Genomic DNA, 72089 nt, shown 5'->3' on the forward strand with positions numbered 1-72089 from the left:
GTCAATTAACGGCTCCTAGGAAAAATTGCATCACTGGTGACACATCAGCAAAGATACGCTAGCACTACCATAATTCGCTGCATCAACAAATAGATCACAAAGCATACAAGTGATACATAGTCCAGGCAAGTTCTGTAAGCAGTTCAAAGCAGAGGAATCTATCAATATGTCCATATCCTCCCAAAATAAAGCATACAAGTGATACATAGTCCAGGCAAGTTCTGTAAGCAGTTCAAAGCAGAGGAATCTATCAATATGTCCATATCCTTCCAAAATAAATCAACTCATTGATTGAGCATTACTTGTTGAGTTATAAATCATTGATGTATCAGTTTACACGGTTTGTTGTGATAACTCTCGAAGAAGTTGTAGTTTGGTTTTATCTTTGTCTTCACCGGCACTGGGATGAAAATAGGAATTTTGACAATGATGCTAAAAAAATATGTAACATTTCAACAGGTACTAAGAAAACAATATTTAGAACAATTTACATTATCCTGAACAGAATTATTAAATATAATGAAAAGGAAAGGTGAAAGTAAACAAACAGATCTGTTAACCTTCTATTTGTTCATATATTAAAACAATCCTCAACAGCTGTTTACCCAAATTAAATTAAACTATTAAAATCAGGTGAATAATAAAAAAATTTTTTTTGGATCCATGTGCATGAGCGCTCCTCATATATGATATATGGACATACGCACATACAGACATACAACACAAAACAGAAGTGTGCACACATAACATATAACACATAAGACAATAGTAAAGGCCTTGTAGCTTTACCTAGGTGAAATCTTCATTGCAATGTTCAAAAACTCCACAGTCAAAAAATAAAACTGATCAGAAAAAACATTAACCTAGGTCTGTATGAGCTCAAAAATAAAATAGAACTTTATGATGTGGGAAAAAGCAATAATAAAATAGATATTGAAAAAAGCATCCTGGTTAATCACTGTCGCAGATGTAACAATAGCCAAGCTGGAGATCTGGATATCAGCTGTTATGGATTTGAGTCGAATCATCTTCCTTTTGGTCTGTAGAAATTGTTTTAGTTAGTCTCTCTGGAATCCAAATCGGCTGCTGTTCTTCCTGTGGAAAAACACAAACAGAGCCCCGACTCCAGATTATCACTGGGTCAGGACCTTTCCATTGTCCTGTTAGAATATCTTTCCAAAGTACCTTAGGCTTATGTACATTTTTTGGATATAAATGTCTTTCCGCAGCACTAAGCCCTGATGAATCCAAATTTAAAAAGTTTAGAGTAAAAAGGGTTATTTTAAGTTTATCTTTGGGGGATATATACCCCTTTCCAATTCCATCCTTTTGTTTTAATAAGTACATTTTAATAGTTTGATGAGCTCTTTCAACTACGCCTTGTCCTTGTGGATTGTATGGAATTCCTGTTATGTGAGTAATGCCAAATGATGAGCAAAATTGTTTTAAAGAGGTGGACACATAACCAGGACCATTATAGGTTATTAACTGTTTTGGAACTCCCACAGTGGCAAAATTTTGTAAGCAATGAGCTATAACATCTTTAGTTTTTTCTCCGGCATGAAGGGAGCCCATCAGAAATCCGTAAGAAGTATCAACAGTAACATGTAAATATTTTAATTTTCCAAATTTTGGCAAGTGTGTGACGTCCATCTGCCAAATATGGTTAGGCATCAATCCTCTAGGATTGACTCCAAGATTAACTTGTGGTAAAAATTTCACACAATTTTGACATTGTTTTATTATATGTCGGGCTTGTTCTTCAGTTATTTTAAAACACTTTTGTAAAGTATTAGCATTGACATGGAACCTTTTATGAAAATTTATAGCTTCTTCTATTGTGGAGAAAATATGTATGTCATGTGTAGATTTATCTGCTAACTCATTGCCCAAACTAAGGGCTCCAGGCAATCCTGTATGTGCCCTGATATGTCCTATAAAGAATGGATCTTTTCTGTCCCAGATTAGACTTCGTATAGTGGAAAACAAAGAGAAAACAGTAGAAGAAGGGGAAATCCTACCAGCATCTTCAAGGGATACTATAGCATTAACTACATACTGACTATCAGAAAATAAATTAAATACAGAATCTTTAAACATCATAAAAGCTTGTAATACTGCATTAAGCTCTACGTTTTGAGCTGATTGTTTGGGTACTAAAAATGTAAAAGTTTGATCAGGGGTAACTACTGCTGCTGTACCATTATTTGACCCATCAGTGAATATATTTGGAGCATTCATGATAGGGTTTTTTTTTTTTGTCATCTTTGGAAAAACTACAGGATGTTTAGACCAAAAAGACAAAAAAGGATTAGATGGTAAGTGATTATCAAATGAAACATTGGATTTACACATGATTATTGCCCAAGTATTTAACTCATTAGCTAACTCATCAATTTGATCCATAGTATATGGAGTAATAATTTTATTGGGAGAAATCCCAAACACTCCCTTGGCTGCTTTTATTCCTTTGAGTATTAATTGTCCTACAGCCTCAGGATATCTAGTAAGAATAGTGTTAGGAGAATAAGATAAATGTATCCACAATAATGGACCTTCTTGCCAGAATACTCCTGTAGGAATATTTTTTTGTTGGCAGTACAATAAATAATAAAGGCAAACTTATATCAATTCTATCCAAATGCATATTTTCCATATATGTTTCAATGATTTTTAATGCCTTTCTTGCTTCAGGCGTCAACATGCGGGGTGAATTTGGATCTGATGGACCTTTTAGAATATCAAATAAAGGTCCCAACTCTCCTGTTGGTATGCCTAGATAAGGCCTTATCCAATTTATGTCTCCTAATAACTTTTGAAAGTCGTTAAGTGATTTGAGTTGATCTACTCGTATTTGAATTTTGGGTGGACGGACCACGGTTGAGGATAATAAAACCCCTAAATAATTAATTGGAAGATTTAATTGTAGTTTATCTATTGCTATCTCTAGATTATAATTTTTAATAAATTTGTAAGTGTGGCATAACATTCTAGCAATGTGTTTTTATCTTTATGTGCCAATAACACATCATCCATATAGTGAAATATTTGTAGTTCAGGATTTTGATTTCTAAGTGGCTGGATTGCTTTGTTAACATAAATTTGACACATAGTTGGACTATTAGCCATCCCTTGAGGGAGTACTTTCCATTCATATCTCTGATCAGGACCTTCATGATTTAATGCAGGGATAGTAAATGCAAAATGTGGACTATCCTCGGGATGAATTGGAATTGAAAAAAAACAATCTTTAATATATATAGCTAAAACATATCAGGTCTTTGGTAAATCAGACAATTGGGGAATCCCTGATTGAGCAGGTCCCATAATAACCATCTCATTATTAATGGCTCTTAAATCTTGCAATAATCTCCATTTACCAGATTTCTTTTTAATGACAAAAATGGGAGTATTATGGGGAGATACGGAAGGTTGTATATGTCCCTCCGCTAATTGTTGTTTGACCAGGTCATGGGCTATTTGTATCTTTTCTTTAGTCAGGGGCCACTGAGGAACCCACACTGGTCTTTCTGATTTCCAAGTAATTTTGATTGTCCCAATGGCCCTTTCTGAAAACCCAATCCATGTCTATTTGTTTCTTGATCTATTTGAGTTGGTGCTGTCATACCTTGTTCTTGTTTTCTTAATCTTTCTTCTTTCCTAAAGCCTTGTCTAGCCCTAGGAGTGGGCACATTAGGATTGATGTTATTTGTTAATGTCAAACCTAATTGATCTAGGACATCTCGTCCCCATAAATTTATAGGAAGATGATCCAATACATAGGGCTGTATAGTTCCTTCACATCCTTCAGGATCCTTCCAATCTAATACCATTGCACTTCTATGGGGATTAGTTGCCACTCCTAGGCCTCAAAGCGTTTGAGTGGCTTGTTGTAATGGCCAATGTTTCGGCCATTCTTGATGAGATATGATGCTAAGGTCTGCACCTGTATCAAGTAGCCCATTAAAGTCATGTCCTTGAATATTTAGTTTTAGCATGGGGCGAGAATCTAGATTTAAAGACAGCATAGCCCAATCTACACCTGTGGAGCCTAATCCCTTGGAACCTCTTTCTACAGTACGACTGGAAAATTTATCATGTAGGCTAGGTATTATTAATAACTGTGCTATTCTATCTCCTGGTGAAATTACTGATATACCTCTTGGAGAACTAGCTATAATTTTTATTTCACCCTCATAATCGGGATCAATTACCCCAGGACTTATCATAAGTCCTTTTAGTGTTGAAGAACTGCATCCAAATAATAAGCCTACTGTTCCTTGGGGAAGAGGTCCTTTTACTCCTGTGGGAATGATTTGAACTCCCATCTCTGGAGTTAGTACTGCTCTGGCAGAGGCGCAGATGTCCAACCCTGTGCTCCCTCTAGTTTGTCTGATGAGGGATTTAATGGATAATGCGTCCTGGGCACTACCTTGATGGTGCTGCTGGGTTCCTCCATTTCCCGTATATTTATGGTTTTGGGCCCCAGAGCATTGGGCCCTCCAGTCCGTTTTTTGGCAATGGAGCCTGATGTCTTTCTCCATGATATCGTGGGTAAACACTTGGCCCTTGTCTGTTTTTTGATAATGGAATACCCTCTATGGTGGTTTGAGAACGGCATTCATTAGCCCAATGTTTCCCTCTACGGCATCGTGGGCAAATACCCGGTATTCTATTCCTTTGATACCTAGCCTTGTTAAACCCTCCTCCTATGGGGCAACTCCTTTTAAAATGTCCTGTTTGATCACAATTATAGCATGTTTTTGGCCTGGCATCTAAAGCCTGTTGTACTGCTGCTAAGACTTGCCCTTGTTCATTAATGTCTCTACATAATTTAATATATGTGTTTAAACTTCATGTTTCCATGGTCTGATGAACTCTCTGCAGCAACGATTTGCTTGGTCATAAGCCAGTTGTTTTATAAATGGCATTGCCTGTTCTGTATCTCCAAATACTCTAGAAGCTGTCTGAATAAGCCTATCTACAAATTCAGCGTAAGGTTCATTAGCTCCTTGTATTACCTTAGATAATTGTCCTTGTAAATCTCCATGCCCCTGTAAAGTTTTCCATGCCCTAACTGCGTCTGCAGCAATTTGTGCGTATACACCAGGATCATATTCAATTTGTTGCCGTTGACCCTCATAAGGTCCTTTTCCTAATAACATCTCTAGATTTCTTTGAGGGTAACTGGATGCTGCATTTTGCCTAGCTGTCTCCATGCAAAATTCCTCATTGGCAACCTTCCATAACAAATATTGTCCTCCATTTAGCACAGATCGACACATGTTAGCCCAATCTGCTGGCGTCATGTCTAAGTTGGTAATGGATTCGACCATGCTCACAGTGAAGGGTGCTTGTGGCCCGTAGGTTGTTACAGCCTCCTTTAATTGCTTCACTGTTTTGAAATCTAAAGCATGGTGAATTTGTTGCCCTCCTGCCTGCTCAAGTACAGGACATGCTAATCTTTGGGGTCCTGCCTCAGGATTCCGTCCATCAACTACGGGAGTTGAGGGCCGCTCAGCTGTAGATGGAGCTGTTCATTGAATTACGCCCTCTGGTGATAGAACAGGGTTAGTAGCAGCCTCCTGTTGTAATTCCCTGCCTGATGGTTGTTTTTCCTCTAAGCTTTCTTTCTTCAAATCTTCCTCTGTCTGACTAGCTTGAGAGACCTTCTCTTTCGCTTGACCAAACATGTTTTCTACCATAGTCTGGACCTCTAACAATTTACTTAACCGTCTTTCGGTTTGTTTTTTACTAGTTCCTAATCTACTATAAAGGTAACACAACCCAATAAGATAGCATAAAACAAAACCGAAACAGAATGAAACAAAAACCGAACAAAGAATAGTTGTATCAATTTTCTTTTTCTCAGGGCCGAACAACTTAAAACCTTGAGCTAACCATTTTTCCCAGTTTGCCTGAGAAAATTCTAGGGATAGGCACCTTGAAACAAAAACAAGATAAATCAAAACGAGAACACATTGTTTTTTGAAATGGTCACCCATTTTGTTGCCTTCCCTCAGGGGCGAGCAATTTTACTCACCTCCAATCTTCAGGTGTTCCCTGTACGGGCCGCCAGTTGCCGCAGTCTGGCTGGGCACAAAATCACAAGCCACTCAAGCAGGAACAAACTTTATTTTTTGAAACTGCTGCCAATGTCCGGTACGCGCCCAGGAAGATTTTTCGATCCACCCACGCGGCCTCCTCTCGGAACCGCAGCGAGCGCTCCTCCCCCAGAACTCCCTCCTACTGTACTTCAAAACCAATGGGAACTCTCCAGGAGTCCCGTAGCCGGCCTAGGTGAACAGCAGGAATCCAATATCCATATGAATGCAAATTTTAACATAATCATATCATCTCAATGGCTAGCTGGCATCACCTTTCCACCAAAAATGCCATGCATCATATACTTGGCTCTTAGCAGAAAGAAAGGACCACAAGCAATGCAGGTCAACTCAATGTTAGAAGAGGTAATATCTGCAGCAGATGGAATGTCAGTAAAGTGCCGCAGTCTGGCTGGGCACAAATCACGAGCCACTGAAGCAGGAACAAACTTTATTTTTAAACTGCAGGAAAACACTTCACACAGCTCCCGGGGAATCCTCCCGAATGCCACGAGGCTTGTCCAGGAACCCCCAGCCGGAAACATCTCTCCCGGAAATCCCTCCTCCTGCACTTCCCCAACCAATGGGAACTCTCGGGGAATCCCCGGAAATCCCCACGAGAACTCCAAAATAGTGCAAGAACTCAAAAGTTGAAGCAGAGGCGGATAGTAATGCCTCGCCTGTCAATCAATACTGTTGGCAAAATGCCAGGGGCCATACAGACTCGGCCGTGGCTCTCAGCAGTAAAGAATTCAGGATATACATGCTTCAGATGATCTGGAGTCTCAAGGAAGACATTAGACAGCAAAATCAGACAATGAAAGATCACTTCAACAATGAATTAAATAAACAAATGCAAGAAGCAAAAGATCAACTATACAGGGAGATAGAGGTTATAAAAACAAACAAACAGAAATCCTAGAAATGCAGGAAGCAATAAACCAACTTAAAAACTCAATTGAGAATATTACCAGCAGAGTAGAACACTTAGAACATAGAACATCAGACAATGAAGACAAAGTATTTCAACTTGAAAAGAACATAGACAGCTCAGCAAGACTGTTAAGAAACCATGAGCAGAACATCCAAGAAATATGGGATAACATAAAGAGACCAAACTTAAGAGTCATTGGGATACAGGAAGGTATAGAGGTCCAAACCAAAGGAATGAGCAATCTGTTCAATGAAATAATATGAGAAAACTTCCCAGACTTGAAGAATGAGACAGAATCCCAAATCCTAGAAGCCTACAGGACACTGAATGAGCAAAATCATAAGAGATCCACACCTAGACACATTATAATGAAGATGCCCAACCTACAGAATAAGGACAGAATTTTAAAAGCTACAAGAGAAAGGAAGAAGATTACATTTAGGGGTAAACCAATCAGGATAACAGCTTATCTTTCAACACAGACTCTGAAAGCTAGAAGATCCGGGAATAACATATTTCAAACACTGAAAGAAAATGGGTTCCAACCAAGAATTGTGTATCCAGTGAAATTAAGCTTCAGGATGGAAGATGAAATTAAAACCTTCCACTATAAACAAAAGTTAAAAGAATTTGCAGCTAGAAAACCATCTCTTCAAAACATCCTCAGCAAAACACTACAGGAAGAGGAAATGGAAAATAACAATGAAAACCAACAGTGGGAGGTAGTACAGTAAAGGGGGAAAAATAATCAAAGAGGAAAAACAAACCATGTTAAGTAACACAAATAAACAAATATGGCTGGAAGAACAATCCATATCTCAATGATAACCCTAAATGTTAAAGGCTTAAACTCACCAATTAAGAGACACAGGCTAGTAGAATGGATCACAAAAAAAGACCCAACAATATGCTGCCTACAGGAGACACATTTGATAGGAAAAGACATACATAGGCTGAAGGTCAAAGGTTGGGAAAAATCATATCACTCATATTAACTTCGGAAACAAGCAGGAGTGTCCATACTCATATCAAATAAAATAGATTTCAAGCCAAAGTTAATCAAAAGGGATAAAGAGGGAACATACTGCTCAAGGGAACCATACACCAACAAGACATAACAATCATAAATATATATGCCCCAAACAATGCTGCAGCTATGTTCAGCAAACAAACTCTTCTCAACTTCAAGAGTCTAATAGACCACCATACAATAATCATGGGAGACTTCAACACACCTCTCTCACCACTGGACAGATCTTCCAAACAAAAGTTGAATAAAGAAACTATAGAACTCAATAACACAATTAATAACCTAGACTTAACTGACATATATAGAATATGCCACCCAACATCAAGCAGTTACACATTTTTCTCAGCAGCACATGGATCCTTCTCAAAAAAAGATCATATATTATGTCACAGGGCAACTCTTAGACAGTATAAATGAGTAGAGATAATACCATGCATCTTATCTGATCATAATGGAATGAAACTGAAAATCAACAATATAAGAAGGAAGGAAAAATCATACATCACTTGGAGAATGAACAATAGGTTACTGAATGATCAATGGGTTATAGAAGACATCAAGGAGGAAATTAAAAAATTCTTAGAGATAAATGAAAACACAGATACAACATATCGGAATCTATGGGACACATTGAAAGCAGTTCTAAGAGGAAAATTCATTGCTTGGAGTTCATTCTTTAAAAAAAGAAAAAACCAACAAATAAATGACCTCATACTTCATCTCAAAATCCTAGAAAAAGAATAGCAAAACAACAGCAAAAGAAGTAGAAGGCATGAAATAATTAAAATCAGAGCTGAAATTAATGAAATCGAAACAAAAAAAACAATTGAAAAAATTGACAAAACTAAAAGCTGGTTCTTTGAAAAAATAAATAAGATCGACAGACCCTTAGCCATGCTAATGAAGAGAAGAAGAGAGAGAACTCAAATTACTAGCATATGGGATGAAAAAGGCAATATCACAACAGACACTTCAGAAATACAGAAGATAATCAGAAATTATTTTGAATCCTCATACTCCTATAAAATAGAAGATAGTGAAGACATCAATAAATTTCTTAAGTCATATGATGTGCCCAGATTGAGTCAGGAGGATATAGACAACCTAAACAGACCAATATCAATTGAGGAAATAGAAGAAACCATCAAAAGACTACCAACTAAGAAAAGCCCAGGACCGGATGGGTATACAGCAGAGTTTTACAAAACCTTTAAAGGGGAACTAATACCAATACTTTTCAAGCTATTTCAGGAAATAGAAAAAGAGGGAGAACTTCCAAATTCATTCTATGAGGCCAACATCACCCTGATTCCTAAACCAGACAAAGACACTTCAAAGAAAGAAAACTACAGACCAATATCTCTAATGAACCTAGATGCAAAAATCTTCAATAAAATTCTGGTGAATCAGATACAAAAACATATCAAAAAAATTGTGCACCATGATCAAGTAGGATTCATCCCTGGGATGCAAGGCTGGTTCAGTATACGGAAATCAATAAATGTTATTCACCACATCAATAGACTTAAAGATAAGAACCATATGATCATCTGGATAGATGCAGAAAAAGCATTTGACAAAGTACAGCATCCCTTTATGTTCAAAACTCTAGAAAAACTAGGGATAACAGGAACATACCTCAATATTGTAAAAGCAATCTATGCTAAGCCTCAGGCTAGCATCATTCTGATGGCAAAAAATTGAAGGAATTCCCTCTAAAATCTGGAACAAAACAGGGATGCCCTCTCTCACCACTTCTGTTCAACATAGTTCTCAAAACAGTGGCCAGAGCAATTAGACAGACAAAAGAAATTAAAGGCATTAAAATAGGAAAAGAAGAACTTAAATTATCACTATTTGCAGATAACATGATTATATACCTAGCAGACCCAAAAGGGTCTACAAAGAAACTATTAAAGCTACTAAATGAATTCAGCAAAGTAGCAGGATATAAAATCAACATGCATAAATCAAAGTCATTCCTGTATATCAGCGACAAATCCTCTGAAATGGAAATGAGGACAACCACTCCATTCACAATATCCTCAAAGAAAATAAAATACTTGGGAATCAACCTAACAAAAGAGGTGAAAGACTTATACAATGAAAACTACAGAACCCTAAAGAGAGAAATAGAACAAGATCTTAGAAGATGGAAAAATATACCCTGTTCATGGATAGGCAGAACTAACATCATCAAAATGGTGATATTACCAAAAGTTCTCTATAGGGTCAATGCAATGCCAATCAAAATCCCAACGGCATTTCTTGTAGAAATAGAGAAAGCAATCATGAAATTCATATGGAAAAATAAAAGACCCAGAATAGCAAAAACAACTCTAAGCAGGAAATGTGAATCAGGCGGTATAGCGATACCAGACATCAAACTATACTACAGAGCAATAGTAACAAAAACAGCATGGTACTGGTACCAAAACAGGTGGGTGGACCAATGGTACAGAATAGAGGACACAGAAACCAATCCACAAAACTACAACTATCTTATATTTGATAAAGAGGCTAAAAGCATGAAATGGAGGAAGGATAGCATCTTCAACAAATGGGGCTGGGAAAACTGGAAATCCAGATGCAAAAAATGAAACTGAATCCCTTTCCCTCGCCATGCACAAAAGTTAACTCAAAATGGATCAAGGAGCTTGATATCAAATCAGAGACACGGCGTCTGATACAAGAAAAAGTTGGCTACGATCTACATATTGTGGGGTCGGGCTCCAAATTCCTCTATAGGACACCCATAGCACAAGAGTTAATAACTAGAATCAACAAATGGGACTTACTCAAACTAAAAAGGTTTTTTTTCAGCAGAAGAAACAATAAGAGAGGTAAATAGGGAGCCTATATCCTGGCAACAAATCTTCACTCCTCACACTTCAGATAGAGCCCTAATATCCAGAGTATACAAAGAACTCAAAAAATTAAACAATAAGAAAACAAATAACCCAGTCAACAAATGGGCCAAGGACCTGAACAGACATTTCTCAGAGGAGGACATACAATCAATCAATAAGTACATGAAAAAATGCTCACCATCTCTAGCAGTCAGAGAAATGCAAATCAAAACCACCCTAAGATACCATCTCACTCCAGTAAGATTGGCAGCCATTATGAAGTCAAACAACAAGTGCTGGCAAGGGTGTGGGGAAAAGTGTACACTTGTACATTGCTGGTGGGACTGCAAATTGGTGCAGCTAATTTGGAAAGCAGTATGGAGATTTCTTGGAAAGCTGGGAATGGAACCACCATTTGACCCAGCTATTCCCCTTCTTGGTCTATTCCCTAAAGACCTAAAAAAAGCATGCTACAGGGACACTGCTACATCAATGTTCATAGCAGCACAATTCACAATAGCAAGACTGTAGAACCAACCTAGATGCCCTTCAATACACGAATGGATAAAAAAAAAATGTGGCATTTATACACAATGGAGTATTACTCTGCATTAAAAAATGACAAAATCATAGAATTTGCAGGTAAATGGATGGCATTAGAGCAGATTATGCTAAGTGAAGCTAGCCAATCCCTAAAAAAACAAATGACAAATGTTTTCTTTGGTATAAGGAGAGTAACTAAGAACAGAGTTGGGAGGAAGAGCATTAGAAGAAGATTAACATTAAACAGGGATGACAGGTGGGAGGGAAAAGGAGAGAGAAGGGAAATTGCATGGAAATGGAAGGAGACCCTCATGGTTATACAAAATTACATACAAGAGGAAGTGAGGGAAAAGGGGAAAAAATACAAGGGGTAGAAATGAATTGTAGTAGATGGCGTAGAAAGAGAAGATGGGAGGGGAGGGGAGGGGATGGGGGATAGTAGAGGATAGGAAAGGCAGCAGAACACAACAGACACTAGTATGGCAATATGTAAATCAATAGATGTGTAACCGATGTGATGCTGCAATCTGTATACGGGGTAAAAATGGGAGTTCATAACCCACTTGAATCAAAGTGTGAAATATGATATATCAAGAACTATGTAATGTTTTGAACAACCAACAATAAAAATTAAAGGAAAAAAAAGAATGTTCCATTATATGGATAGACCGCATTTATGTATCCATTCATAGGTTGATGGACATTCAAGTTGTTGCCACATTTTTGCTACTATGGATAATGCTCCTGTGAAAGTTGGTGCAACAGTTTTAATTTAGTGGGCTTTCCTTTCTCTGGGATAAATCCCTATGGTATCTATTTTAACTCTATTTTTAATCCTTTGAGGAATTGCCAAACTCTTTTCCAAAGAGGTTGCAACATTGTACAATCCCATCTGCAGTGCATGGGGTCAACTTTCTTTACATCCTCACTTGTACTTATTATCTGGTTTTGGTGACAGCCACCTTAATAGATGTGAAGTAGTATCTCATTGCAGCTTTGATTTGCAATTCCCAGATGACTCAGAATCATTTCATACATGGCATCCTCTTAGTGTAATGTAATAATGTCATAAATCAATAGTAATATAGATTGTCAAATGATTTTGTCTATCTAAAAAAACCATTCCAAGTAACCCATAGGTTAAGGTGAAATCATGAGGAAGATTATGAGATATTTAGAGATGGACAGCAGAGGAGGCACCACAGGGCAGTAGTCATGCCACAGCTTTGTATACATATTATAAAAGAGGACATGAGTTTTAACTTGATATTTTATAAAACTTTATTTTATTTTATTTTATTTTCATGTGATGCTGAGGATCAAACCCAGGACCTCACACATGCTAGGCAAGTGCTCCACCACTGAGTCATATCCCCATCTATAATTTAGAATTTTTTTATTTATAAACTTGCTTCGGTAATATTAATAAATAAAATAGAACTACTATTGATGTGAATTCTATACTTTGAGTAATTATAAGTTTTTAAACTTTTAGAAGGAAATGAGATTCCATGTTCAAAACTTCATTTCATAGAGGGCCATATCACAATGCCATAAACGACTTATATATCTCATAAAGTCTTTGGATCCAATTTAACTCAAAAAAATTAAAAATTTATGGACCCTGGACTCTCAGTTAGGAGATGACAAATAAGAGGATCATGATAAAAGGGTTTGGAAGCACACTGAATATTTTTGAAACTCAAATGAACATGCTAGTAATTTCCCATTCCTGGATTAAAAATACACAGGAATATAATTTAAAAGTTTAGAGGAGGAATATTTGTGTTCATTAGTTCTTTATGTATTAGTGTCACGTGTGTACATATATACATATATGCCCTTTCCAATTTGTGTCACAATGGAAATGTCAGAATCTAATTTTTCTTAAAGGAACATTTATGTCAGTGGAATGTCATCCTACCCTGATCACTGTACTTAAATTTCTGATGTTTTCACAAACTCAGTTGATTTTTAGTTTTTTTTTTTCTTTTGCTTGTTTGTTTTTTGTCTTTAGCATGAACAAATAATTTTAAACCTATCTCCGTCTCTGGTCACAGAAACACAAAGAACAAGATGACACAGGAAAGCCAAAGTTGTGGGGAAGGGAAGCAGGACTTTGATTTTAAATAACTACATCCATCAGAGGGACAGACTGCCCTGTAGGACTCCTTGGGTTTCCCAGTAATGATAGCTTGGCATGTGTGAAGAAGCACCTCTCTGGTTTCCTATTTCTTTACTGTAAGATTCAACAGATTTTAACTTTATGAACCATATAAATTTACTGACCATCAACTATTTGAAAACTCTAAGGCTAGATTCTGGGATGAGGAGTTCTGTAAGTCACTGTGCATTTTCTAACTTTCATGGTAATTGCACTGTAATTTAGAAACTGTGTGATTACCAAGAATTTCTAAAAAAAAAAATATTCTGTATTAGAAAGAGGCATATAATTGCAAATTACTCATATAAGCATATATTACATTAATACATCTGAATAAATGAAGCAAGTGAGATCAGAAAACAAAAACATGGACCTACAACTCATCACACAGCTATGAAAAGTGCTGTAATTACAAAGCAAAATACTTGTCTTTTAGGTCCAAAGCATGTGTTTTCAAAGTCCTCTAGCTAATAAATATCTATATTTTCTTTATTCCAAATTTATTGCTGTGCTTTCATTATTATAATGTGTTTGAAGGATCATGTGTTGATCTAGTGTATGATTTCAAACAATTCCCTTAAAAGTACTAAAAATTTTCTCTTAACACCCATCACTAATTTTATTAGTACCATAGTTATATGTGAACTTTGAGCCTACAGGAGAAGTTTACTTAAAATTCAAAAATTTTCTGTCACTGAAAAGGTAGAAGATATATTATATTAAAGATGACTTTATTGTCTGGGAAATAGAAATATGCCAAAGGAATTATTTCCAGGAATTTGGTCATTTTGGGGGTACTGATCTGTGTATAATAAGTGAAATTTAATTATATTTGAAGATTTATGGAAATATGCTTCAAAATAAATGTGCCTTGAGAGAGAATATTAGTATACTTAGCTTCTACAACTATTTCCAGAAAATTTACATAATATAAAAATTACATGAATTATGTAGAAATGCTATTCACTGTATCTTTATAGTATTTTGAGGAGATTCATTGATTTGGTATTTTTGCCTCAAATATATTTTTTCAAAAATAAACAGAACTTGGTCATTAAGCTTTTTGTTTTATATGATATCATCAATTTATGATGAAATTATTATTCTCTTTTAAGCCCAACTATATATAAAAAATAGTGATTCTTTTTCTTGGTGCCATGTTACCTTCCAAAATTCTTAGTTTTTGTGAAAAACAATGATAATTTTGAAGTGCAGAGTTATATCCATATAAAGCATATTTTCTTTTCTCCAATTTTGATTATTCATCTAATTTATATTAAAATGTATTGAACATATTTGATTGTGTATTATAAGCCCATAAACTAAGCTAACTATTTTACTTAGAGATCTGGATCTTCAAATATACACATCTATTTTACCCACAATGTATTAAAGTAACAAAGAGAAGCATAAAATGAGATAATCATCCATAATGAAAAGAGGAGGTAATCTCCAGTGAGAAAAGACTTCAAAGAATTTCTGGAAAACAGAAAGTCTGGAAGCAGATGAAGGATGCATTTGAGTTCTAATTAGGGCTTACCAGGGGGTAGATTAAGACCATGACTAGGCATATTGGAAATCTATAAATTAGCGTGGTTCAGATCAGCACATTTGAAATAGAGAAGAAAGCAGGTTTGGGCACACACAATATGGGGTTGCAGTCTACTCTCAGAGGAGGCTTCTGCTTACTCCAAGTGAAATTGTGGAGCTATCTTGCACTCTCATAGTTGTTTCTACTTGAGACATGGAGTGTGATTTACATGAGGCTCAAACAGTCTTGAGTGTAGGAAGACTGAATGGTCATATCAAAAAAAAAATCTTTTCTACTGATGAAAATATTTTGAAAAGACCACTTTCAGCAATTGTCTGGGAAATGAATCCTTCAGTCCTAATGGTGCAATAAAGCACAGTTCCCTATAGTGACACCACAAAAATTTACTTTGCAGTCTAAGTTCTATACTTAGTTTATGGTACTGGTGAGACTCTATTCCTGAAGAAAACTTATAAAAAGGGAAAACATTGCAATTAATTACTGTTTTGACAACTGTGTAGACTGAATGTCAAATTAATGTTCATCTTCTGCTGTTGATTTTAGATGTCCTAAATGGACTTCTTTTGGTCTCTATAAATTAACAGATGGAGTGAAACTCATACTCATCCCCAAATCATTTGAGCCTCCTCACCATACATTTCTCAAGACACAACTACTGCATTGGTCCTTTTACAATTCCTGTAGGGCAAGTGAGTACTAAAAAGTAGAGAATTGCATAATCTGTTTTCAAATTGAATCATCTGATTTTTATCTCTATTGCAACATGGAATCAATGTCCTTCTGGTAACGAGAGTGAATTGACCTAGCTAGGATTGTAATTTTTCCTCTTGCTTTCTGTTTATTTATTACATAAAATTTAGAATCCTCAGGTGCAGTTTAAATTTTAGTTGGAATCTTGTTAGACATTCTGATGGAAAAGTGTCATCTTAAATAATTAGGATTTATAAAACTGGAGGATGCAGAGGCATGGTGTAAGAAAATATAATTGCCAAGTTGGTTAATGGGAGTGATGGTGAGGGAATACTCTTCAACTTTGACACTCTAGCTCCTGGATCTATGTAGTCTATCTCTTGATAGCACAACCTGATATAATGATGTGAAATTTAAGAAGTGTAAGCAACACCATCACCTGTTCCATAATTCTACTAGGCGAGTAGCTTTTTCTTTTTATTTTGTAGTTGAAAATACAGTGAATACCATGGTCATATAATATCTTTATTTTTGTTAACTGTGGTCTGATTCAATTTTAGGCATGATCTATTGACACTTTGTTAGTGGTGCTTGCTTAGGATTTATTGTCTGTAAAAGCAAAATGTAAAAAAAAATGCTTGAGTTTTTCTTGTTATAATTATTTCTGGGTTAAAAGAGATCCACTTGTTAATTTATTATGAGAGAATGATGAAAAGAATGATGCTGTCACAAGAACCTAGAGACAGACCTCTCCTCCTAGCTGGCAGGATATTTGGAAGAAGCATTTGATAGACAAAATTGCAGTGACTGGAAACCACTATGTTACTCAGTCCTCAATCATCCTGTGCATCATCAGAGGCTGGATAAAACAACTAGCCAAGTCAAGTTGTCAACTTGGTTGTCTTGTACAATGCCCATGATGTATGTGCTTTGGTATTTGATAGCATGAAATCCCATGATATTTACACTGCATTGTCTCTCTCAGAGATCCATCCTGATTACTGTACCCCCCAAATTTTATCATCTTACAAAGTTCCTTATAGACAAGTCTTGATTTCTTCCTATTAGTTATGTACCTTCTTACCTGAGGTAACTTCTTTTTCCACGTGTAATTAAGGATGAAGTGTGCTGCCAAGTATTCTGATCTTTGGAAAGAGATTTTTTTATTTTTTATTTTTCAAGGATAACCCTGAAAGATACTGTACAATGGTGTTATTTTATTTCAGCTTACTTCTAAATGAAGCTAACTCACATTTATTTCTAGTAACATTTTGATAAAGGTTGGCCAATTTCCCTTCTATCTGATTCACAAAGGGACCTTTTCCTAAGGAGGAAATGAATAGGTGTTGTATTACTTCTTTGCTTTAAAATTGATTGGGGTTTTCTGAGAAAGAGAGTAACTTCATGACTATCTTCTTGATTAGTTATTTGCTTAGTTATTGGTCACACTCTACAAGTGTGACATCAGGTGAAATGTAAAGGAAGATAGAGAGTAAAATAAGTAGAAGATATCAATTGATTATACTTTTGTACTGAAGTAAGGTTTTTCAAGTACTATATGACTTGCATATCTCTCTGCCTTCCATTTAAAATAGAAATATAAAATTCATCTTTAATTTTATGTATCACAAATAAACTTCTAAAAATAAAATTTACACCTATTTTTTTCCTAATTCTGTTCATGATTTCTCTATTCTCTTGATTATATGAATTTTTTATAACTGATACTAACTTGATAATCTGTGTCATTTCCTGGTTTACAAACACTTATTGATTTTTGTCTCTTTTTACTTATAGTGGGCCTCCAGTGACTAAGGGAAAGACCTCTTCCTGTCTGCTTCTCCCAACCCTGCTCCAGCCTCTCAGCTTCCCAGACCCTCATGCAGTTGGTTGTAAATTCTTGCTGAAGCTCCTTTACTGTCAACTTTTCAGGACTAAAAAAATGAAAAATTAAAAAAAAAACACTTTAAAAAGCAAAATGTGGAGGATGAAAGCAGCACATATTTTTTTTTGTAATTAGACTTTTTAAAATTTTTTTAACATTTGTCTCTTTTTAATGTGGGTCAGCCACTGATACTTGATCAAAATAACCATTTCTTTGTTGAGTTCTCCTGACCAAGGAATAGCCACACCCTCAGAACAAAACAAAACACACACATACAGGAAAAAAAAAAAAAACAAAAACACAGAATCATCTTTAACCTAATATTTTATATGTTTCAGATCCTCATAACTTTGCTCACAAGGTTCTGTGTTCAGTTGAATTGTAACTGCTTTTTGTATTTGGAGAGAGTGTGACTATTGAACTTGAAACTTTTTATTCTGGGCATCTTGGTGGATTCTGGTTAGATAAAGTGGGTGAGAGGGTGAAGGGAAAGTGGGGAGTTCTTCTCTATTATAACATGAAGTTTCCCCACAGTCTGCTCTCAGCTGCCAAACCTCAAGTTTTTTTTACACTGGTGTACTTTGATTATTCTTACTTCCCCTTTATCCATAATTTTTACAGAAGCTTATCAAATTACACTATTAAGAACAATTTTAAAAATAAAGTTATAGTTCACCTCACCATTCTGCACTTGTTATTTATGGTTTCACTCACCTGCTTGCCTGTTTCTGATGTCTGAAAAACAGACATATTATTTTCCACATTTTATCCAGTTTCCTACATGTATATACTGGAAAGAAAGAAAATAAGGTCTGGAAATATTCTATTTTTTTGAATGATATAATCAAGAAAATAAAATTTAAACATGCTAAATATATCTACAGAATTTCTCAAGTAGCTATGCTTAAAACAAAGAGAATATCCTGTAAAGAAAATCTATAGTCAGTTTCAATAAAGCAAGAATAGAACCCAAGTATTTATCATTAATGATGGGCTATAGATGATACATACAGAATAACCTCAAGATTTAAAGGAAAAATTGTATTCAACCTGGTATTCTAAACTGAAGCAGACTGTCCATCAATGATAAATAAAAATAGATCTTCATAAATGATAAAATTCTAAAAAGCAATTTTCTGTGCCTCATTACAAAGAGGGTTACTAAATATAGAAGAAAAATAAAACAAAGGGAGCAGAGTTTGTGGACAGAAATAGTGGCTCTAACTACAGAGCTCAAGAAAGTTATGCTGATTCTGCAGTAGACCTTGAAAATAGTTTTTTTTAGCATACCTCAGTCCTACCTTTAAAATGATGCTTAAGCTAGTAAGTAATCAATTGATGGAATGTAGCAAAAGTTAGAAGATTCTAGTGACCTATTTTTTTTTTCACCACACACAAAAAAATGAAAATTAGAAAATACTGGAAAAACAAAGTGATGAAAAAGAAAGTAAAAACCCACTAAACACAAAAAATGGAAAGTCAAGTTCTGCATATGAAAAACAGTAAAATGTGCACTTTTTGTAACATTTAATGGGATAGAAGAAAGTAGTATTGATTGTTCTTGATGGTAAGGACATCCCTCCATTAGCAGCATTCATGTCCTGATACCAGATGTCAGAAACGCTAATAAATTAGAGAAAGAAATCATTCTTACTTCTGGTGTGTGTTTTGTGATGAAAACTATTTTAAAGTCAAATTTGTGAAAATGCTTACTGGTTTTTAACCTTCATAAATTTTCTGTAGACAAAGAATGCAACACATAATTATTTTTAAAAGAGAATAACTAACTGATGAAGCATGAACATAGGGACTCGTAACTATTAAAAAATAGAGTGAGGTGTGGTGGTCTGTACAGATGCTGATACTCAGAAATAATAAAGTGTCCAATGTAGATTAAGCAAGAAATCACAGAACATATATCATTATGATTATGTAAATAATAATCAATAAACACTAAAGCCTTTTAATAGTTGACTCATTAGGCCTGAAGAGAAAGAAGTGGGCCCATGAGCTAAATTGCTTTTCCTCCCTCTCTCATTGCAATTGGAAAAATAATGGGAACCCTAAAACATTGTGAAGGGTCTTCTATGTATATATTTCAAAATTATGGTCAATATCATACAACTAGTAGTAGATATGGCTAAATTTAGTTTCCTTTTAGAACTTTACATAGTTGCAGAGGCTGCTGATTTGGGTGTAAATTTTGGAAACTACTGTTTTATACAGTCCAGGTGATTGAACCCAGGGGTGAATTTTCATTCATATATATTCACAGTTCTTCGATATTTTGCTTTGATACCTGGTCTCAGTTTCCAAGGCTGGCCTTGAAGTTGTGATTATTCTCCCTCAGACTCTATGATTTTTGAGAATACAGGTATGTACCACCACATCAGGCCTGGACACTCCCTTTTAATTTTTACACGCATCTAATAATCAAAAGGTTTTTTAAATATTACTGCCTTTCCTTTTATATAAAATATTCAATACTAACTTTCCAAATTGGTCTTCACCCTCACATTGTTTTTTTCAAAAGACCAATCTTCATGTTGAGTAGTTATACTTTCTTTTTTAACCATAACATGATATGCTCATTAAGTTCTATTCTGAGTTAGCAAGTCAATTTTATATATGTTTTAGAAAAACAAATTGCCATAAATTGTTCTGGTCATGCTCTTAATAGAAGTACCTTTTAGTCATCATCAAAAGAAAGATAGAAGGAAATTTGTTAAAGTCAAAAGCTAAGATCCAACAGTGGGCCAGTTCTTGTTTCAACCAGATGTTTATGATTTGATTGCTTTTTAAAAAAACATCATTCTTTGGATTGCTCTGATGGCCTTTCCTATGATATTTAATAGTCAGCTCCATTTAAAAGCAATAGTTTAGGTGAAAAGTGGATAATAAGGTAAATAAATATTTGGAAGAAATTAATAGTACTCAATATTTCTCATGACTATATACAGCTTCCTCCCACCATTCTGAGATTGCAAATCATAGAGCTTTCAATGACTTCCATTCCTCACTACCTTTCACTACTCAGCTAATGCAGAATTAATTTCTCAACAAATTTGCATTAAATAAGTAGCAATTTAGAGAAAACCAGATATAATTTACACCACTGAAATTAAAACAATATATGTGGCAATTTGCCAAATACTTGGCATATTCAAAGAATAAAATGAAGAAATTTAACAGAATTGTGGCTTTCCTTTATGTGATAGGGGAAAGTTTATTGTCATGTTGTTTCAAAAAGACATTGACCACTTCCTTATTAAAAAAAAAAAAAAATAGTTGTTATTCTTTAACATGGATTTTCTTGATTTTTTAAAGTTTTTCCCATTTTTCTTGCACACTGAGAAGGTATTTGCTGGGGTCAAACACAGTGTGATAATGATCAATCAATTGAATTTTCAACTAATATTATAAAATGCATCTCTGACACATTTGCAATTGTTTTCATGTTATATAGTAGCCTCATGCACATTCAGCATGAGAAGAGGTTGTTCATTAATTTTGGTATCAATACTGGGTTAGGTACATTGAAAAGATGTTGAGAAAATTACATCTATAATAATGGAATCTCCCAATTCACTTTCTGGTTAAATCTCCCTGTCCTCACTCAGGACAGTTTCTATGTAGTTTTTTTTTTTTTATGTCTCAGGAGAAATATTGGTAAAAAATGTATCTTTCACCTGTAGCATAAAAATAAGTGGTCATGTCCTTCATCTTCCTGAACTGAGGACAAGCATAACTCTGAAATATGGTACTGTGAACAGAGATTTTCTGGAGTCAGTCTTGACATAGTTTTGAGGGTGCTGTTTCAAAAATTTCAAAATTTCTCTTACACCATCGGTATTGGATTACTAGGGATCTTACTACATATTCAGAACAGTACATAAGTGAACAAATTTTTTGTTAAGCAAAAATGCCCTGTGCAGCCAGGGATGGCTGAAATACTGATTATACTGAGACTCTGGAAATCTCAGTTATTTTTTTTTACCTCTAACTACTAAATTTTTCTAGCTCAGTAAATCTCTCTCTATTCTTTTTCTTGCTTTTAAAACCAGAGGAGCAATATTTGTCTTTTTTAAATTTCTGTATTGTTTCCCAATTTGACTGAAATAAAACATGTAGAAGTCTTTTGGAATATATTACAAAGCATACAAATGAAAGTCAATAATCATTGTTAATTTTGTAGGGACTCTTTTTCTTTCAAATGCTGTCCTAGCTCAAAGTTAGTAACATATCTTTCTTCAATTACCTCTGATTATATATCCATTCCCCCCCTAGCATTTGGAAGCCACACTTAATCCACTATTGGTCTTTTGCTTATGTCTTTACAAGATTTTATTTGTATGCTATTGTGTCTTGAACCCATTGATTTTTCTTTCATTTAGTGTAGTTTCATGTATAATTAAATTGTTATAAATGTCTATATTAGAGAGTGTAAAATGTCCCCAGACCTTATTCTTAACCATATGTTGTTGTAAACTCAGTTCTTCATGAATTATATGTAATATCAATAAATTTTTGAATGATATTCAATATGATTTTTTATGGATTCCATGAATAAGAAGACTTTATCCTATTGTAACTGGTAAGACAACATTTTATGATAAGAAACTTAATCTTTACATACAACCTTCTCAGTTTACCTTACTAACTGGTCCATAGAAAATAAGACTATGAAACATAGCTCATTGATTATTCCTGCCTTGATACAATACTACCCATAGAATAGCAGTGATGTCAGAATTTACTAAAGTACATGAAAACACTGATCATAGAAAACAAAACATTCATTCACAGAAAAATGAAATGGCCCCAATGAGGCTGAAGTCTAGAAGGCCATTATGCACACACAAGAAAGATAAAGCTCTTCTCTCCACAAGAGCTATCTTTACATTTGTGGAAATTCAGTCTCTTCAAATCAATAGGAATTGTTAAAATGTTAAAATTTGTAATTCAAGATATGAAAATCTGGGGCTTTTTTTATATCTATGTCCTTCATAGAACACTTAATTTCACTGTAAATACAAACAGAGAAAATTATAATGATCTGACTTATGCAATTATATTCCATATTAAGTTTTATTAAAATGTGTAAAAGTATTGAGAGATGCTAGAGTATTATTTATTCAACAGTATGTTTTACTGTTGCATAAATAATTTAGTCAAGTGGAACACTTTGACATGATGCAATACATGAGTGTTAACATATAAACAAATATTCAGTTATAAAGACATATTGCATACATAAGGTAAATATAGGTAAAAAAAATGCACTGTAAAGTGAGCATGATGGTCCTTGCTTGTAATCCAAGCAAATTGGGAAGCTGAGTATTTTCAGAAGTTTAAACTCAGCCTCAGAAACTTAGTGTGATTTCAAGCAACTTGGCAAGACCAGTCCCAGAATTTGAAATAGTGGGGAGAGGGCTTAGGAATGTGGCTCAGTGTTTAAAAATCCTTAAATTTAAACTGCAATACAAAAAAAAAAAAAAAAATAAAGTGTAAAGTATTACAATTCAGTGTTAAACATCAAAAGATAGATCTCTTATAACTGTTTTCTCTAATATTTAAAAGTGAAAATAGTAATACTTTATTTAGAAGAAAATTATATGCTTTCAAAGATAAGGTTTCTGCACCATGCATGTATGATATTTATGACTGATATTACTACCAAATAACTTGATAATGCTTAATAAATTTAAACAAAAGTTAAACACAACTACTTATATTCTATATTTAAATGAGTTGTGTCTTTTACTGATAATCATATATATCAAGGTTTAATGTATATATAATGATTTTACTCTCATATTTGTCAGGGTGTTTACTATAAATGTTTAGTTGTTGTATAAGGCATATATTTTGTACAAAATATTTTCAATGTTCACTACTGGTATGAGTTTTCAGATGTTCAATGAATTTAAAATTTGATTAAGTTTTGGAAATATTATTTAACATTTTAGAGTTTCTGGGGACAGTGAATTCTACACCAATCAGTAGTGTTTAAGAAACATGTGGCAATGAAATGTTTTATCCCCCATTTGTTTTCTCTCTTACCAGTATGTATCCACAGGTGCTGAGTATTGGTGAATACATTTTGGAGGCATTGTCACATTGTCAATTTTCACATTTCAAAACTTTCTCTCTGCTAAGATTATTGTGGTGGCGATTAAATTTTTACCCTTTCTTAGAGGAATGGTTCAATGGTCTCATTTATAAAGCTTCACTCCAGCATATTTTATCTGATTTCTAGTAATGTACAACATATAATTTAAAATATTTCTACATTCTCTATATTTATATGTCTTCTTTTCAGAATAAATAGCCTAGTGGTGAAAAAGAAATGATTTCTTATTAAAAGCTTTGATACATTGTTTTCATTCATAGGGGTTCTTTCCTGTATAAATTCTGTTGTTAATGAGGTTTAGTTTTTCTTTAAAAGTATTATCACTTTATTTACTTTTCATATTCACCATTGTGTCTTCTGCTGTGGTGAATAAAGTTTTATTTTTTATTAAAAGTTTTGCCACTTTATTCACATTTTTAGGACTATTCTCCAGAGTGAGTTCTTCTATGGTGAATAATGCCTGTTTTATTCTAAAAGCTTTGCCACATTCCTTACATTTGTAGGGCTTCTCTCGAGTGTGAATTCTCTGTGGCAAATAAGGTGTGATTTTCGACTGAAAGCTTTGCCACATTCTTTGCATTGGTACGGCTTCTCTCCAGTGTGAATTCTTCTGTGGCGAATAAGGTTTGATTTTTGACTGAAAGCTTTGCCACATTCTTTACATTTGTAGGGTTTCTCTCCAGTGTGAGTTCTACTGTGGCAAATAAGGTGTGATTTTCGACTGAAAGCTTTGCCACATTCTTTACATTTGTAGGGCTTCTCTCCAGTGTGAGTTCTACTGTGGCAAATAAGGTGTGATTTTTGACTGAAAGCTTTGCCACATTCTTTACATTTGTAGGGCTTCTCTCCAGTGTGAGTTCTGCTGTGGTGAATAAGGTCTATTTTGTGACTGAAAGCTTTGCCACATTCTTTACATTTGTAGGGCTTCTCTTCAGTGTGAGTTCTGCTGTGGCGAATAAGTTGTAATTTTTGAGTGAAAGCTTTGCCACATTCTTTACATTTGTAGGGCTTCTCTCCAGTGTGAGTTCTGCTGTGGCAAATAAGGTCTGATTTTTTACTGAAAGCTTTGCCACATTCTTTACATTTGTAGGGCTTCTCTCCAGTGTGAGTTCTGCTGTGGCAAATAAGGTCTGATTTTTTACTGAAAGCTTTGCCACATTCTTTACATTTGTACGGCTTCTCTCCAGTGTGAGTTCTCCTGTGGTAAGTAAGTCCTTCTTTTCTACTGAAAGCTTTGCCACAATCTTTACATTTGTAGGGCTTCTCTCCAGTGTGAGTTCTGCTGTGGTAAGTAAGTCCTACTTTTCTACTGAAAGCTTTGCCACATTCTTTACATTTGTAGGGCTTCTCTCCAGTGTGAGTTCTGCTGTGTCGAATAAGGAGTGATATATGACTAAAATCTTTGCCACATTCTTTACATTTGTAGGGCTTCTCTCCAGTGTGAGTTCTGCTGTGGTGAATAAGGTCTGTTTTTTGACTAAAAGCTTTGCCACATTCTTTACATTTGTAGGGTTTCTCTCCAGTGTGAGTTCTACTGTGGCAAATAAGGTGTGATTTTCGACTGAAAGCTTTGCCACATTCTTTACATTTGTAGGGCTTCTCTTCAGTGTGAGTTCTGCTGTGGCGAATAAGTTGTAATTTTCGAGTGAAAGCTTTGCCACATTCTTTACATTTGTAGGGCTTCTCTCCAGTGTGAGTTCTGCTGTGGCAAATAAGGTCTGATTTTTTACTGAAAGCTTTGCCACATTCTTTACATATGTAGGGCTTCTCTCCAGTGTGAGTTCTCCTGTGGTAAGTAAGTCCTTCTTTTCTACTGAAAGCTTTGCCACAATCTTTACATTTGTAGGGCTTCTCTCCAGTGTGAGTTCTCCTGTGGTAAGTAAGTCCTACTTTTCTACTGAAAGCTTTGCCACATTCTTTACATTTGTAGGGCTTCTCTCCAGTGTGAGTTCTGCTGTGGTGAACAAGGTCTGATTTTTGACTAAAAGCATTGCTACATTCTTTACATTTGTAGGGCTTCTCTCCACTGTGAGTTCTGCTGTGGCGAATAAGGAGTGATATATGACTGAAATCTTTGCCACATTCTTTACATTTGTAGGGCTTCTCTCCAGTGTGAGTTCTGCTGTGGTGAATAAGGTCTGTTTTTTGACTAAAAGCTTTGCCACATTCTCTACATTTGTAGAGCTTTTCTCCAGTGTGAATTCTTCTTTGGTAAATAATGTTTAATTTTTGACTAAAAACTTTACCATATTCTTCACATTTGTAGGGCTTCTCTTCAGTGAGAATTCTGCTTTGCTTAACAAAGATTGATTTTCCTTTATAAACTTTATCACATTCTGCCCATTGGTAGGGCATCTGTCCAGTGTGGGTTACTCTGTGGTTAATAAGATCATTTATTTTACTAAAAGCTTTGCCACATTTTTTATATTTGTAGGGCTTCTCTCCAGTATAAATTCTCTGGTGGTGAACAAGGCCTGATTTTTTATATGATTTCTGGTGTTCACTCTCACTTGTGGTTTTCCATATTTTCTTTTGTTGTAAATAGTCAAGATCACAACTTCTATATTTCCCATTTATCAATTTGTGAAATATATGTTTTATGCCCTTCTCTGGTGAATATTCTTGGGTATCATGTGGAGTCATGGCTGAAATAAACAAAAATTTAAAAAAATAAACAATAACTACTAGACAGGGATAAATATATTTTGCATACATAACATGAAATTAAGGTAGAATAAATACATAAGGAGTGTAGCAGATTAGTAAGTCCAAGTCATCATAAATCAAAATATATATCAGTTCAATAAAAATGCACAAACAAAAATACCTTGAGAATATTACTCAAATTTTTGTAGAGACCACAGCATCCAAGAGGAATACATTATTAAGAAGAGTTATATAATAAAGAGAAGGTAAGTATGTTACTTTTATCATCCACAGCCATTTGTTCTCTATAAGATAGCATTGTGTATTTAGGAAATATCTATCAGCTACCTTCACTCTCAGTAGAACAAGAGAAATGTAAAACATACAAACATTTGTGGCTTTTTCAAAGAGTGTCTAAAAACTGGCTTTGGTCTACCATGACATACAGACATGAAAATAACTATTATATTTTGAGTGATAATACCACAAATATTCAACAAGATTAAAGAGGCTATGGACTATTAAAAAGAAAAATGAACAAAAAATTACTAAGAAATATACACATAGATGTGTAAAAAATTTTCCATTAAAACATTTTAAATGACTATAAAAACCTTGGATAGTCTATGGCCATAATACTTGGATGAAGACAATGCATAACAATCAAGTATAATAAATTGATTTTTATATTTTTAAATTTGTGAGATATGATGATTTCTTTCATTGACAAATACACCTTTGTTTATTTCCTAAATATATCATGGTATTTTATACTATATATACAAGGTAAAATGACTAAATAGAATGAATTAACACAAAAAAAGAATGAATTAACACAATTATTATTTTAGATAATTATCAGTTTTGTTCTTACAAGGTATTGTATTTCTTCTATTAGTATTTATGAAGAATATAATACACTCACCATGTGGTAAAACAAAACTCTTGACCCTTTTATGCTCAATAAAATAAAAATATGTGACTTTGAGTATAATATCAACCCTACACAAAACACAGTACCTGGTGAGCAAGATTTTACCCACTAAATTTCTGATTCCACATATGAATCAAATGTTCCTGAAATTAATCTCTGCATGCCACATTTCTCTTAATGCAAAGTACTGCATACTGAGAACAATGTGTGCACTAAATACAAAAGCAGAGGTATCTCTTCAGTTTTCTGATTTAATTATTCATGGATACATATTTAGCACTGGCATTTCTGGAACTTTAGGTCATCCAACTTTTAATTTTTCATGTGTGGTGCTTGAGATTAACCCCCCCCCCCCAAATGTTATATCACTGAACTACAAAACAAGTCTTTTTAAAATTTTTTGACTCATGCTGTTTCTAAATTTCTATGACTTCCCTCAATCTTGAAGTACTTTTTCATGGCCTCCCAATTAGCAAATATTACAAGGATGCAGCACTGTTCTTGCCTATTTTTATTTATTTAAGAGTTTTTTTTTTTATACTTTTTTTCCAAAAATGAACTATATAATCTACTGTTGGCTCCTTTAATAAAAAAAAAAGTAATACAGCAAATATAAACAAAGAGAAGCATGGCTTAATCCAAGAGACAAGAAAAAAAAAAAAACCACTAAAAACTGAAATTTAGGATACTGGCAATTATGAATTACTCAAAGAACACTAAATAACGATTTAAAGAAAGTTTAGAGAGTGAAATTGAGACAAAAATATAAATATAAATAAGCACAAATTGTGTATGTGAATAATTCTTTAAGGAAAAAAATGAGAGGGGCATTCCTAAGTGTGCAAATCTGAAATTCTACCAATATGGGAGAGGCTTATCATGCAGGACCAAGTTTAAGACTAGTCTAAGCAACTTGTAAAATACTGTAAAAATTAAAAACCTATAGGATATATAAAAATAAGTGGGATACACACACACACACACACACATTACACTTGAGGGGATATAATATATATATATATATATATATATATATATATATATATATATATATATATATATATATATATATATTTGTAAAAAATCCAATCATGCCACAATGAAAAGCAATGATCTAGAAATTAAATCATTAATCACAATAGAAAAAATAAGAAATATAGAAAAAAAGCTTACAAAGCAGAAGTATAATGAGTTATTCACTTCAAAATATTTATGATTATTAATGCATTATTACAAAACCCAATAAAAATTTACTAACAGAATTAAATCTAAACAAAGAAACTTCTAAGTCAGTACCAGCAGAGAGCATTAAAAGAAACCAAGCATGATCTGCTCCTAGAGGGCCTATTTGTTTAAAGATGGATAATGCCTCTGCCTTTATATCTCATCCTTTTGCACAATTTTTAATGAATGAGATATAGTTTTAAATTATGAAGTTTCTCATAATCGTTTTGGACAAGCTTTTGTTGAATGAATAAATTATATCCCGATCCTTGCCTTTTCAAACAGAAACAAACAAAAGATCTAGCCTCTCTCATATTAAAATATACATTAAATAATGTTTTATTTACACTTAATGTGCTCAATATACAACATAAAATTAATACTCAAAATTGGTCATCTGCATTGAATAGGCATTTTATTTTCAAACATCCATTATCTATCTATCTATCTATCTATCTGTATATATAAGATTCCAGCTTATCAGCATGGCAAGGTACTATGCCTTTGATCATGTGGGGAAAAGCATAGACTGTTAAAATTATGCAAACATATTCTTTTTGATGCATGAAATATAGCAATTATAAATGTACATCAGGTACTTGACAAGCTGATTAGTAAGATTCATTTAACCCTGGAAGAGAAGAGTCCCTCCAAACAAGAGAATAATCATTCTCCTCAAAAGAGGAGAAACATTAAAAGAGGAAGCCAAGATACTATAATTCCAAATACTTGGGGGAATATAAAACCATTAACAACCTCAGCTCCAAAGGAGTTGGCTCAAATATGGTAGAATGTACTATGGATAACTTAGTTACTTCTTTGGTTGCTAAACTCACACAAAACTGTTAATGCTTTGCTCTGTTTTTGTACACCACTTGTGGGAAATTCAGTACTGTCAGATCCTGGACTTCTACAACCCATTACAATATCTTGACTCACTTGGATGAAATTGTTATATACCTGAAAAAATATCTCATGGTATTCATTGTTGTGTTAGCAGAATAACTGTGTCCTTACCATCCACATAGTATTTAATAGGTCACAATCCTGCACAATTATTCATAAAAGGTCTATTCCTCTTGATAAAAACTGTGATAATTCAGTGAACCTTCTTTCTAAGGCAGAATTTGATGCTCTGACATTTTCCTTAGTGGGTTTCCCTGACTAGCTCTATGGGCTTACAAAACTACTATGAAACTCACCTATGCTATCATAAAAAGTATTAGTCATGCCTCCATGGCTGTTAATATGCTTAATGAAGAACAAAAACAACATTGTGAAGCCATACTTAAAATTCATGATTGCAATTGATTATCTGGTATTGTTATATCATAATGGATATCATAAGTTTAATTACATGTGTTCCTTCAATTTAAGTGATAATAGTAATTTGATTTCAAAAGAGTTAGATTACCTTAAAGATATGATTAAAAAGGTACAACAAGATGATTGATGATTGACTTGTTGGATTGGCTAACGTCATGTTTACTCAATTTCATCTGCATCAAAAAATATTCATAGGTGGATGTTTACTGATGTTGGTACTTGCTGTTGTCTATGGCTGTCCTATTTTTTGCCCCCACCAGCATTAATGAGATAAGTAATATTATTTTTTCAAAAGGCCTTAAAAAAGAGTGGGGGGGGGGGCTTTAGGTATTCTGACCTTGGAAATAGAAAGTGTGGGGGTGATGGAAACTGGCACCCTGAGTCCCACAATTGAAATTCCCAGCAGTTTCTCTCTGAAGCTATTAAGACAACTCTACAGGTGCACTATCTAGTTTCTGTGGTAATGTCCTTTGGGAGAAAAGACTCTATGTTTGTATTAACTGTACGTTATCTTGGTTAGCTAACACTTGGTGTTAAAATAATACTAGGTTAGAATGTAGTCATTGCAACAGAAGCTATGTAATTTTGGGGTATACTATGTACAGCCATGAAGAGGAGTGGTCAGTTTTTTTAACTTTTCACTGAGATTGAGTCTCTCTCTTCTCTTTGCTTCTTTACAGGTTTCCTCACAAGAAGATTTGTAACACATCATGCTGGCCCTAACAATAAAACGTAAGTTTTGATAGTTAATCTGAATAAACTGGGATATCACTAAAGAAGAAAATGGAGGATCACAAAGAATTTGAAAATGTGATAAATGTAGGGCAGTATGTGTTCAATGATTAAAATCAAAAGAAATAAACCTAAGCTTCTGAAATGTTTTTTTCTGCTAAATAACTACTCTACCAACATTTTTTATATTGGTTTTCTCCATTTGAACATCTCGCTGTGTCCCCTGCTCTGTGTAGGCTACAAGAGTTTACATCATTAAAGTATGCTAGGAACTACTTATCTAAAGTGGAGAATGTATAACATACCAAGAAAGAGAGAGATTAAAGAGTAACATAATATATATTAAAGAGTAAATTATCTGTATTAAAAATGCCCTTTTTCTTTGAAACACAAATCTGAAACTCATTCTTACAGAGAAGTTCCCAGAAGATACAACAGAAGTACATCAAATAATAACTATTAATTAAAAATTTTAAAGGGAAATTAAACTTACCAAGGAAGGCAAAGTTTCTATAGTTCTCTAACATCACATCTTTATATAAGTTTTTCTGAGCAGGTTGAAGGCATTCCCATTCCTCTTCAGTAAAATCAATGGCTATATCCCTGAATGATAACAGTAACTGTAAAAAGAATAGATAAGTAAATAACACATTGACAACATGAACATTTGTACAGTCTTTAAGGTAATTGAAGTTAAAATGAGAATTAGTAGACTATCATGTAGGTGGTGTTTTGGAACAAAATGATACTATTATCTACTTCTGCAGAAAAAGTGATTTAAGTTTATATATATATATATATTTTCCACATTTGTTAAACACAATATAAATCTCAGGCATTACCACAAAAATATACATTTTTTGATTTTTTATATCATGATCTAAATTATGTATATTGTTCAGATGAAAAAATTATTGTAATTAAAAAAGGGAATCCTCAAATTTTAATTGTACAATCACTAATCAGAAATTTACTAAAGTGTAGAATCTTATTTGTTATTTCTCTGATAGAGCTGGATTTTCTGAATATGTAGTGAGATCTCTAGTAATCCCAATACCAATGGTATAAGAAAAATTTTGAAATGTAACAAAGTAGACAGACCACTTAATGGAAATATTTAATAGTGAATTTAAGTTCAAACATTTTATGGTATTTATGTATGTTATTAATATAAAAAATAACAAAAACAATCCTGTTTGCATTTTCCGTTTTATAATTTTAACATACAAAATAATATATGCATAATTAGATTGATGCATATATTGTAAGATGTTTATAATAGAATATAGATATATCTTTTCAAAAAATATATATTTTTTTTGATTCTTTCTAGTTCTACCTGAGAGTAGAATCAATTTTTATGGTATTAATAAGCACGGGATATATCTTATCCTAATTAGAATCCTGTTCTTGTTGGTGACTATGATGGTAGGATTTATATATATCTTTAATATTTCTATCTCCTTCCTTTTTATTTATTTATTTATTTACCACTGTGCAATCTACTGTTCTTGTTTTCTTACCCTTCCCCACTTTATGAACTTTAGATTTCACATATCAGAAAGAAAAAAAAAATTCAGTTTTAAAGAAATGGTTTGTTTTACTAAGCATAACATCTCCAGATCCATTCATTTATTGGCAAATATCATAAAGTTATTCTTCTTTATGGCAGATTAATAATTTATTGTGTACATAAGCAACAATTTTTTATCTTGTCATCATTGAATGGACCCATTCCTCATTGAATGTTTGGTTTTATAGCTTAGCTATTGTGAATTGTACTGCTATAAACATTAATGTGGCTGAGTCAATGTAGCATTCTGATTTTATGTCCTTCGGGTATATACAGTACAGTAAAAAACCTGGGTTAAATTGTCTTTCCATTTCTTTAAACAATATCCATAGAGGTTATTATGTTTCACTTAGACCTCTATACAGCTGCAAAAATTAAAATTCAACTAAACCTGAGGTTGAAAATAAAACATACAGAAATTAATTAGTAAGCCATAAAGTGACTAAGAATTTATTATCAAATCCTCAATCCCAATGAAAAGTAAATTTTATAAACTAAAAGTAAAGAAAATCTTAAGCAAATGAGAAAAATTAGAAGATATTAAAGATGAACATAACACAGAAAGAGTTACCAATATCAATGTTGGTGCTTTTAAAAAGCAAATGAGCAAGGTCTAGTGATGGACAACTGTAGTTCCAGTGACTGAGGAGGATGAGGAAAAAGGATCATAAATTTGAAGACAATATTATATATAATATTGTGTTATATATATATTGTATTGAGCAACTTAATGAGGCACTTGGCAACTCAGCAAGACTGATAAAATAAAATACAGAAAGGACTGAGGATGTGGCTTCATGGATAAGCACCCCTGGGTTCAATTTACAGTACAAATAAAGAAAGCAGATACAATTAAAAAAGCAGTAGCAAATTTGAAAATTCAACAAATAATAATTATTTTAATTATATAGTATATAATTGCAAATATATGCATATATAATGATTTCTCACTTGATGGAAATACACTCTGATGGAAATTTTATCCTAAGAATATTCTGCAATTTTTCATTTCTCTGAGTATAATGACAAGAATCTAGATGGTATAGACTAGTTCATGGCTAAGATATTTGCTATATCCACTGTTGTACATAAAGTCTACTGCTGATGAAAATATCATGATGCCACATGATTGATGCTATGAAGTTAAATCAATCAGGGTAAACCTCATAATAAAATAAATGGTGGAATTACAGGAAACAACAACAAAAACAAAACTCTTTATAAGCCTCTTGTTATTTAGGCAGTGATACATAATGAAGATTGCAGTGCAGGGAAGAGGAAAAATGGCATTCATTCCAAAGAAAGATGCTAGGATATTGGGAAAACAGTGTGATAATAAAATGCTATTTTATCCCTAGACTCATAAAACATAACAACATATTGACACATTAAATGCTGAATATAAGTTATTAATAAATAATACTGAAATATATAAAAAATACAAAGCTTAAAAATTTACATACAAAAGATAGAGTACATATGGTGGTGAAGAAAACTACTCCATTTACAATAACTTCAAAAAAAATAAGATACTTGTGAATCAACTTAATGAAAGAGGTGAAAGATCTATATAAGAAAAAACTACAGAACCTTAAAGAAAAAAATCAGAAAATACCTTAGAAGATGGAAAGATCTACCTTGCTCATGAATAGGCAGAATTAATATTATCAAAATGACCATGCTATCAAAAGCACTATACAAATTTACTGCAATTCTGATGAAAATCCCAATGGCATTCCCCATAGAAATAGAAAAGCAACCACGAAATTTATCTGGAAAAATAAGAGACCCTGAATAGCTAAGGCAATCCTTAGCAGGAAGAGTGAAGCAGGTGGCATCACTATACCAGACCTTAAACTATACTACAGAGCAATGGTAACAAAAACAGCATGGCATTGGCAACAAAAAAGACTGATAGACAAATTGTACAGAATAGAGGACACAGAGACTAACCCAAAAAATTACAATTATCATATATTAGACAAAGGTGCCAAAAACATGCACTGGAGAAAATATAGCCTCTTCAACAAACCCTATCTCTCACCATGCACAAAACTCAACTCAAAGTGTATCAAGAACCAAGGAATTAAACCAGAGATTTTGCATCTAATAGAATAAAATGCAGGCTCTAATCTTCATTATGTAGGATTAGGCCCCAATTTCCTTTACAAGACACCTATAGCACAAGAATTAAAACAAATAATCAATAAATGAGATGAAATCAAACTAAAAGTTTATTCTCAGCAAAAGAAACAATCTGTGAGGTGAAGAGAGAGCCTACATCCTAGGAGGAATTTTTTACCCCTCACACATCAGATAGAGTACTAATCTCTAGGGTACACAAAGAACTCAATAATCTAAGCAAATAATAACAACAACAACAACAACAACCCATTCAACAAATGGGCCAAGGATCTGAACAGACAATTCTTAGAAGAGAATATACAATCAATCAACATTTTTTTCTATATATCTTATAGGTTATGCTGCTCCCTTTTCAGGACCAAGCATACTTCTTATTCAGTTTCTAAGGAAGGAAGACATGAACCAGAAGTATTTTCAACTCTCCTTTATAAATTATCAAATACAATTTTCTATGTCATTTTCTAAACATAGCTGGACATGGGAAATAGAGACATGGAGCAGAGAACATTTTTATTAGAAATACAGTGTAAAAGAAAGACAAAAAAACCCATAATTATTTGCACCACTTTGAAGCACAAGAGAAAAGGACCCTGGAATTCAGAAAAGAAAGATTCATACTTTTATACTAGGGAATGTGGATGACATGGATGCCTAAAGTGAAAAGGTTATTACAAGCTTTTGAAATAAATTTTATGTGAGTGGCAGATAATCATTAACCAATTAGTATTTGCACAGTGTTTTCCAGGGGCTTTGTCAGCTGTGCACTACAGAACATACAGGTATTCATAGCCTCAATGAAGAGCATTATTCATCTGTATCCTCTAAAATTATTCCCACAGTACAGATAAAAAACCATGGGTATTTGTATATTAAATGGCAATTCAGCAGCCCACATCACACTACCCAGAGACAGAACTGTATGAAATTTCTTCAAAGACCATCAATGTATTGTTAGCTCCTGACACAGGGATGTCAGTCTGGGGAAATATTATTTTCTTTCCATTTTGAAGAGAGTGCATTGACATTACATTTCAGGGGCAACACAAATACTTTTTTTTCATGTTAAGAAACTCTTCAGAAACAGAGCTCCCAAGACAGATTTCTTAGAAGCGTAAATGCCTGGAGATTACAAAATGAAAAAAAAAAAAAAAAAAAAAAATCAGTGGCCCTGAGAGACTCAGTAAGGCAATAAATCTAAAAGGCTTATTAGAAACTGAAAAGCAAAAAAGTAACTATTTCTAAAAATAAATATGCTCATTAGTTGCTATCTCCTCAGCATGTCATTAAGTAAACAACAAATTATGTATGAATATTTCTAGGATTGGCCAAATTTTATTCCATATGAATTTATATTAAACACCAAAATCCAAATAATAGAATTCATGATTCACTGCCAAAAATATTTATGAAAAAAATTCTTTAAGGAGTGGATGTTTAGTAAATATGTCATTTAACAATTTAATTACCATATGATTTTGGGGACATTTACTCACTTTCCTGCAGCCATAGTGTTGAGATATTTCTTATTTATTTTTCCTGTAGTAACTTCCAAAGATAAGCCCTAGAATCCACTTTAAATAACCTACACTTACAATCACAAAAGAGACCTATAATAAATGATGAGGATAAAAAAGGCAATTTTAAAAAATAATTTAAACTTTTTTCTTTTTGTTGAAATCAAACTCTAGCTGCATTTTTGGATCCATTTTCTCATCTTTTAAGCCAGAAATCATATAAAATATAAAGGCCAAAAATTTGAACTGCAAATTTATACATGAGTTATGTTTATTAGATTTAAAAATTCAAAATTTTTAGAAATTAAAGAAATGCAAAATAAAAACCCAATTTGGGAAAAAATTAATAATATTGATAAACTTTAGAACAAATGAATAATAATTAACTCAAAAGGAGTTTAAATTAGTATCTATTTGTGGAAAATATTTTGCTATTGATTATACATGATACTTCCCATCATAGAGACTAAGTGAAATTAGAGCATATGTAACCATGATAACATAAAATTATGCAATGGTACTCATCCAAACACTTTAAGTCCAAGGGCATGGCTCAATACAATACACATCTTGGAAGAGGTGAATAATAATTTGTAGGAAAAATGGTCACTAGGCCTGTCACATTTCATAACATATCCAGTTTAAAAAAGAGCATAAAACACTATGTATAAATTTTACATAGGTGCCTTATGAAAGTGGTATTTTACATATGTAAATTTTTAGAAACAAAATATGTAGAACTTATAAGAAAATAAAAATTATGAGAAGCACATCAAAGACTGAATTATTCATCCCATGTATAGATGATAAAACTCATCATTATAAAGGTGATCATTTTCCCCCAAATTAATCCCCAATGCATCTCACCAAAATTGCTATGTACAAATATAAATATATCACAGTGAAGTCTACTTTTATGTGTATTCTATAATGTAATAATTTTTAAAAAACTATAAATAATTATACAATAGAAGAAAGTAGAAGAATAGGGAAAGGGGAACTACTGGATACTGATGGGTAGCAAATTATATTTCATGTGTTATGATTATGTCAAAATAGTCCTGACTATTAAATACAACAATAATGAAATAATAAAAAAATCAAAAAGACTTACTTTAAATGAAATAAGTAACCAAATCACAAATTTTAAAAATTAATCTACAAAATTATATGTAACTTTAGCCAAAAACCTTTTCAATTATAAGAGCAAAAAAATAAATAAATAAATAAATAAAAGAACTTATCATGGCCTACTATTCATATATATTGAGAAATCATAATATTACAATAATCATCAAAGTATCACAATATAAATAAAATCCCCATATGAATACATTTGTATGTAAAACCTGTATGCTTTATTGTGATAGCAAAGTCTAGATAAATCAACCATAACAAAAATAATCTCAGCAATTTAGCTATGACCTTTCTCAAAATAAATTTAAACCTACTATTAGGGCTGTTTACCGGTGACAAGTCCTTGCCTCTGCAATGCTGAAGTATAATATCAGAAAAGCATGCCAAGGCAAGTTTAGAGTGGAACATTGAAGCTTTATTAAAGGATAGTAGAAAAGACTAGAGGAGGAATCCATGGAAGGGCAAGATCTTATCTGTTTTATAACTAAGTTCTTCCTTCATCTTTCCCACATTTCTGTCCTTTGATCTGTTATCTTGCAGTGATGGAATGTACATGAGAAGGCCCAAAGGCTGGGGGACAGGTGGGCTGAAACAGTAATCTGGGCAGGAAAGGCTTTTGGATTATCATCTCCCTGTTTGCTGGGAGCTGCTTCATTAACATTTCCTTGGGACAGGCTCTGGGCCTTGGGGACATTTTCAATTCCCCTTTTCCTGAACTCCATTCTAATATAATGTTCATTCTTCATTTTACTTGATATGAGACCTGATTTACCTAATAACACTAACTACCTAAATAATAATAATAATAATAATAATAATAATAATAATAATAATAATAAATGTAAAAATAAAAGAAAGTCAAAATAAAAATTAGCTGGCTCAAGAGGAAATTAGGTGCCCCCAAACAACAGGTCCTTTCCTTCAAGAAAATGGCCTGTGGAGATTTGATTTTGATAATTATTCCACCTGTCAATCTCCAGCATCTGGTAAGACACTGGGCTGCAGGAACACACCTGACACATAGTATTTTAGGCAGATACTGAGGATGCCCTTTAAGCATAAGGAAGACAGCAAAGAGTCTCTTCCACTGACATATTCCCCACCTGGTTGGCCAGTAGGGCTGAGGACATAGTGGCCCAGTGGAGGACTTAAGCCTGCAGAGACTGCCCAGAGTCCCAATCTGCTAGCACCTGTTTTCACCACAGCCAGTCTTGTGGTTCCAATAAATAGTCTTTCTCCCCCAGCCTCCCTCACTAGGCCAATGCACACTCACCATTTCTTGGTTCTCCGGAGTTGAGCCTGCTTGGGATCCTCAGTTTCTGCACAGCAGAGCAACCTGCAACTCTGAAGTATGAGATTAAATTCCAGCCAAATGGGAAAAAAAAGAGGACTTAGAAGAAAAGAAGTAACAGTGAAAGCCCACCCTCCTCCTCCCTGATAACGCACAGGATTGGACAATTCCCACAAAATGCTCTTGATTAGAAGGGGCTTCAGATCATGCACATTGAATCTGAGACCAGTGAGCCCTTTTTTTGAGTGACAGGGAATATTATCCAATCTAGACATGAATAAGGGTTAGAATCTCAGGTTGTTGAGCCCTGCTTTTTTTTTTTTTTTTAATCTTGGAAATATAACCCAGAGCCTCAGGCTGCTGTTATTTTAAGGCAAGTTGTTGTTGTTTTTTTTTTTTGTTTGTTTTTTTTTTTTGTTTGTTTGTTTGTTTTTTTCCAGAAGTGAGATCCTAGCTCAACCAACAGATTATTTTAATTTAAACTTACATATAAATTTATTTCAGTTTATGAATTATATATGCTTGTATATTATTCAGGAATTAATATAAAACAATGACAATCACTATCAAATTTTATTTAAATTCTTTTGATCTCTGTTCTTTTTAGGTGACAGATTGAACTTTGAACTGGAAAGAAACCCTCTAAAGTAAAAATGCCCAATAAAAACAACACATAAGATGCTGGGATTTTGGCTCAGGGGTAGAGCACTCACCTCGCATGTGCAAGACCCTGGGTTCAATCCTCAGCACCACATAAAAATAAATAAGTGAAATAAAAGTATTGTTTCCAGCTACAGCTAGAAAAATACATAAAAAACATAAGATACAAGGTGAGAAACCAGCCTCTATCTCAGAGAAAAGCCTGTCCAAGGAAGGGGGCATGACCCTTGTCCTTGGAAAGACCCACAGAACACTCCTAGGCATATACCCACCCTGCTGAGTTGTTTATCTACAAATAACAGGAGAGATCTGCTGAGCCAGGTGTCCTTGACTCAGTCAGGCTAGCTGAGGACCCATAGCAACCCCCTAGCAACCACCAATCAGCATGAGATATGGAAAGTACCTGGGATGCCAGATGACCCTCCCAGTAGTTTAAGGTGGTTGGAAACATGTTAGAAGACCACATAGTTCAGCAGGTACATCCCTCATGGCCTAAACAATCAGTTCAAATGAATCCCCCTCTTCTACTAACCAATCACCCTTACCCAACTTGTTCCCGCCAGTAAATGTGCTAATCATGTTTTAGACTCATTTTATGATTTTCCCACGGTGTGTGATGATTTGCTAAGAGATGCTATGATGTATGTGGGGTCCCTGGCTTCCCCAGAGAGTGTATAAAAATACTTCAAACCCTGTGCTCAGGGCCTCTCAGCATCACCAGTTGATGTGTACGTGGAGGACTGAGCTAGCTCACAATGAAAAACCAGCCTCTATCTCAGAGCAAAGCCTGTCCAAGGAAGGGACATGACCTTTGTCCTTGGAAAGACCCACAGAGCACTCCTAGGCACATTCCCACCCTGCTAAATGGTTTATCTACAAATAACAGGAGAGATCTGCTGCACCAGCTTTCCCTGACTCAGGCTAGGTGGTGATCCATAGAAACCCCCTAACAGCCACCAATCAACATGAGACAGGGAAATACCTGGGATGCCAGATGACCCTCCCAGTAGTTTATGGTGTTGAGAAACCATGTAGTTCAGCACATACTCCCCTCTTGCCTTAAGCCAATCAGTTCAAATGAATACCCCTTTTGTACTGACCAATCACACTTACCCAAATTGTTCCCGCCAATGAATGTGCTAATCATGTTTTAGAGTTGTTATTTGATTTTCCTGCAGTGTGTGATGATTTGCTTAGAGATGCTATGATGTATGTGAAGTCCCTGCCTTCTCCAAAGACTATAAAACTGCTGCAAACCCTGGGCTCAGGGCCTCTCAGCGTCACCAGTTGTTGTGTGTGCACACACGGAGGACCGAGCTAGCTTGCAATAAACACCTCTTTGCTGTTTACATCGATCTTGGTCTCTGGTGGTCTTTTAGGGGTCCAGAATTCAAGCATAACAACAATAAATGCATCTTTGCCGCTTACATAAATCTTGGTCTCTGGTGGTCTTTTGGGGGTCCCAAATTTGAGGATAACAGTTTCTCCTGAAACCCATGGGAATAGAAGACAGCACTCCAGCTCTTTTGGACTGCAGTTTTATACCACAAAAAGTTGCAAAAGGGGGGTGTCTTGAGAACTTAAAAGGATTATAGGATTTTGACAAACAATACAAAGGCAAAGAGTAGGTTAATTGTCTAAATGGTTCAGCACTTAGGGAATAAGTTTAGATCACAACATCAGAATTTATGAGACACAACTAAGGTTTCAGAGAGGGTTATTATTGGTCAGGAAAAGCCAGCCAAATGGCAAAAATGGAGGACTTAGGAGATAAGAAGTAACAGTAAAATCCCACTCTCCTCCTCCCTGATGACACACAGGATTGGACAGTTCCCACAAAATGCTCTTGACTGGAAGGGGCTTCAAATCATGTATATTGAATCTGAGACCAGATAGCCCTTTATGAGTCATCACTAAAGTTTCAGGGAGGGTTGTTATCAGGGAAAACAACCCTGATTTTTACAAGCATAATACAAAGGCAGGTACAAGGTTAATGGTTTAAAATTGTTCATCACTTAGGGAGTAAAATTAGATCACAACATCAGAAATTATGAGGCACCACTAAGGCTTCAGAGAGGGTTGTCATTTGGTCAGGGAAAGCCAGAATTTATGAGTCATCACTAAATTTTCAGGGAGGGTTGTTATCTCATCAGGGAAAACCAGGCATGGGTGAATTCAAGGCACTGGCAGGCATTTCAAGCAAGTTTAGATATCACAGTAATTTATAATGAAGCAGAAATTAACTTTTCATGGCTGTGTGATGAGATGGCTCCCAATCTTAAGAGGAATTTAGACTGGATTTTTCACTTGTGATAGCCATAGCTTTTAAAGTATATATTTCATACTTTAACAAGTTTTAACACTAAATTATTAATATGAATTACTACTAATTTTTTTCTTAAAAAACAATTAAAATAGAAATGAAGGTATTTGTTATTAAGTGGGTAAAAATTTTGATTAATATATTGATGATATAAACAAGGAAAATTGTGACAATGATAAAAAGACATTTAATATAATGGCTTCAATATTATAAGTCCCTATGATTAATGTTCAGTGGGTCAGTTCTACATTTTTTTTTATTCTTTAGGTCATTTTGAATTACAGTTTTGTAAATGTTTGTTAAGTATACAAAGTTCAGATTTTGTAATTTGTAAAGTAGGAAAATGGCACATTTGATCCCCTGTGAGGATTTTAAAACTTATAAACCATGTGGGGCATCTTAGCACATTTTTTTTTTCATATTTGCACACAGTACAATTCTAGAGAGGAATGAGTTGGAGATATAGTCTACTGAGCAAAAGAGAAAATTGCCTTAGGCTATTTCTAAAGCTTTTAACTTTTCTAAATTTTCAGAATTTTTGGTAATTTGAAAAAATATTTTAAAAATGAATTGTTTGAAATTATTTATTTATCTTTCCTGCATTCTTTTTCACTTTTATTTATTTTTTAGAAGAACTAAGAAAACAGAATTCCAAAAATGTTCCATGTGAATATAAAGGTATGTTTCTAATGATCAAGATAGAAAGCAGAAGCAAAACATCATCTAATTTGATGGGTCTGCCTCAAACTAGAGAGTTACACATCTATATCTGCCATTCTTCACTAGGCTCCTGCAGTTGAAAAAAAAAACACCAGCCAACAAATAGAAATGTCTTTTTCAGTTTGATTGTTTCTCACAAATAATTCAAGCTAAAATACACTAGTATCACTGTAGTTTCAGAACAAAATGTATTTTTAAATAATAAAAATAATATGTATACATAAATATATAAATAAGTATAAAATAAAATATAATGTTAGATAGATATTTTTTGCCTGGATAATCTTCTTGTACATATTTCCCTTTAGACACAGTTCTGGGAACAAAGTATCACAAATAAGACATGGATCCTACATTGCTACACAGAGTAATTAAGGCACATACTAAGAGCTTGGTATAAAACTTGGCATAGAGACATAAATAAGTAGAGAACACCATAGAAAATTATATCTAAATGCTAAGCAGCAAATTCATAATCTATAAGTACATGAAGAGACAAGTTATCATAGTATATTTTATGACTGAGTTGCTGCTAATATACAGAGATAGAGATATTTATTAAGAGATGGTTTTATGCATATTTTTGGTTTAAAAAGGGAAGGATCAAATAATGTAGGTGATTTAAACATGAGCAACTAATATTTTTCTGTGTTCAGTACCTTTTTTAGCAGATATATAAATTGTAATTAGTTCCAACCAGTAAAATGGAGAAAAGGTATAAAGATTACTCTCTATGAGTAAAACTACTTAAAAATAGTACCAAAACTTAAATTCATGTCCAAATGTTTATTCCTGACAAAAAACTGCTTCTTTTGAACCATTTCTGTAGATATGATTTTTTATAATAAATATTTTTGTGATTTTTTGCACATTACTTGATATAGTTATGCTTCACATTTTCTCTTCTGTGCAAAACATAGACCTGAGAAAGACTCAATTCTCTGCTGCCTCCTCTGCAAAGACTTTTGATTTCTCCCAGCACATGTTCCATCTACCTATTTTACCACCTATATTCTGAAAGAAAAAAAAAATTCTAACTTCTAAACTTCCTTGATATTTGAGCTATCTTTTAATTTTTAAGCTTATATCATTTCTATAATCAATATGGTGCTTTCAGTAAAGAATGGCTATTATTATGCACCTGGTTCATTTACAGGAGTTTTGTTTTGTTCTTTGGTTTTATTTACAGTGAAGTTTAAAAAAAGGTTAATGTTGAAACAGAACACAAAGAAAAGACTACCAACTCCGATTTGAAATCAAATTAAATCAAGATTGTATTGTGTACACAAAACCTGGACAGAACTCTCTCTTACAAAACTCCATGCTAGAGATCACCCCCTGATCTTCAGGAAAAAGTTTTTACAGCACAAAATGTTACAAAGAATGTCGGTGTCTCTGGTACTATACAGATAACAAGATTTTGACAAGCATAAAACAAAGGCAGATAGCAGGTTAAGGATCTACATGTCTCAACATTTCAAGGTAGGGAATAAATTCAACTCCAGACATTAGAATTTATGAGCTGCCACTGAGATTTTGAGAGAGTTGTTATTAGGTCAGTGGGAGCCAGGATTTATGAGGCACCAGTAAGGTTTTAGAGAGGGTTGTTATCCGGTCAGGGATAGCTAGGCATAGGTGAATTCAAAGCACAGGTAGAAATTCCAAACAAGTTTAAAACATCAAAATATTGTCAGGCCAAAGAGAAATTTTAGTTTTCTTACAGAAAATAAAAATAAACTTTTTATAGCTTTTTGACAAGATGTCTCCCAATCTTATACTGGAATTAGGCTGCGTTCATGATTAATACTGTTCAGAGTCAAAAGATTGGTTTAAAATCCCAGGCCTTTTAAATATTTTTTTTATATTATGTCATTGAAATATTCATACCAATGGTGACCACACCAGGTGAAAAGATTAATAATTGAAAACAATTTCCAATACAATAGTAAATATAAAATTGTTTTTTTTTTTTCTCTTTAAAAGTTCTTTAGCACAGTTCATGTTACCAACATTTGTTGTATATTTTCTATCTAGTTTTAACATTAAGGCTTACATTTACTTTGATAGGGAAATTATGTTAAATTTGATTTCTTCAAATGGTCAATGTCGAGATTCAATTAGATATTCCAGCAGAGTTTGGCATGAAGCACTTGTGAAATGTTTAAGGCAGACCTCTATAAGACTACAGCTGCTTGTTCATGTGATTGCTTTTGTTTTCCTAAAATAAGTGAAGTTTTGTATGGTAAAACAATAAAATTATCAAAAAAGTAAGATACAATTTGAATTTTGAACTGGAAATATATAGCTCACAGTCATACTTTGTTTTACTCACCTACAGACAATATGTTACAAAACAAATATTTTGCAAAGTTCTGGTAAATGATATATAAAAACATTTTTAAAACTCAATGATAAAGAGGCATAACCCATTTCCTAGAGGTGTGCAAAAGATTAGAAAATGGTTCTTAAAAGAAGATGTACAAAATATCAGTAAGAACAAAAAAGAAACCAGTCTTAAGATAAATGTAAATTAAAATCTGAATGACATATTGTTACATATTTATTAGAGTGGTTAAAATACAAAAGGCTAATAGCCCCTCATGTGGGCAAGATTGCAGAGGAACTGGAAATCCTCTGTGATATTTCTGAGTATATATAATGGACCCAACATTTTGAAAAACAAACTTGTATTTTCCATTTTTGTTTCTGAAATTGAACATAGACACCAAATGTGAGTCCCCAAACCTCCACTCTGAAGTTTTACCCAAGAGAAGTGAAGACACACATCACAAAAGTAGCATTTAGTAACATTTTATTCATAATACATAATATTTGTAGTTTGGAGTCTACAAATAGAAAATTAAATACACTCTGGCCAATTTACCTATGCATTGAATAGCATTTAGTAAAGTCCTTCAATGCCTTACTGTTAGATGTACTATGAATTAATAATAAAACAAGATAACTAAAGTTTATTTAAATAAAAATACATAAACTCTTGTGTTTTATATAAAATTCTAATGCAGACTATAATCAGTTGAGAAAATATAAAAATAGTGATTGCTTCTGGTGTGATGGAGTTGAAATTGACTATTGTAAGAAATTTGGGGGTTTTGGATGCTTATAAGGCATAAAAATACAATTATGGGAGAGGGTCTCATTGGAAAAAAATCTATGTTTCACTGTGTATGGTGGTTCAAGCCTGTAATTGTAGCAGCTTTGGTGAATGAGGCAGGAGAATCACATATTTGAAACAAGACTCAGCAACTTAAAGTTGTAAGCAACCTAGAGGGACCATGTTAAAAAAAACAAACAAACAAGTAAAAAAAAAAAAAAAAAACCTGGGGATGTGGCTTAAAGGTTAAGCATGCCCTTGAGTTCAATTCCTAGTTAAGAAAGAAAGAAAGAAGAGAAAAGAAAAGAAAAGAAAAAGAAAAAAATAACACCCTTCACAGCATGAAACTGTCCAGGGAATTATGACAAAGAGCCACCATCCAAAAGTTGAGAATTTCAAGTGAACTCATGGGGAAAAAGAGAGTCAGAGAAAGTGTCTCTGGAAATTATTTGCCCAGGTAATATAGCTAGAAGTATGGCAGGGGTTATAAAAATCTGAAGGGTGGTATCACCTTGGGGTCTCTTAACCACACCCTCTTTTAATTGGACATTAGATGCTAGGTGCCCAAAGCAGGTGGGATGTGAATGGTGAGAATTTTTCTACTTTCATCTATATTTTTAAAATAATTAGGGGTAAATAAGTTTGGATTTGGCATTCATGAGCTTTTGAACTAATGGTATTCTGTCTTTAGTGAAGATGTAATTTAGGAGCAAACACATGGAGCAACCATGGAGTTATCTGATGCCACTCAAGAACAGGAAAAATTGAAAATCAGAACAAGGAAGAGATCTGCTAAGCAGGGTAACAAAGGCCTGCTCGAATGCTGGCAGTTATTTTGCAAGATTCCAGGGTCCTTGGATGATAAGACATGACACACCACAGGGACATTTGGGACATGTCAGTTAGAGCCTCAAGGGAGAGAAGGTGCCCAGCAGGGACACACGGGGCTGCACCCACAGAATAGGACATAGCAAATCAGGGGTACTAGGGGCAACTTATGTATGCACAGTGGAGTGGGATTAGCTGAATTTTAAGGGCTCCCTGTGGATTGACATTTTGATCATCTTCTTGGACTCTTGAATATGGATAAGTGCTGTCCAGGGTGGCAGGGTCTCTGGACCTGGTAATCCCATGGAGCCCCTGCCTGGAGTTCCTGGCCTCCTCATCCAGGACTGTCCCCCTTGATTAGCTTTCTATGTTATCCCCAGGGCCCTTGTCATTCCACTTCTCTCTCTAGAACTTTCCCGTCCCCACTTATCATATGGACTACCCACTCACTCCCTCTGGATTTTGCTTGGACATGAGCTTTTCAACAGTCTGGAGGTTCCCCCTCTCATCCCTGTCTCCAACAGACAATCTCTGTGACCCCCACATTGTGCCCATTGCCTTTACCTTTCCTGATCTACTCTATATTTTTTTCTCTCTCCCCTCTCAAAATTATAAGCTCCAATTACATTCTATCCCCAATGCCTAGAACAGAGATGCTCAATAAATGTTTGCTCAGACAAATCCTGAATCAACATCTGCCACAGGAACTCAGCACACACCACCCAATTTCACAGTCCCTTTCTCCACCTAAACCTGTTTCTGAAGAGCTGAGATTTGAGGCCATGTTTCCAACAGAAACCGTAATGTGTAAGTGGAATCTCATCATGCCTCCCAAAGAATCCACTGTCCACTCTCTTTCACTGGTGAAACAGATCACATGACCAAGTCTGAGGGCAACAGAATCTAGGCTGGACTCTGCCCAATGGGAAAGATAAAATAATCTAATTCATGTCAGCTGCTAACATTCATCATTTTCACATGGTCATCATCCTCTTCATGACATCATTCCCATCAACATTATGTCACTATCATTGGCATAACCATTGCTGTTTTCACCATCATAATCATTGTCATCATTATTGCCACTGCCGTCATCATCATCACCACCACCATAATCACCACCACCACCACTACTATCATCACCACCATCATTATCATCACCATCATCACCATCACATTTATTGTCATCATCATCATTGCCATCATCAGCATCACCAGAAACTCTGAGGAGAGACAACAATTCATAAAGTCAGCCCCTTCCATCAAGTTCATAAGCAAAGGTGGCACAAGAACTTTTCATGGCTAAGAATCTAGTGATGATGTGGTTTTGTACATCCAGGAAAGATGGGTGTGAAGTTCATGTGTGAGCACATGAGGGCCTGGTGAGCACATCATGATAAAGCCTGAGAGTGACCTACTGTGCCCACTGAGGCAAGTATCTTTCTCACTCAAAAATCAATCAGCCTGAGGAAGATAAATGCACATTATGGGTAAAATACAAATGTGAGATTGTGAAGAGTAGAGCAGTAACAAATTTAGTGTCAGGCAGTAAACTTCATTCTGTAATACACTCCAGTTTGAAGAAAAACATAATTAACAAGGTTGCATGTTTCCTAAGAATGTTTTTAACCTGATATCCTGGAATAATGACTGTCATCTCTATTTCAAAACTTACTAGGTAATCCACACTAACTTTCATTGTTTCATGGGGAAAGAAATCCATCAGTTTGTTAAAGCTAACAAGGGCCATCAATTTTACATATTATTTGTAGTTTCTTAACTAGTTTTTGCTTTGGTCTTTTTGGTGTCTCATATTTTCTCATGGAGATGAGTTATTGCCCCACAGGTAGCTGTCTTGGAGGAGATGCCCAGTAGTGAGTCAAAGTGATGGTCAGGATAAAGAATAATGGGACATCAGATGTCTGTGGACCAAACACAGAATTAGCCTCACTGTACAAAACAGAGGTGCTCCTCAAAGGTGCTGCCTGGAGAATCCCCTGAATGGGTCGTGGTTTGGAAAAGATCACCTTGTCTTTTAAGTTTCTGTCCTCCATTTCTCTTTGGCCTCCAGTGGGCAGAGGCCCCTGCCAAGTGAGCATGAAGTGCATCCTTTCCCTGGCTGTTAGGAAGGTGGCTTTGCCCCCCACCACCCAATTCTGCAGAAAGAGACATCATATGAAATGCTTTTTGAGACTGCCATATGGCACTCCACCCTTTTATACACTCTGCAATAAGTAGGCTTTCCCAAAACCAAGGAGGGACATGGCAACAGGGTAACACAGGAGAAAGAGAGTGGGCTCCATAGCATTCATGGCTCAAATCACAGCTGTCTTTTCACATGGCCTCTGCATTTTGTTTTAGTGTCCATGCCTCAATCTCCTCAAACTTAAAATGAGAAGAGGATCCATCAGCCAGGATGATGCACTTGACACTGGCAGGGCAGGTTTTCCATGAAAATTACCTTGTGTGTTCAGATGTTCAAAGCTGGATATGACTGCCTAGGTGTGCCAATGAGACACAGATCCTCATGTGAAGTTGAGTGCAGTTTTGCCACATGGAGTTGGTCCAAGGCTCCTCAGCATTGAGGCCCTGGGTCTCAAGCATGTGGTCAGCCAGGATACCACCGGTGGTGAGTGGACTTAACTGGACTGCTTAACGACCTAAGCACAGGACCACAAAGCACCAGTTCCCAACCACCACTGCCTGATCTCAGCAGCAGCTGTGAAGTCAGATTTGTTCTCTCCAGAAAGAAATGGAACACGAGTCCAAGAGGTCAGGCCCCTCCTCCCACACGTAGCACTGTTTAAGGACCAAATCCAGATTGATAGTCACACTTCTTATCCACAATACTTGGAACCTCAAAGATGCCTCCTTCATCTTTTCCAGGTAAATTCAGGCAAGAGCACTGGGCTTGTGATCCTCTCAGCAGGTCTTTGACCACTGAGTTCCCAAACAGAGCCTTCCTCCAGTCCAAGTGAACTTTGTCCAAGGCCATATTTTCATGAAATACCAACAGCATTCCTTCTTCTGACTCTGGGCAGACAGTGCCAGCCTCACGAGTACCAAAGGTCCCATGCCCAGAAGGGCCTCCAGTTGTTCTGCTGTGCTGTGCTCACCATCTTAAAATCCTCAACAATTTCATCCTTGAACCTGTGCTCTGAAAGTGCAGCCTAGTGAAACAAAGGCAGTCCACAAGCATAGAGTGCCTGCATCAGGCATGGCCATCCTTCCTCACCTTCCCAGTCACCTGCAGAGCCTGTAACATACCAGGAGCACATGAGGCTGGGGCTGGCAGAATGCCTTGTCAGTCAGCAGGATGCATAGTGAGTACCACAGGTGCATCATGAGGAGGCCGGGAAGACAAGCTGCCTCAACAAGTTGCTCAGCACCTAACCACAGCTTGCTTTGAATGCAAAAAAAAAAAAAAAAAAAAAAAAAAAGAGCAGCAGCATTCTAAGAAATATGACTGACCAAAGAGCTGCCTAATGGATTCCTGCCTCTTGTTACTCATCAGCATACAGAAAATCTTTCACTGTAGCAAACTTACTCATGTAACTGCTCCAAATACACCTTTTCCTTTGACCTTTACTCTATGTAAACATGACTGTAAAAGAAAATTACTAGTGGATATAAAAGTGAAGAAATTGGTCTCCCTGGATTGCACAGTTGTCTGTTTACTGGTTTCAAATGAAGTCTGAATGTTTAGCTAAACTATCAGTACTGAAGGCTCAGTCACTGAATACTGAAAATATTACTTTTGCAAGCTGCCCTAAAGCAAATCTCTAATTCAAATAAATATTTACTGCACATAGCACTGTTGAAAGTGCTGGATTTCATGCAGAATAGACAGTACCAAATTACAAAGTTATTCCATGTCTTCTTTTGGAATAATTTGTAAAGTTTAGCAACACTTAAATCACATGATGAAAAAATAGCAATGGAAACATACCACAGCATAGAACAGTGACTCTTCTAATTAAAGGTTAAAATATTAAATTTCAACGATAACAAGACTGGAGAACTGTATCCTAACAGTTTAGAATTCCAAAATGACAAGTATATCTCATATCTTAAGTGAACTCAGAAAAAAGATTAAAAATTATTCCACACACAGCAAGTATTGAGTCTACCAGCTCTAAGAGGTCATTCTGGCTTAGAAATATAAAAGAATGTGAAGACTGACCCCAAATGATTTTTTTAAGATACCAATAACAAACTGGAAATTTTAAGTAAATATTCTAATAGCGGGTATTAAATATAACACTCTAACAGCATATTCTTCATTACTGAACTCAGCTAACTGGACCAAGAATAGAAATTACTATATCTTATAGAAGATACAACCTTAATTATTCATCATAAATATAACCATCCATAGCTCTGCCACAATATTCAAGACATTTTACAGCTTAGTAAGGATGTCCCTTTGAAAACCATCCACTATCTTTTTCCATTGCAATGATACTACCCTTTAAGGTTGTTTCTCTAAAAGAACCCAACACCTGCTACATTTGTGTACAATGTATAACTACTCTCATGTATAACTGATTAGAACTAGTGAGTATTTTTTTTTAAAGAACCCAACAAACTCATGCCATGTACACCAAAATATATAAAAATCACTTGTCAGTGATAACTGGATGGCATGTGCTTCGAATTCCCTTAGAAAGTTACTCTTCTTCTAATTTTTTCAGGTTCTTCAGAAATGTCATGTTTTGTGTTCTAAAAGGTACAATTTTGCTAAACCATAAGCTTTTAGTGAATTTTGACTGACATGATTACTCTGACCGTGTTCCAAACACATCATACCCAAATTCATATCTACATTTAACACTACTAATCCTGAGTGTTCAGTAACCATGGAACCTAGACCATGAGCTCTGCAAGCACAATATCCAAGTATTCTCATCTTCACTGATAAGCAGTGTCCACTAAACAAAAGATGAAACAAACCATAGTATTCAGTTATTTCATCTTCTATTTATTGATTTTTGGAGTTTTACAAATGAAAATGGCTTGCTTTAGGTAAATTTGTGAAAAAAAGCACAAAAATTTAACTGCTTATAGCTAAAATTATGAAAATTTACATCTCACCTCTGATACTGATTTTAATTAAAATTGTGAAATTACACCTGCTACAGCTTGAGTTCCACTGAAGCTAAGAGCCAATTTGTGGTTACTTCTGATACCTCTGATGTCAGTTACTGCCCTCCTTTTGCATTTTACTTTGAAGAAAACACTGTTGTGTGGAGTAAGATCTACTTGTAATTTGAAATGTTCTTGGCACTGTGCTTACCAGTTGATATGCAGCAGCTCTGCTCATCATCACAACAATGCTATAATGGAGAATATTATAGACAGGTAGAGTGTCACTGACCTTAATATACTTGTCCAATGTCACTGAGCTACTTCCCATTACTAACAGCACAGAGTATATCTTGAATATTTTATCAAGAGGGCCCCAAATAGGACCACACCTGCCAGAGAATATGGATTCATCCCACCATGAGTACCTCCCATTTAATCTCAGCAAATTTATTTTTCTCGAATTCACCTTAATCTGACCATATGCCTTGGCATGGAGGAGAAACAACATAGTGGCAGAGCTGGTGTGGGCAACAATTTATCTTCCAAGTATTAGCATTCAGCTAGCCTTCATTGTCATATCTTGCAAAGCTAGGAAAGATCAAGATCTCTTAAGTAAAATGACATCTATGAAATGGCCTTACCTGCAATGCTATTTTCAATACTGACCATGTATAAAGTGACTTTAAATATTCAAAACAATTCTGATCTTATATGTAGCAGTGTTTATCACATAAGCAAATGATTTGTGTCATGTTATAACACATAAGATATATAAATGAGTAATTTATCCTTCATTCCTCCAAAAATGACTTTGTATTTCATTAATGAAAACAGAACAATGAGTTGTCTGTGGAACTGAGTATCAAACCCAAGGCCTCACACATGTGAAGCAAGCTACATCCCCAGCCCAAAATGCTAGTGTTTGAATGATGCTGTTGGAGTAACAGTGTAGTGCCAGGCCAGCCTTCCACTGTTCTCTGACCAAAATTCCTATTTAACTGCTACACACACTGATGTTTCATGGATTTACATCCAGAAAAGAAGTTCTCAGAAACCATATAACTTCCACCCTTTTAGAGTTGCTGTACAGTATATTGTACTCTTTGAGATGCAGAAAGAAATTTCAATTCAGACTTCACTAACATAGGAGCAAGAACAGGTAAACAGCATCTACTGTTCTTTGTCCATTAAGAAAGATTGCTCAGCCAGCTTGGTGACACACACCTATAATCCCAGTGGCTTGTAAACATGAAGTAGGAGGATTGCAAGTTCAAACCCAGCCTTAGCAATTTAGTGAGGCTTTAAGCAACTTAACAGAACTCTGTCTCAAGAAAAAAGAAAAAAAAAAAATAGTTGGGGATGTGGCTCAGTGATTGAGCACCCTGAGCTCAATTCATGGTACAAAAAAAAGAAAACATAAAAACAGAATAAGCTGCACTGTATAAAATAAATTTTAATTACTTTATCTAAGAGCTAATAAAGGTACCTCTGAAAATCCATGCTAGTCTCTGGAAAGTCATAGCAAAAAAAATAACCAAACCCTAGAGAGGCTTCTATTAGTGAATGAAGTCAAGTGAACTGTCACTGAAACATAACATCTTGACAGGCACATCCCAAACTAAGCTGGTCTAAAAGTGAACTCTGTTTACTTCCTGCATTCTAGTCTACTCACTTGTGAACCTTGTTCTTGCACAGAAATGCTGTCATCATGGTCTACCCAGGCCACAAACTTCTGAGGCATTCCTAACCTTCCCCTTCAGATCTTAACATCTGCCCAAGCCAACTTGAATAACCAAAGAGGAACAGATGGCTCTGCTCCAGAATCCTTCCCCGCTTTTGGGAATGCTAGTGATGAGGGTGCAGAGGTCCCAGCAAAACTTCTGCCTGAGCAGGGTCACAAAACCCAAGGCTAAGAGTGCTCTTGGGGGCTGGGGTTGTGGCTCAGTGGTAAGCAATGGCCTAGCTTGTGTGAGGCACCAGGTTTGATTCTCAGCACCACATAAATATAAACAAAATAAAGTTCATCAACAACTAAAAAAAATATATAAATTAAAAAAAGAGTGCTCTTGGGATTTTAAAAAGCACAGCTGGAAGGAGACCCTCTTTTCTCCCTCTTGTGTGAGGGCCTGAGTATGGCCCCTGCTCTGTCCCTTAGTCCCTAAGGGCCTAAAATAATGATGGCTTCTGTGGAATTTCATTCCTTTGAAACTTTCTTCAGAAGTCTTCTTTCTTCAATAATCCTCCTTTTAACTTATGATGGTTGATTGCAGCCAAGCATTCTGACTTGCACCTTCTAAACATTTCCAATCTGTGTGTCCACATCTATCAGCAGTGCCCTAGCTCAGGTCCTCATTGGCTCTCATCTGGACTAGTCCCACAGCCCCACAAATCTCCTGTCTCTAGTCCACACAAACAGCTTCTGTGGAACAGATAACAGGAGGGACCATGTTCCCCACACACAACTAAACTCATCAATGGCTTTCCATTATTAAAGAAAGATCTAAATTCCTTAACAGGTCTCACCCAAATATCTATATACAATCTTCCCTCCAGTCAAACAGCTGTTCCTCCTTGACTCACATTTTAGCTCTGACTACCCAAAATTGCTTGGGTTTGGTCTGGAGCTCAGATACACACACACACACACACACACACACCACACTGAATTAATTAGTAAGTAGGAAGTTCCCATTCTTGAAAACCTGAAGAAATCAAAGAAATGTGGCTTTCTTCTGGCTTGCTTCTAGGTATCAAAGTCATCACATTGATGTCTACAATTCATTACATCAATATCCCTAAATATTGCTGTTACAAATAACTGGTGCCAATGTACATAACACACAGCAGCAGCAAATGTCTAAAAGGAAGAATCATAGGCTATAAGAAAAGATTCTGATCACCAATGAATCTCTGCAGACAGAGCACCAGCACAGACTCCCTGAGAGGCTTTCTCACCCAGACAGTGCCCCTCTTTCTCCACTGGTGCCACTACCCTCTGTAGAAATCTGTAGCGTGGCACATGACCTCTGGTTCCTTAAGGACAGGAACATGTTCCAAGCATCCTTGGATCTCCAAGCCCAGTCAAGTCCTCAGAATACATTAGACACCTGTAAATATTTACAGAATAATGTGTGCATTCTGAGCTAAGCAGATTTTTAAAAAGTGCACTGGATATCAAGTTAGAAAACTTGGGCTTCTTTCATTAAATGTGATGAAAATATTTGAAAACAAAAAATATTTTTAATATCTGTAACCCATTGTGTAGTTAACTAAATAATCATTGTTTGTGTAGGAAGAAAAATTAATGGAAGATGTTGAGAAATAAGGTCTGTTTTTTTTTTTTTTTAACTTATGGAAAAATTTCAGAGAAAACTGCATAAGCAGTCAAAAAACTGGTAAATTGGACTTGAACAAAAAACCTATTGGCCTTATAAGAATGAAAAGACTATAGAATAAGAAAAAAATATATATATATATACTTCATATATCTGATAAGTGAACATTTGTGTATATCCAGAATACAGAAGAACTATTAAAACTAAACAAGAAAAGGACAGCTCAGTTTTTAAAATGGGTAAAGAATCTGAACAGGAATTTGCCTAACAAAGATAAACAATGGCTAACAAGTACACAAAGTTATTGAATATCATTATTTATCAGGGAAATGCAAATAAAAACCACAATGCAATGCCACTTCATACCCATTAGGATGACTAATATGGAAAAACACCATGTCACAATGTTGGCAAAGATATGGAGAAATGAAATCTTCAAACATTGCTGATGGGAATATAAAGTGGTTGAGTCACCTTATAAAACAGTCTGGCAGAGTTACTTATGGCCCATAAATTTCAATCCTAAGTATCTACCCAAAAGAAAACAGAAGTCAACTCAAAAACACAAATATTCACAGCAGCATGATCATAAGAACCACAAAGTGAATGTCACCCAAATATCCATCAACTGATAAATGGATAAACAAACTACAGTGTATCTATATAACAGAACACTATGTAGCAATAAAAGGAATGAAGTTCTAATATGTGCTACCTAAAAAACAGGATAAAAAAAAAAAAAAAAAAAAAACAAATACAAAGGGCCATATATTGAATGATTACATTTATATATCATGTCCAGAACAAGTAAATCCACAAAGAGAGAAAGAAGATTCATGCCTACATGGAGCAAGATTGAGTGGAGACTGACTGCTAAAGGGCATGGGTCTTCTTTGGGTATGACAAATGTCTTTCCATATTAGATAGCTGGATAGGCACACAACTGTGTGAATATACTAAAACTCAGTGAATTGCACTTTTAATGAGTGACCTTGATGGAAATGTGAATTATATATCAATAAAGCTGTTATTTTTGAAAATGGCTGCCCAAATCATATACTAACACCTCTGCACAAGGGTCTGGTTGAATCACTCTGCCTGTGACAGAATAAGCTGTCAGAAAAACACACAATCTGTTAAAATGGGAAAATAATCTATGTTCCTACCAATAAATCTCTATTTCAACCAACCATAAAACCAGATCCAAAGTAGACAGAGCAAAGAACAAAAAAAGCATGCAATTCAACAATTAGCTGGAAGGTTACAGAATGAAACTAACCAAAGATTGTCTACCCCTCTTTCCAAACAAATGATCACTTACTCTGCCAGTCTAAATTAAACTTTATGCCTAATATAGAAAGAAACTGTTTCAAATACAGAAAATCCCACCCATTTAATATGTAATAAAGTCTTTGGGGGGGGTAGTTGTTGATGGACATAATTGCTTTATTTATTTATTTGTCTGTCTGTCTGTTTGTTTGTTTGTTTATTTATTGTGGTGGTGATGATCAAACCCAGTGCCTCACACATGCCAGGCAGGTGCTCTACACTGACCCATAATCCCAGCCCTGTAATAAAGTCTTAATATTTATTTAAATGTAGTATAAAAATTTTAACAAATGCAGCTAACAGGAGAAATAAAGAAAAAGGTCTTCATTTTTATTACAAATTCTGTTTAATCCCTCACTTTCCAGGAATATTTTTAGTAGGTTTTAGGGCACAAAATTAAAGAAATTAACTCATAAGTAAAATGAAAGGCACTGTATAAACAAATCCCTGTACTTTCACAGAAAAGTTTCAAAAACCTAAAACTTCAATATTTTAGAAAACAAATAAGATTACATCATTAGCCACAATAAGATACCAGAAGGAAAAGTCCAGGAAAACCTCATTAATTTGGCCCAATAATGAAGATCAGTAATTTCAAGTCTGCCTTGATTTAATTTCAGACTATGTATTAAGAAATATTTGCTAGGGGCTGAGGTTATGGCTAAGCAGTAGAGTGCTTGCCTCGCACATCAGGGCCCTGGGTTAAATACTCAGCACCACATATAAATCATACAACTAAAAAATAAATATTAAAAAAGAAACAATTGTTAGGCAAAATAAAGTGCAAATAAAACTGGATAGAGTATTATTTAATTGATTTTAAAAATTTCACATGCAAATGACTTCTGCAAAAATAATAATTAAAACAAGTTACATGTATTCTTTAGAATCCTGTACTCTAATAGAAATATTAGAATAAAGTATATAAAATAGAGACTAAAATACTTCTTAAATCTATTAAATCTTTAATTGTTCCATTTCTATTTACTTTGGCTGTGAAAAACTGGTTTAGGAGTCAGAAAAGCTTCACAGGCAAGACTCAGACAAAAATTTATTAATTCTACTCAAAGTCTGGCAATCTAATTTTCTGCTTTTATTTTAAAAAATGTGAACCATACAATTATATTTACTTTATTTTGGGGGGCATTTACTTTATCATTATTTTTAAACAACATATTTTATAAAATATTGCCATGTCTATACTGAGAAACATAAACAGATCTTAAACAGGAACCAGCAGCATACTCAGTTTAAATACTTACTCTGCCCTTTAAAAAAAGATTTAAAATACAGGACACATGTGATTATAAAAATTAAATAAAATATAGTCCACATCAAAATTTGAAATAAAGTAACCATTGAATGTTATGGCAGCAAGTGCCATACAGTTATGCACATCGAAATTTAAAAGAAACCATGTTAGTTTTCTCTAAATTAAAATGTATACTATTCTCTTTTGCATCTTTAAATAATAATGATAATATGCATCAACCTTTGGGAGGTTGAGGCTGAGGCAGAAGGATCCTACATTCAAGGCCAGTCTTAGGAACTTAGTGAGGCCCTAAGCAACTTAGCAAGATCCTGTCTAAAAATTTTTAAAAAATAAACAAAAGGGCTGGGGATGTGTTTCAGTGGTAAAGTGCCTCTAGATTCAATTCCCAGTACCAAAAAATTAAACAAAGAAGTAAATAATGATTTTGATGTCTGTGGATGCCTAGCATTTAGGTAGGTATTCAGTGCTGAATGAAAACTGGTGAATAAATCGCCAGTTGATCCATATTGTCCCAGCCTTGGGTTATTCAGTAAGCAATGTTAACTGAAGTGAAAAGAAAAGCACTCTCAGGAAAGGCAATCTAGATGTACTTTATATATAGAAGACAGTTCAAAGAATAAACAGTCGGTCAATGATAAAGTTGTGAATCTGCTTCATGTGAGGCCATCTTTATATGTAACTCTTATTTGATTGAAATAAAATCTAAAGCAAACATAAAATTAAAAATCATATTTCATCAGGAAGTGATAAAATCTTTGGACAGAAGAGATACACATAGTTTTAGACATGATTGGACAATCATATAGTTTACATAACTCATAAAAACTATATTATCACCCAATTACGGAAATAATATTCTTTATGCTATTCAGCCATTGGTATCCATGTTTGGAAATTGTTAAGAAATTTATTTTGAAAGTTACTTTAGGCTTTCCTTCAGGTGAATAAAACACAAAAGTACTACTCTTTGCAGAAGAAAACATTCTGTGTTCAAAACAATTATAGCTGGTTGATCAAGTTTTCAAATATTGCTTTTAATATTTACTTTTTAGTTTTTTTTTTTTTTTTTTTTTTTCACGGTGGACACAATCCTTTTATTTTATTTTTATGTGGTGCTGAGGATTGAACCCAGTGCCTCATACAGTCCAGGCTAGTGTACTACCACTTGAGCCACATCCCCAACCCTCAAGTTTTCAAATATTAACAATGAGTTAAAATCAAGGCAAAAGACCTAAAAAATACTCAATATATTTAAATATTTTCATCACATTAAATGCCTAAGAATATCTGACATGTAAGAATCACTAGTATGTTCTTAAGGAAGAGAATTCTTTTGTTAATAAAAATGTTGAATGAAAGAAATCTTTGAATAACACAAGGTTTCCTTAATAGTTTACAGTGGAACACACCTATAATCCCAGAAAATCAGGAGACTGAGGCAGGAGGATCACAAGTTCAAGGATAGCCTCAGCAACTTAGCGAGGCCCTGTCTCAAAATAAATAAATAAATTAATTAAATAAAATGTGCTGGGGATCTAATTTACTAGTGAAGTACCCCTGGGTTTGATCCCCAGTACCAATAAAACACATGTTATCTCAAAAATGTACTTTTTTCCCTATTGAATTAGCAAAGATTAAAAAGATTAACAAAACTTGGTGTGAGCAAGGGTTTTGAAAATAGGATTCTCATGGGCATTGAAGGGGACAGTTTTTACAGATAACAGCTTAGCTATATTTATCAATATTTAAAATGTATATAATCTTTGACCTGGCAGTTATACCTCTAAGAAGATAAGTGAATAATATACTATAATCAATATACCACTATTAACAAGAAAGAAAAACAAGTAACAATCTAAATGGTTATGAAAGGAGTAGCTAGATAAAGTATGATGCCTCTAAATAATAGAAAACTAGGCAGGCAGGGCTGGGTTGTAGCTCAATGGTAGAGCACTTGCCTGGCATGTGTGAAGAACAGGGTTTGATTCTCAACACTGCATATATAAAGATCTATTGACAACTAAAAAATAATTTAAAAAAAAAACTAGGCAGCCAGTAAAATGATCACCCATGATTATGCACATCAGGTTCAACTCATAAATAGAGATATATATAGAACACTATAAAAATGACCACATAGCTTCATATATAGAGAGAGACTGCTGTGTATTTAAAATCTTATATATACTTTCATATCCATCAATAAGTTTCCAAAAGTGAGTTAATTGTGGCCATTTCTTTGTGCAGGAGTTGAGGGTTTACTTTTGTCATTATGTTGTTTTATATGGGTAAAAATTTTTCTAATTATTATAATAAAAAATCACAACAAACTTTTAAGAGAAAGAAGTGCCTCTATATCACCAAAATTACTTCAAATCTTTTCATCTTCCTATTTAAGAGGAAAGAATTCATTGAATGTTGCAAGTAAATGTAATACAGAATCTCCTTCTCAGAACCACATTTTAAAATGACAAAATAATAGAAATTAAAATATTAGAGTCATAGAGATAGGGAAAGACAAACATCATTATTCAAACAGCCCACATTATTGGCATTCACCTTACTACCCAGAGGTTGTATGAAATCAAACACTCCTAAAACAATATCCCTTTTACACATTAAGGAAGCAGACTAAAATAATAATAATAATAATAATAATAATAATAATAATAATAATAATAATAATAATATAATTTTTAAAATGTAAAATCATAAAACACCACAGTAAAAATATTTAATTATTTTCCTGTCTTACATTCTTTCATAGCACCTTTATTAAGAACCTGAAAAAAAAGTTTGGGGAAGTTAAATAGATTTTAAATGTATACATTTAATCTGATGTTTATTTCCTTTAGATTTTTGTTTTCCTGGAACTAGAGAAAACAGTTCAAAAGTACATGGGAAAATAAGCAAGCAAGAATTCCCAGGAATATGAAAAGCAAAAAGGGGAAACTAGTTTTAAAAGATATTAAAACTTTTATAAAATCAATAATGTGATACTGGTATATGAAGAAAAAGACTAATAGAATACAAACCCCAGAGACACCCCAATACCTCCAAAATTTAACAACACCATAAGAGATTCAAAGAAGGGCTCTAAAAGCAACAGGTGAAAATAACAGGCACACAGAAAAAGATAAAGTTGAACCTATGCATCATTCTGAACACCAGAATAAATCCTAATTTGAACATTTAAATGTAAATGTGATACCATAAAAGTACTAAAAGAAACCATGGGCAAATTCTAAAAATCTTGGAGGCCTTTCAGTGACTTAAACTCCAGATACCTGGGCTGTGGCTTTAGCTCAGTGGTAGAGTGCTTGCCTAGCACTTGTGAGGCATTGGGTTTGATCCTCAGCACCACATAGAAATAAAGAAATATTTTTAAAAAATATCAAGATACCATAATGATTAATATAAACTGTAAAATTTTTAAAAAATGTAAGACTTTTGTATATCAAAATATGTGAAGGTAAATAAAAATAAGTGAAAATCTGGGGAAAACTAGAATTGATATCACACAGGGCTAATCTCTCCAATTTACAAATTTCTAGAAATTGATAATGGGAAAAAAGCAACCCAAAACAGAAATGTGAAAAAAAAAAAAAAAAAAAAAAAACATTAACAGAGAGTTCACAAGAAAAAAAATACAATTCGTTTTTAAGCATAATATGCAGAGCCTTATTAAAAATGATAGAAATCCACATTAAATTACTCTATATTGATAATTCTCATCTATCAAACTGTTAACAAATTCAAGGGTTGTACACAGTACATTGGAAAGGCCCCAGAAAAAATAGGAACTCTCTCATACACTGAGATCTGCCCTCTCGTATCTGTGGTATTCAGACTGAATTCAACAATCATAGGTGAAAATATTTTTTAAAAATATTGTCATACTGAACACATACCAACTTTTTTGTTGTCACTAGTCCCTAAACAATACAGTGTAACAACTATTTATATGGCATTTATATTGTATTAGTCTTCTAAGAAATCTAAAGATGATTTAAAAGTATGTGGAGAAAGTGCATAGGTTATATGCAAATACTATGCTTTTTATATAAAAGACTTAAGCATCCTTGTATTTCAGCATCCGCAAAGGGGTCCTCAAATCAATCCTCTATGAATAATGAGGAGCAACTGTACTTGTGGGAGTTTAAAATGGTGCAACACCTAAGAAAGGAAGCATTTAACTAAATTATAAATGCAATGCCCACTGGCACGGTGATCCCACTTATAGGAATGTATCCCACAGATGTACTTGCACATGTATAAAATGATATGTATACAAGCTGGTTCACCATAGTATGGTCTGTGATAAACCTAGAAACAACCCAAACACTACGGGGGGGGGGGGGGGGGGGGGCTGGATAAGTAAACAAGGCACTTAATAGACACTGTTTAAACACAGCTGTTTTTTTTAAGTGTTTTCTATAAACAAATATTATATTCATTCTAAATAAATACTAATAGGAAAAAATCTAAAGAGCATATAAAGAAAAAACAATAGGATAGAATTACTTAAATAGTATACCACATTTTATATAAAAAGAATATAGTACACTGGCATTTCTCCTACTATAAAAGGAAACAATTGACATCTATGGGAAATAAATTAAAGGTAGTTATCTAAAAAAGAGGGGTGAAGGGGGGGGGGGCAAAGCAGTTGGAAATCACATTTTCCCAAGCATGCCTGTGTCATTTTAACTTTTGAACCATAAGAACATGTTATCTACATTAAAAGAATTTTTAAACATTAAAAAGAATATTACAGAAAGAAGAGAAAGAGACACCCATAGATAAGATTTAAAACTAAGGTTTAAAGAGATTTTTTGCTCTGAAATTAGATGCTGAAAAGCAATCTCGGTGTGGTCATTACAAAAAAAAAATGCTTTTTCCCCCTTCAATCAAGTTAAAGAATATGAAAATCTGTTTTTAAAAAGCTATTTAAATGAGTAAGAAATTTGGAAAGGGGAGAAAAATGTACAATGAGGACACTCTAATATAATGGTTCTCCAAGTATGGTCCCTGTACCAGCAACATCAGCAGCATGTGATAACTTGTTAAAATTAAAATTCTCAGGCTCCCACCCAGACTGAAACTTTGTACTAGTCCAGCAATCCTGGTAATACCCTCAAGTCTGAGAGTCACATATCTTGTCTGGTTCTTCCCACAGGTTCAGATACGCCACCAGTCTGCATTTCAAACAAGCTCCAGGACATAGGACCACACTTGGATAAGCAAAGCTGAAGTCCTCCTGGGGGAAAAAGGTATGTAACCTTCATATGGTTGAGTTTCCCATGAAACCTGTCCTCAGTATCAGATGGAAAAAGTCCTTATACAGGCTTCCTAGCCAAGAGATATCATGGAGCTAGTTTCCTACATAAACCGTACACAGAAAATAAATGTTTTCAAATACATTCTTATAAAAACAATAACAACTATGAATCATTGAAATTCAACTTAAGGATGTCTCACTTGAAAAAACTTATAAGTGGACCTACAAACTTTCAGAAATTGGGCTAAGAAACAAAAATAATCCATATTCCATAAATTCTGCCTGTGTTGTGTGAACAACTTAACCTCAAATGCATTAACTGCCCACCATGTGCTTTCATGGAAAAGCACCAAGAAGTTTGTTTCCCTCAAACCCTTTTCAAAAAATTGTCCTCATGTTGATGAACACTGGTCTTCCATTTGTTTTACACAAGGAGAAAGATCTGTACAGGAATCTTCTGAATAAAACATTGTAGCTTAGCAGAGCGCATCACACACATCCAGAAGGCGGGCAGCTTTGGAGCAGCGGCGCCACAGCAGCCGCGAGATTCGGACCGAGCTTGAGCCCTCCCTGAGCCCCAGAGCTGTCCCAGACAACCACCCTGGCTCCCCGATGGAGCTCGTCCATCTGTCCCCAGCCCTGCCACCCAGCCCCAGGACCCGCGCCTTGAGCGCCCCCCCCCCCCCACTTTCCTCTTCCTGGCACTGCCTGCCACCAACCCGCTGGCCACCATGTTGGTGGAGCTGGAGAAGGCCCTGCAGCTCCTGGGCGCCAAGGGGGCCATGGGGAGGGCTGCGAGGTGGGGGGGGGGGCAGCGACAAGGGCCGTGGTGGCCCCAAGCATAAAAGCAGCGGCAAGAAGAACCAGCCGGTCAGCCAGCTAGTGGTGGAGACGTGCGCAGGCTGAGCAAGCAGAAGCTTGTCGCTGGTGGGCATCTATGCAGAGGCCAGGAAGGTGGAGGGGTTCAACCAGCAGAACAGCTGCACCTACCTCAAGTACTTGGTGCACGCTGGTGCAGAGTGACTTGCTACTGCAGGTCAAGGGCACAGGCGCCACCGGCTCCTTCAAGCTCAATTGCCAAAAGCTGACGGCCAGCTAACAGTGCACAAACCCAAGAAGCAGGCAGCACCCCTGACCCACCAAGGGTGCCACAGCCAACAAGCACGCACCCCGGAAGGCCGCTGCCACAGAGGACAAGGGCAGCAGCAGCAGCAGCAGCAAGGACAAGAAGGCAGCAGCTGGGAGCAAGAAGTTGAAGAAGGCAGACAAGCCCAGTGTCCCCAAGGTGCCCAAGGGCTGCAAGTGAGCGCCCAGGCCCCACACGAGACAACGTGGAGGGGGACCTTCCCTGCTGGGCCACGACCTCCCCTCCCCTCCCCCACGCGCCGCTCTGACCTCACCTCCCCCATGTGCAGCTCTGGCCTCCCCTCCCCCAAGCGCTGCAGGGAGATTTTTGAAACAGCCCGGGTGATGCCCTGATTGGCTTAGCAATGGCCGTTGCCATGGTTACCGCCCCACCCGGCAGCCAATGGGCAGGGCCCCGGTTGGCTAGCTGGATTCAGCCTCCAGGCCTGGCCCCCTCCCTCTTGCCACCTCTGGGCTCGCAACAATTGCAGCGCTCCCCTCCCCACCCAAGCCACAATAAAACATTCTTGACCTTTGCAAAAAAAAAAAAAAAAAAAAGATTCTAGTTTAGACAGAAAGATTTAGAAGTGAAATGTGGTGGCACATGCCTGTAATCTCAGCAGCTCTGGAGGCTGAGACAAGACTCTCTCAAATTCAAAGCCAGCCTCAGGGATGGTGAGGCACTAAGCAACTCAGTGAGACCCTGTCTCTAAATAAAATATAAAATAGGGCTGGGGATGTGGCTCTGTGGCTGAGTGCTCCTGATTTCAATCCCTGGTACTCACCCCCCTCCAAAAAAAAAAAGAAGGATATAGAAATCTGTAACTTTTTTTTACAAGTCACCTTTGAATAGTTTTGGATGCTAAAAATTAACCAATGTGCTGACATTTTTATATATTTCCTATTTCATTCTCTCTGAGATGCCACCACCTTTAAGACACTTAGAACATTCTTATTCTATGTTCAACTCAGAAGAAAAATTTCCATGTGGTTACAACATGCCAATTTTAAGATTCCATCCATCTCAGATGTGCATCTTAAAAATCAATGAAATGCCTTAATTATAAACCACAGAATTGTATGGTAAATTATTTGTTTTTCTTCCAATTAACTCTTATGTCTCTCAAATGTAAAACTCCAAAAAGGCATGCATGTTTTGTCCATTTGATGACATTTCCTCCATGCTTAGAAACTGGAACATTTTCAATATCTTTGTAACTCGTTATTTATTTAGTTTACATAGGAATATGTGAATATGAAAAAAAGTAATGATTTTTAACAGTATTTTTAACAGTACTGACCTCTTTTACTCTGGGAAATTTTTCTTGCTTAAAATAAAAAAAAAAGTAATTATTTTCAATTTGTCTGGCTTCTCAGGTCAAAGAGATTCAATACATCTCTACACAATTGAAAATATATTCTCTTCCGAGAAGTCTTTACTTACATGTTTCCACAGCACCTTTCAATACTAATAAGCAACAAACACTTTACAAGATTTTTAAAAAGTCAAAATAAACATCCTTTTTAAAGTTAAACAAGTTGAAGAAATTTTTGTTACATTGTAGCTAGCTTGAGCTAAATGCTATTTTAATTTTCTCTATCATAACTAGCAGTGCTTCAAATGAAAAGATAATTTGTAATGAGTCATACCATGAGATCTGGTGTATGTACATCTATCTGCATTTTTCAAATTTGCTAATATGAACACCAGTAAGTAGAAAGGGTTATTTTAAAAGTGATTACAGCTGGGCATGGTGCTGCTTTCTTGTTAATCCCAAGAATTTGGGAGGCTGAAGCAGGAAGATCCCAAGTTTGAGACTGCCATTTCAAGAAGGGGAGAAAGGGCTGGAACTCAGTGGTAGAGTGGCTCTGGGTTCAACCCCTAGTAAGTAACCCACCCCGCCAAAGTGATGACATGAATGTATATTCTACTCAACTCAGAACTACTATCATACACACGGCTGTCACTTCCCAACTCTGTTCTCACATCAAACTGCTAAAATGATATTAGTGTTTAGATGTCAACATTTCTAATGTGAATTCCCATTAAACACAGACAAACATAACCTTGCCTTCCAAGATTCTAGAATAATTGACAAAGGTGTCACTAAACAAGATCATAGCCTTTTTTATATGTCAGACACATCAGAAAAAATAATTTTCCCAGAAAGAAGTTGTTTGTCATCACTTTCTTGTTAAAATAAAGTAGGTAATGGATATGTTCTCAATAGTATTCTCAAAGAGGCAGAACAGTCCTTAAGGAAAATTTTTAGTTATCAAATATATTGAGGGACACCAATTTAGTGTTTGGGTGCCAGGATCTAGGCTTCACACAATTCTTGGGTGGGATGGATCTGTATCATCAAGATTCATCTGGTCACAAGAATTTTGATCTTAAAATGGTTTAATCAAGCCCACTTTAAATGACAATTATTTTAAGACACAATATTTAAAAGTTTTTATAGGAAACTCTACCCCTTGCCTCTAATTATGTAACACAAAGTAGTAAGGGGAGCTTCAGGAGAATAAGGAAACTTTATGAAAATTAGTGCTCATTTTTTCACACTACACATTAACTCAACATAAATTTAAAATTATAGTGAGTAAACATAGACTAGTATATATGCTAACAGTATGAGATGGCACATAAATATCACCCCAATGAATCTAAAAATTACAATCTTGCTAATATTTTACTTGTTATTAGTGGCAACTGAAGGGATCCATGGAAGGGTCATAGTACAACCTGTGGGTAGACTGAGGCAGCCTGTAATTGACCTTGGCGTGTCATCCCTAGTTCAATCTAGCCTCTATTTTTTATTAGTTTAAATAAGGTTGTCCCAACACTAAGTGTCCCAACACTAGTTTCCATCTTCATCTCCCTCTTGGATTTTCTTGTTTGAACTAGATCCTAGTACTTTTTCTTTCTTTCTTTTTTTAACCAACTCAAACGTCTTCACTAGCAGCAGGTGCAAGCACTCGAATGCATGCTGTCTTTCACTACAGCTGAAGTTTCTGGTTATAAGTGAGACTGCAATGCATGTCATATATTGTCCTCCCTTTATTTCTCTTCTACATGTATGTGAATGTATCACACTGACTTTCACTTATGTGTGTAGGCAGGTTCTGTTGTGTACAACCCTCACTGCTCAGTAGCAAAGTGGGCTTGATAAACATTCAATACCAAGGAGAGGAACCTTGGTTCTGGGGTTGACAACCAACTGTTCCAGACTGAAATCCCATGCTTCAAGGGTTATCTAAACGTTCCTTTGCCTGAGGCAAGGCTTGGGCTCCAGTATTTCACTTTCCTTGGGTGAGTGACACCACCTCTGGAGTACAAAGATCACTCTAAGCCCACCTCTGCTCTCTCACACAGGGCCAAATGATAGTTTAGGGGTAGAAGTGAAAGGAAAGTGACCACAACACTCGGAGTGACCAAGAGATCTTTATTGCAGCAGTGCAAAAGAGGAGGAGAGAGAAAGAGAGAGTGAAGAAAGAGATTGAGAAAGAGAGAACAAGATATGGAGGCACCAGCAGGAGGGAGTTTTTAAAGCCAAATTCTAATGGGGTCTCTGGGTCTGCAAGCTGCCTTGTTGGTGGACAATGATTGGATTACACAGTAGTTGCTAAGGGTATCCTCTTCTGCCTTCAGGCAGATGGTGCAGGGGTCAGATGTGGGTTTCTGTTGCACCAGATGGGTGGGGGTCGAGTGTTCAGACTTGATGTATACAGGTGATAAAGAACGGGGGGAGGGGGGGCATGTGTTATCCTGCAGCTAACATCCGTTCAGCCTGCCCTACATACAACTGGGTTCAGCCTGTCCTGAACCTAACATTCCTCCCATTTGTTTTTCTAAGTGACATGGGGAAATCATAAAATCCTCTGGCTACATCCTGCTTAATGGTGGGCAGCGTAGGACCTAGGGGAGAAAGTGGAGGAATGTTCAGGGACAGGTCTGGGAACACCAAGCAGCCAGAAATAACACCCAGTGGCTATAAACAGTTATTTTGGCAGGGGTAAAGTCCATAAAAGTTCCTTGAAACCACAAGTGATCGATGGCTTCAAATCAGTCCTGGGCAGAGGAGATCCTTGGTATCAGCCTTTGGTCCTGTCGTAGGGACTCTAGGAAGTATCAGAGGTAGCTTGGTTGAATCCAGTAATGTTAAGGGTGACAGCCCAATTTCAGCCAGTGAAGGGCAATTGACCCATAAACTGAGAGTGGGTGGTGTAATCCTCATGCCATGTCACTTGGATGTTAAAGCACCATCTGTGGTTGGGATAGAAACTTGAAAGAAATTTAATGATTAGTAAAAGAAGAACAGGATTGGTGAGAAATTTTGAGTTTAGTGGGCGTGGTGGAAGTCCAGGACTGGATATTTGGAACAGGTGCCTTTTTCAGGTGGGAGACATGGTACCAGGGAGAATGTCTAAAAGCTTGGTCACCATTGGGGTAGTAAATATGACTGTATGGGGTCCCATCCAGCAAGGTTGCAACAACTGAGAATGTAGTTCCTGAAGTAAGACTGAGTTGAAGAGGGTCCAATTCAGTTTGTGGTTGTGCTGGGACTGAGGTGATGAATGTTGCAGGAAGGCACTGGTCTGCTTGTTTCCTGAGAAGTGGGGGCTGGACCTTTGTCTAACTGGGAGGAGGTGGGAATTCTTAACATGGGAATGGTCTGCTTGATGAGGATTGAGGTGACAGTGTCAGCAGTTTCCCTGGATGTAGGGAAATCTTCTATCCAACCTGAGAATGTATCAACCAAAGTAAGTAGGTAGTGAAGCTCTTTGTGCCTAGGCATGTGAGTGAAGTTGATCTGCCAGTGTTCATCTGACTGGTGGCTCCTCATCTGATGTGTGGGGAGTTTAGGTGTGATGCTTCATGGTGGGGATGCTGTAGAGCAGACAGACCAAGTAGAGTGGGCCTGCCAGAGAGCAGATCTCATTTCTAGGAAGTGAAAGAGAGGTAGTAATATCTGTAAAAGAGGTTATGAAGGGTGTTAGGTGGGAAAGAGTGTCTAGAGCTAGTGTTATGCTCAAATTCGGGACCCCCAAAAAGACCACCAGAGACCCAAGATCAATGTAAGCAGTAAAGAGGCATTTATTATGAGCTAGCTCGGTCCTCTGCGCACACACAGCAACTGGTGATACTGAGAGGCCCAGAGCCCAGGATTTGCAGCAGTTTTATACATTCTTTGGAGAAGGCAGAGACCCCCACATACATCATAGCATCTCTTAGCAAATTATCAGACACCGCAGGAAAATCAAATAACAACTTTAAAACATGATTAGCACATTCACTGGTGGGAACAAGTTGGGTAGAAGTGATTGGTTACAAATATTCATTTGAACTGATTGGTTTAAGCCAAGACGGGTTTTCATGCTGAATTGCATGGTTTCCCAACATGTAATTACTGGGAGGGTCATCTGGCATCCCAGGTATTTCCCTGTCTCATGCTGATTGGTGGCTGCTAGGGGGTTACTATGGGTTTCCACCTAGCCTGAGTCAGGGACACCTGGTGCAGCAGATCTCTCCTGTTATTTGTAGATAAACCACTTAGCAGGTTGGGAATGTGCTTAGGAGTGCTCTGTGGGTCTTTCCAAGGACAATGGTCATGTCCCTTACTTGGACAGGCTTTGCTCTGAGGTATAGGCTGGTTTTTCACTAGAAGAGTTGGTCATGAGTCGTAGGTCTCTGTCTTGGGCATCAGGGGCTGGTAGTCTTAAAGAAGTAGTTGATTGCCCGGCTGGTTGGTGAATTTGTGTATCTGATCTTGCAGGAACTTCTGTAGGCAATTTAACATACAGAGTTCTATTAGGAGAAACATAAAGAGGACTAATAGGGGTCCTGTGAGGTGGAGGAGCCAAGGCCACACTTGACTGAACACCACCCCTGGAGTTCTGTTGGCCTAGTTGCTGTCTCCTCTTTTCTAGCTGTTCCTGTCCTTCATTACTCCCAGGAATTACTGTGTTTTAGCTTAACTGGTTTTGGTAGGTGTTTAAGATGAAGCTGGTCAAAATTGACTTTGTTTCTATCATTAAGAGTCAGCTGAGTTCCCATAGGGATCACTTGTGGGAGAACTTGAAAGCAGCCTCTTAGTTCTGCTAGTACTATCTGCACAATGAGGGGTCCAGATCTTGCTTGACCATGTGGCTTTCCTTGGAAGAATCAGGGGCATCTCCTGTCTCAGATGACCCTCCTATTCACGGCAAGTTCACTGATTGGGTTTTCATTCTCCAGTGGTCTCATTAATCTCCCTGATCAGGAGGTTATGTGGTCCAGAGTTGCAAAGCTCTTTAGAGAAGTTCCCTGTTCCCTAGATTCAGACTGACTCAGAGGGCAAGAGTCAAATATTGGTTTTCTTGGCCTTTTTAATTTAACTTTAATTCTTGATCTTAAATATCCAGCAAAGTCAGTTTCACCTTAAATTAAGAGTACTGGCTTTTAGCTGAAGTCAGGGCTACTTTGGAGTCATTCTGATATATAGTAAGATGGTAGGCAGAACATTATCTCAGGGAAGGCAAGGCTCTTTATAAATCTTAGGTAAAGTGTTCTAGTATTGAAGTTGATCTTTGTTTCTTAAATATCATTTTATAAAGTTTACATATATTGTTGTTTGATGTTACATGAATACTAGCTAACAAAATATGATGTTACATTTGAATTCTACCCAGTGTATAGGACTTCATATTTATATTATTGATAACAGGTCCAGTTATAGAAAATTAAATGATATAAATAAATCTCCAATATGTTATTCTTATAAGTCTAAAATTACCATGCAACTTTAGTTTGGAGAACACCAGCTTGATATAAGGTTTTTTGTTTTTTTTGTTGTTGTTGTTGTTGTTGTCGAGCTTCTAATTTAAAGACTTATATACCTGGAAAACATGAACACATTTGATATACAAAAAAGAGTAATACTACCACAATTACTATAGTTGATTTTATATTAATCAAGTTTAGCTCTTAAAGAAATAACATACTACAGTATTGCAAAATAACAGTTGTGGTTTAACCACAGTTGTATAATGCTTAATTACTTCAAGATTACTTGCTCAAAAAACTTACATATATAATCAACTTACACAGACCTTCTTTATGACTTACTGAATCCTATATAGCCAACATAAACAGACCTTCTTTATCACTTGTTTAAACCCTCTGATTTACTTAATCACATACACTCTCTTATCCCAAAACAAATTTTCCTTCTACTAAATCCATACTTAGAACCTTCTAATTTCTCTTTCCCATCTGTTAACTTCTTCTTTATTCACACTTTAAAACAATCCTTGTAAATTTCTGAACTTAGGCAAATTATTCCATTTTAATAAGTGATATTTTGTTATTTGAAGTACGCAATTAATCTCATCTGTTTACCGTTTCATGAAAATATAAACAATGTTTAAGTGTATAGAAGTATACTTTTGTAGTGATGGACAAGGCAAGGCACCTAAGATAGCACTGAAGATGGGGAAACAGTTTTATTTGGTTGCAGCCAGATTCAGAGGGCACCTAACAGGAATACCTTCCAGTAATTGGACAAAGGCATGGAAAAAGCCTGTCCCAAGGAACTCACACACTCTGCTGCATCCAATTTCAGAGCAAGTCCCAGAACACCCTCAGCAGCCCCACCAGGACCTGAGGGAACCAGTTGTGAGCACCGCTGGGAGAAGGACCAGAGGCCAGGAAGTGTGCAGGCCTGCACGGGTATTGGAAGCTCATCCCACCACATCCCAGCAGTGTGACTTTGGGCAGGGCGCTGCACCTCTCTGTGCACCCTGAGCATGGAAACGCACAAGTTAAGTGCCTGGTACACAGCAAAGTGGTAGTGCCATGGCCAGCAGTGCCAACCCCGCCACCCTGGGAAACTGAGGTGGGCCCCAGGGTTGCACCCGAGTGCAAGGATTGAATGGCCAGGGGGACTGGCCCACGGCACCTGGTGCCTTGCCCTGTGCTGGGTCCCCAAATGGCAGGGACTGGGCAGCGCTGGGCAGTGCTGCTGTAGCCTCGGGCCTGTTGGGCTACCTCCGAAGATGCGGGCCACCCACCCGACCCACTCCCCTTGCGGCCTTGGTCTCTGCCGCTCTCAACCTCCTCAAATACCCCCCCTTAACCTCCTCAGCCTCCACCGAACACTGCTGCTGCCTGCAGCTCACATGTTGGCCCCACCACCGCCAGTACTAGCGAGATTTTCCTCCTCTCTGCACTCCGCCGCCCTCACCCCAGGGATAGCGGACTGGTCTGGGTCACTGAGCCCTAGCCCAGGATCAGGACCTTTTATCCATATGCCGTTCCTGGAATCCTCTCCACCAACCATCGTGACCTGGAAGGATTAAAACCCAGGTGCTGTCATGTTTAATATGCGGCCCCCAAAAGACCCCCAGAGACCCAGATCAAGGTGAGCAGCAAAGAGGTGTTTATTGCGAGCTAGCTCAGTCCTCCATGCACAGCAACTGGGGGCGCTGAGAGGCCCCAGCCCAGGGCCTGCAGCAGTTTATACACTCTTTGGGGAAGGCAGGCACCCCACATCCATCACAGCATCTCTTAGCAAATCACCACACACCGCGGAAAATCCAACAACAATTCTAAAATAGGATTAGCG

General features: G+C 35.8%; 1 protein-coding gene across 1 annotated transcript; it reads right to left on the reverse strand.

Moving 5' to 3' along the window:
- Positions 1-24306: 24306 nt before the first annotated feature.
- Positions 24307-52881, reverse strand: LOC139704189 (zinc finger protein 420-like). Its single transcript, XM_071607246.1, is given in 7 exon segments — positions 24307-24338; positions 24341-24412; positions 24415-26341; positions 40417-40553; positions 47079-47275; positions 49110-49222; positions 52813-52881. Coding segments are annotated over 7 exon segments (2547 nt in total).
- Positions 52882-72089: the final 19208 nt, after the last annotated feature.

The sequence above is a fragment of the Marmota flaviventris genome, unplaced genomic scaffold, assembly GCF_047511675.1.
Source record: "Marmota flaviventris isolate mMarFla1 unplaced genomic scaffold, mMarFla1.hap1 Scaffold_44, whole genome shotgun sequence".
NCBI classification, from domain to species: domain Eukaryota; kingdom Metazoa; phylum Chordata; class Mammalia; order Rodentia; family Sciuridae; genus Marmota; species Marmota flaviventris.